Source organism: Triturus cristatus, chromosome 4_1 (assembly GCF_964204655.1).
Source record: "Triturus cristatus chromosome 4_1, aTriCri1.1, whole genome shotgun sequence".
Classification (NCBI taxonomy): Eukaryota; Metazoa; Chordata; class Amphibia; order Caudata; family Salamandridae; genus Triturus; species Triturus cristatus.
In genome coordinates, this window is record NC_140585.1 from 939,979,838 (window position 1) to 940,051,926 (window position 72,089).

Genomic DNA, 72,089 nt, shown 5'->3' on the forward strand with positions numbered 1-72,089 from the left:
AGGGATAGGGTTGCTTGTCTAGAATCACACTGTGAGTCTGTGTGCATTTGGGTAAGCATTGTGAGAGAAGCATTTGGTAACATCGTGTATTTGCCGAGAGATAACTGTTTTAAAACCTGTCATGTTGTCAAGTTTTAGTAGCATTAGAAGCCAGTCTTTGCTTAGGTATTGATAAAATGAGTCAGGCTTTGACAATAAAGTACAGTACTAAAATATGTAGATTGTGTGCAGTCCCCTTACTCCTTCCGGAGTAGTGAAAGTGTTTTGGTAAAGTCCCAGGGATAGTGTTGCTTGTCTAGAATCACACTGTGAGTCTGTGTGTATTTGGGCCAACCATTGTGAGAGAAGCATTTGGTTATATCATGTATTTGCTGACAGATAACTGTTTTAAAATGTGTCATGTTATGAAGTTTTAGTAGCATTAGAAGCCAGTTATTGCTTATGCATTCATAAAATAAGTCAGGCTTTGACAGTAAAGTGCAGTACTGAAATATGTAGATTGTGTGCCGTTCCCTTACCCCTTCCAGAGTAGTGAATGAGTTTTACTAAACTCCTAGGGATAGTGTTGCTTGTCTAGAATCAGACTATGAGTCTGTGTGCATTTGGGTAAGCATTGTGAGAGAAGCATTTGGTAACATTGTGTATTTGCTGACAGATAACTGTTTTAAAACCTGTTATGTTGTCAAGTTTTAGTAGCATTAGAAGCTAGTCATTGCTTATGCATTGATAAAATGAGTCAGGCTTTGACACTAAAGTGCACTACTGAAATATGTAGATTGTGTGCAGTCCTCTTACCCCTTCCAGAGTAGTGAATGAGTTTTGGTAAAGTCCAAGGGATAGTGTTGCTTGTCTAGAATCACACTGTGAGTCTGTGTGCATTTGGGAACCACTGTGAGAGAAGCATTTGGGTACTTCATATCTTTGCATACACATAACTGCTTAAAAACCTTTCCTGTTCTCATGTTTTGGTAGAATTAGAAGCCAGTCATTGCTCATGTATTCACCCAGGAACTCTCCTTGTAATACTGTAAACATTCAGTTAATATCCAAGTAGTAATGGAGTGAGGCAGGCCTTAGCACATGGATTGATTCAAACGCCTATCCACTATGCATGCAGTCCTCTAACCATCTACACACTTGTCTTTCACATCTTCAATACCCCAGTCAATGTCCATACACTTCCAGGAAGCACCCTGTCATTGCCCTTGCGCTCCTCTACTGATCCATTCAGCACCATGTACTAATCCATTCACTGTGCGAAAACCCAACCACTTATAAATTCATCCAGGCACTGTCGTTGCAGTACTCTAATTATTCAGTCAGTACCCAGGAACTTATGTAGTGAACCTGGGTACTGACTGAATCATTAGAGTACTGCAAGGAGAGTGCCTGGATGAATCTTTTAAGTTTTTGGGTTTTGGCGCAGTGAATAGATTAGTACATGGTGCTGGATGAGTCACTAGAGGTGTGCAAGGGGAGTGACAGAGTGTTTATTGGAGTATATAGATACTGACTGGGCAATTGAAGGTTCATCCAGGCACTCTCCTTGCAGTACTCTAATGATTCAGTCAGTACCCAGGTACTCATGCAGTGATGCAGGCCTTAGCACATGGACTGCTTCAAACCCCTATCCACTATGCAGGCAGTCCTCTAACCATTTACACATTTGTCTTCCATACCTGCAATTCCCCAGTCAGTATCCTTACAGTTCCAGCAAACATCCTGTCACTCCCCTTGCACTCCTCTAGTGACCTGTTCAGCACTATGTACTAATCCATTGACTGCACCAAAACCCAACCACTTATAAATTCACCGAGGCGCTCTCCTTGTAGTACTCTAATGATTCAGTCAGTACCCAGGAACTTATGTAGTGAACCCGGCCTTAGCACATGGACTACTTCAAATGTCTATCCACTATGCATGCAGTCCTCTAACCACCTACACAATTGTCTTTCACACCTTTAGTTGCCCAGTCAGTATCTATATACTCCAATAAACACTCTGTCATTCCCCTTGCACACCTCCAGTGACTCATCCAGCACCATGTACTAATCTATTCACTGCGCCAAAACCCAAAAACTTAAAAGATTCATCCAGGCACTCTCCTTGCAGTACTCTAATGATTCAGTCAGTACCCAGGTACTCATGCAGTGACGCAGGCCTTAGCTCATGGACTGCTTCAAATGTCTGTCCAGTATCTATGTAGGCCTCTAACCACCTACACACTTGTCTTTCACACCTTGAATACCCCAGTCAGTATTTATACAGTTCCCGCAAACACCCTGTCACTCCCCTTACACTTCTCCAGTGACCCATTCAGCACCATGTACTAATCCATTGACTGCACCAAAACCCAACTACTTATAAATTCACTGAGGCACTCTCCTTGTAGTACTCTAATGATTCAGTCAGTACCCAGGAACTTATGTAGTGATCCCGGCCTTAGCACATGGACTACTTCAAATGTCTATCCACTATGCATGCAGGCCTCTAACCAACTACACAATCGTCTTGAACACCTTCAATTGCCCAGTCAGTATCTATATACTCCAATAAACACTCTGTCACTCCCCTTGCACACCTCTAGTGACTCATCCAGCACCATGTACTAATCTATTCACTGCGCCAAAACCCAAAAACTTAAAAGATTCATCCAGGCACTCTCCTTGCAGTACTCTAATGATTCAGTCAGTACCCAGGTACTCATGCAGTGACCGACGCCTTAGCCCATGGACTGCTTCAAACGTCTGTCCAGTATGCATGCATGCCTCCAGTCACCTACACACTTGGCTTTCAATTCTTCAATTAACTAGTCAGTATCTATAAACTGCAGTAAAAACTCTTTTAGTCCACTTGCACACCTCTAGTGACTCATCTGGCACTATGTAGTAATCTATTCACTGCACTATAACACAAAAACTTAAAAAGATTAACCCAGGCACTCTCCTTGCAGTAGTGTAATGATTCAGTCAGTATCCAGATAATTATGCAGTGTCTGATGTCTTACCTCATGGACTGTTTAAAAGTCTATGCACTATGCATGCAGGCCTCTAGTCACCTACACACTTGTCTTTCACTTCTTCAATTAACTAGTCAGTATCTATATACTTCAATAAACTCTCTGTCACTCATCTTGCACTCCTCCAGTGACTGATCCAGTACCATGTACTAATCTATTCACTGTGCCAAAACCGAAAAACACCCTGGCAGTTTCCTAGCAGTAGTTTAATGATTCAGTCAGTAGGCAGGTACTCATGCAGTGAACCATGTATTACCACATGGACTGCTTCAAAGGTCTTTCCAGTATGCATGCAGGCTTTTAACCTACTATACTCTTGTATTTAACAGTTTGAATTCCCCAGTCAGTATGCATGCACTTCCAGCAAACACCCTGTCACTCCCCTTGCACTCTTCCAGTGACTTATTCAGCACCATGTAGTAATGTATGCACTGCGCCAAAACTGAAACACTTTTCAATTCACCCAGGCACTCTTCTTGCAATAGTCTAATCATTCAGTCAGTATCCAAGTACTAATGGAGTGAGGCAGGCCTTAGCACATGGATTGATTCTAACGTGTTTCCACTATGCATGGAGACCTCTAACTACCAACAAAATTGTCTTTCAGACCTTCAATTGCCCAGTCAGTATCTATAAAATCCAATAAGCACGCTGTCACTTCAATTGCACACTTCCACTGACTCATTTGGCACTATGTACTAATCTATTCACTGCGCCAAAACCCAAAAACTTCAAAAGATTCACCCAGGCACTCTCCTTGCAGTACTCTAATGATTCAGTCAGTGTCCAGGTAGTTTTGCAGAGATCCAGGTGTTACTCCATGGACTGTTTCAAACGTCTATCCACTATGCATGCAGGTCCATAGCCACTTACACACTTGTCTTTCACACTTTCAATACCCCAGTCAGTATTCATACAGTTCCCGCAAACACCCTGTCACTCCCCTTATACTTCTCCAGTGACTCATTCAGCACCATGTACTAATGTATTTACTGCGCCAAAAAACAAATACTTATAAATTCATCCAGGCACTCTCCTTGCAATACTCAAAACATTCAGTCAGTATCCAAGTACTATTGGAGTGAGGCAGGTCTTAGCACATGGATTGATTCAAACACCTATCCACTATGCATGTAGGTCTCTACACCTCACCTACACACTTGTCTTTCACACCATCAATAGCCCAGTCAGTATCCATACACTTCTAGCAAACACCCTGTCACTCACCCAGTGTCTCTCCTTATAGTACTGTAATCATTCAGTCAGTAAGCATGTAGTCTTTCAGTGAGGCAGGCTTTAGGGCATGAACTGCTTCAAAGTAGTATGCACTATGCATGTAGTGTTTTAACCATCGTCACACTTGTGCTTCAGGACTATAATTTCTTAGTCTGTATTTATATAAAATGTGTTTGTATAGTAAAAGAAAAATATACATTTTAAGGTTATTAATATACATTTATTTGTGATTATTTTTTACAGATACTGTTTTTCACCATTAAAATAGAGAAATCATGCCAGAAAAAAATGAAAAAGAATAGAACAGAGAAAGGAGAGTTACTTGAAGAAAAATCAACCACAAGTATTGAATGAACAACATAATGTGGCTAAAAAGAAAAAATCTTCTGGTAAGATCACAAAGCAATTTATTAAAAATGTTTGTAGGACCAGAAAGAATGTACAGAATGCTGAAACCTCTGAGAATGCTTCAACTAGAAAAAATATTCAATTTAATAGGAAAAGCAAAAAAGCAAATGGACAGTCAAAGGAGACCAAGTATGGTAAAAGAAGGCAAAATCAGTATAAGGAAATACGCAAAAAAATATTTTACAAGAGAGTAGTACATAATTTGCTGAAAGATGTGAAGAAATATAAAAAGAGAGCTCTGTTTTATAAAAAGAAGAAGCATATTGAAACAATTGTTGAAAAGGCTTTTGAAGTAAAAAGGAAACTATTTATTTTAGTATTAAACAGAATTCGATCACTAGATAGACCAATCCATTTAATGTAGGCCAAAAGTAGGAGGAAAAGAGTAATTAATAGAACACATTTTTGTGACTTTTTTTGGGAGAATGGAAACGCAGTTGCAGTAAAGAGCCTTTCTTTAATGAAGAGAGTTATTTACAGAGCAATAATTTATTGCATGCAGTTGACACCAGTGGTCGAGGTTATGAGGTTAGAGATGGTTATCCAATTGACAAAGAGAAAATGGTTGAAAGAAATGCAGAAGAAGTGATAGCTGATGAAGTTCTAGGGAGACGTCCTAAACACCCTGTGGGATTGCAGTAGTATTTGCAGTGTACGACTAGAATCTATTGATACATTATCTAGTTTTTTACGACCATATAGTAAAAGGAGTGTTAAACAAAAGATTAAGGTGTTGCAAGGACTAGACCCTTGCAGAGTGAGAAAAAATACTGGTTTGCAAGGTCATTCTCTGGCTTGTCTTTCTAGGAAAGTTTGTCAAAGTGTTTTTCACCATTTCAAGATGTTGGCAGTACATCATACTCAAATGCGGGAGTTAGTGAGAAGATTTTATTATGCAAAAAGTCCAGCACTAAAGTTAAATGAGTTGAACAGTGCTCTTTTGCGTGGGTCAGTATCAGATGTGAAGAAAGTTTGTGATGATATTGAGTTTTGTTACTTTGGTCCTCAGCAAGAGAGTGCAGAAACTGACACATTAGTAGAACAAAATGTTGAAGACAATGTAGAACCCGTGATTACAAAAAATTTTGAAGATGAAATCACAAAGCTTAAGGTAATTTCAGGTGAAAGACCAAATGTTTCTTGTATTTGTTGTCGGCGAAGTCACTATAAAAATCAGACTAGGAGTGTCAATCTGTAATTAAAAAGTGAAATAGAATATAATGATAAGTGGAAGGAATTTGCAACTTATTTGTTGGTAGAGGATTGTTTTGATTTGGGATCTGAGCAGCGTATTTGCAAATATTGTTATAACAAATTAGATGAGAATAAAATGCCTGGTAGAGCTCTTCATAATAATCTAGAGTTGGTTGCTATTCCACCAGAGCTGATAGATTTAAATACGTATGAGTCTATTCTCATTCAATGTGTGCACCCGTTTCAGGCTATTGTTCGTATGGAGCCTAAAACAGGTACATTACCTCCATCAGAGTTACAAAGAGGATTGAAAGGAAGAGTTGTGTATTTACCGTTAGATTTAAAGAAAACATTGAAACTGTTGGTGTAGACCATGCAGAAAATGAACCATTAGGCATTCTAGTTAATGGTGTTCTTACTACGAATAAGAAAATCTGACAAGAGTTAGTGGATGTTAGAAAAGTGCAAAAGGCATCATTGTATCTGCTAAACAATAATGAGTACTATAGAAATGTGTTTGTAGGAGAAGAAGAAATAGATTTAGCAGAAGATACTGAAACATTAAGTGGACAAATTGAAAAAGTGGACATGTCCAGATGTGAAGAAATCTATAAACATTACAGTGTACATCCACTTCATTCCAAAGAGGTGATGGGGAATACGATTGAGTTGTTCCAAATGAAAAAAGCAAGAGGAAGTCCCATGAGTGAATGGGAAGAGAGCTTGGAAGCTTGTTGTTTCCCGCAGTTGTTTCCAACAGGAAAAGGTAGATGATATGATGAATTTCCTGTGCAGATTCCTGCATCTGAATATCGGACAACAAGATTATATGCACAAGATCCAAGATTTTGCAATGTATCCCTTATATGTTTAATCTTCTGTTTGAAAGTGACTTGTCTGGACTTTCATATGCAGTTAATCACATTTTAAAAACTGGAATGCATCTGCAAAATGTTACTGCAAAGGATTTTATGGATAAAGTGCATCAGAGAGATGATTATTTAGAATCTCAGTTGACTAATCTGATGGCATGGCAGCGTGGGACTAATGAATATTGGTACCGTCGTCATGGAGAACTGAAATGTATGCTTTGGAACCTAGGAACTGCTACATGGTTAATTACACTAAGCTGTGCTGAGTATGCTTGGGATGATTCACTTGAATTTCCTCGAGAGGCAAATTCCAATATAAAAAATATTGAATACAAGACACCTGGAGAATTGTGCTCTTTGGATCGTGTTAATGTATGCAGATATTTCAATCATGGATTTGAAGCTATGATGTCTTTCATCTGCAATAAAAAAAATCCTCCTCTTGGAGAAGTTGTGGATTTCTTTTGGAGAAAGGAGTATCAAGCAAGAGGTGCTCCTCATATACATATGTTGTTATGGATCAAGGACGCCCCCAAATTTGGAACAGATTCAGATGATACTGTTTTGTCTTTCATTGAAGTTTATGCCACATATGCTGTACCCAATAGCAGAGAAGATAAAAAGTTAAAACAACAAGTCTTACGATTCCAAAGCCATAGGTGTGGAAAATAATGTAGACGAAAGTACAAGTCAAAGGATAAGTTCTATATCAAATGTCGTTTTGGATTTCCACTTCCTGTATTATCCAAAGGAAGAGTGAACAGTTTTATGTCAGCTATGCGACATACCATCACAAGAAAGTCTCCAAAAAATACTCACAACTTAAGAAGAAGCGAAGAGTCAAAATACATACATGACTACAAACCAGTTATTTTATCCATGTGGAACGCTAACATGGATATTCAGTATGTTGCGGACAATTCCATTGCTGTTGCTCGATATGTAACGTCCTACATTACTAAATCAGAAAAGACAGAATTGAAAGAAATGTGGGAAGAGATTTCTCATGAGAAGACTCTAATTTAGAAATTATACAGTTTCAGTTTGAAGATGTTGTCGCATCGTGAAATTGGAGTATATGAATGCTCAGATCGGTTATCATCTGCAAGTCTATACTCCAAAAGCAGAAGAATCATTTGGGTGAGTCTAGGGTACTGAAATCTGTTTAAGAAATTGAATATTTAGCAGAAAAAGAACCAGAAAGTACAGATATTTTGAAAACGAATATGTTGGACACATATTACCCAAACAGAAGTCATCATCTTGAGAACATGTGTCTCTATGAAGTGCTGCAAAACTACACTTTTAAACTGAATACTACAGAGAACATCAATGATGGAAAATATGCAGTGATTGGTTCCGAAGGATGTTTGGTGAAACAAAGGAAAGGAAATTTAATTAATAACAGGAAATTGAGTTGCGACACTGCTGATAAAAGGGAATTTTACTATTTAGCCCTTTTGCAAATGTTCAAACCATGGCGTTCAGAACTGGAATTACTTGGAGATTTTCAAAGCTATGAAGATTAATTTAATGCTTGTACAGATAGTATACAATGCAGTGCTTTTGCAAATTATGTGAAAATGTTGAATGATGAAATTGATCAAGAAGCTACAATTGCAGCTGAGATTGCTAGAGACAGTTCTCAAGACAGTCAAAGTTCTGCTGCACTGAGTCAAGATCCACTAGGACAAGCAATTGTTGAAAACGAAGCAGCAATTGCCATGAATGAGGTGGAAACAGCAATGTATCAAGCTCAAGAAGATGGAATACAGTTAGGAAACTTGGAAGAACAACTAAATGCTGAACAGAAACAAATATATCAACAAGTGAAAGCGCAGATTGACCATGGATTACTTCATGAAATGAAACGGTGCACATGTACATCATTTAAACCTATCCAAATGTATGTGAGTGGTCAAGCTGGAACAGGAAAAAGTTTCTTAATTAAAATAATTACAAGTTATCTGCATAAAACAACTGAGTCGCATTTGTCTTGTGTTGTCACTGCTCCAACTGGGTTGGTAGCACATAACATTAAAGGAATTACTTTACATCATTTACTAATGCTACCAGTAGAGCATGAGAACACATTGGAATACCACAAGCTATCTGGAGAAGCTTGTTGTGAAGTTTCAAGAGTCCTGAAGAAAATGAAACTTCTCATTATTGATGAGGTAAGCATGGTCTCAGACTTGATGCTTGCCTTTGTGCATTTAAGAATGCAGCAAATTCTTAAAACAGAGTTTGACATTTTATTTGGAGGAAAACACGTCATAGTTTTTGGAGATCTACTGCAGCTGACTCCGGTAAAAGGACAACCAGTTTACTTAAAACACTTGCAGATGAAGATACCAGAAAGTCTCTCGGAAGTGTTGGTAATGTGTACATTTGGACATATTCTGAATACAAAGAACTGACAACAAATATGCGACAGGCAAATGATGCTGAATATGGAAGTATTCTTCAAGATATAAGAATTGGACTTCTGACAGAACATTGCAAACAAGCTTTGGAGAGTCGATTACTTTCCAATTTGTTTCCAAATGAAAATGTAGTTCCTGAGAAAATGTACATGAAAATTGCAGAAAATAAATCAGTGATCTGCTTAATGCCAACACTGCGCGAGTGTTCTATATTCAACAAAGAACTATTGAAACTGGAAAATGAAGAAATTATAAAAATGGAAGCCATCGATAAAATAGATCATGAAGGAATCACTATTATTTTGATGGGAAAGTTGAAAACAAAACTGGATTCTTTAGAAAAAAAAATATCTAAAACGGCTGGTTTAGAAAAGACTCTCTATGCATGTGTAAACTGTCGGGTAATTTTAAGGCGTAATTTGGATGTAGAAAAAGGTTTAGTAAATGGAGCAATGGGTAAAGTGGTGGATTTTGTTAATTATCAGAAAAAAGAAGGAATTGAATTTTTAAAAATGTAATTTGATCAGATTGAAGAAGTTAAAGAAATTGGTCGTTGTTCAGTTTGTTTTTTGCTTGTCAAAGATTTATATGTCCGTAGGAAACAATTTCAATTTTCTCTGGCATATGCAGTGACTATTCATAAATCTCAAGGATTAAGTGTAGACAGTGCATTGGTGAACATTGGATCTACCGTATTTAAATAGGGTATGGCATATGTTGCTTTGTCGCAAGTCAGAACATTATCTGGTTTGTTTGTGATTCATTTTGATGAGACAAAGGTTACTGCAGATGCAAAAGTGTAAAAGAGTATAATAGGTTAAGAAGGGCGTATGCTCCCAATTTAGGTCAATATCCTGTATTTGAAAAGCATTTGGTTGGTCGAAAAAGAAGGTTTGAGAATATCTGTAGTGAAGGTGTTGAGAAGGGAAAAGAACAAGATAATGTTGTGATAGCAAGTAAAAAGAAAAAAGACTAAACGTGGGCGTAGTGCTCCGCTCCGCCCGTGGAGTGTGCATTGTGCTGCCTACTTCGCGCTCTGCAAAGTAGGCATAGCAGGCAGACTACGCACACTCCACGGCGGAGCAGAGTTGCCCGCCACCCGCCTCCCGCCCGCCCTCATTTTAAAATTACTTACAACCTTAAAAGTAAAGAAAATTACTTACCTGATCTGTGGCGTCCCGGGGCTCCCTCTTCCTGCTTCGTCGCTAACTTCTTCCTCACAAATGCGCATGCACGGGCGCCCGCGCATTTCTCGGGAGACATGCGCATGCGCGTGCACCCGCGCATGCACATTTGTGAGGAAGAAGTTAGCGAGGAAGCAGGAAGAGGGAGCCCTGGGACGCCGCAGCTCAGGCAAGTAATTTTCTTTACTTTTAAGGTTGTAAGTAATTTTAAAATGAGGGCGGGAGGGATGCGGGCGGCGCGTAGTGGGGCTACGCAGAGTGTGCGGGTGTGTGTAGATTTGGCCCCACTCCGTGATGCTCCGCGTAGCCCCACTACGCCCAGGGTTAAAAAATACACTATTGAAGAGATTGTTGGTTAACAGTTTGAAAATAGTTCTGGTGTCAACTGCTATGCTAATGTAGTGGTCAATGTTGTTTTTTATCTTGAAGGTTTGCAAGAACAAAGAACAAATTATGCAGAATCGGCAAAAAAGATTTTGTTCTCTGTTGCATTCTGTTTATGAAAAATTGACAACAGATACAAGTAAAATACAAACTATTTCAGATGTTCGTAATCTTTTGGATATGTGTTCTGGTTCTACACAATTTACGCAAAATATCCAACAAGATTCTCAGGAATTTTTAATGTATATGCTTACCATTTTTGAAAATGAAGGTGTAGAAATAGAAAATATTTTTGGCCTTTCTTACAAATGGGAACATCATTGTGAAAATTGCATGTATACATCTATCACTAATGTAGACACTGAAAGATTTCTGTATTTAACATTACCAGACTGTAAATCAGTGTCTTTCAATAAATTAGTTAAAGGTGCAAATCAAAACATGGAGTGTAGCCACTGTAAATCAGAAATGTCATCCACATTACTTTAAAAAAAATATGGACAATATATAATTTTCATGATGCAACGTTGTACAGCTGATGGAAGAAAATTGGATACTTTAATAAAGCAATTTGTAGCAACACAACTATCAATATCAGGAAGGACTTTTGTAGCAATTGCAATAATTTTCCATGATGGTCCTTCCACAACATCTGGACATTACACTGCCTATCTAAAATGTGACAAAGGCTGGACACTTTGTAATGATGCCCACTTGGTTTTCAAACAACTTTTGCCTAGTGAATTACCAAATTCCTACCTAATATTTTTAAAGCCAAAGTTTTAGGAAGATATTTCACGCTCTGAGGAATTTATTATTATAATTTAATAGGATTTCCATTGGACAATTTACATAAAAAAGAGTGCAAAAATACCATTTGGCCTCAAGGAAAGGTATATGTTTGAATTATGGACTTTTTCATGCTCATTGACTCAGTGAATATTTAAAGCGACATTATTTATAGTTTTTATAAGTTAATGTTATAAAATTGTGTTAGCCATAAGCATTTCATATATGTGTGATTTGTATTTTCTGGTATTTTACTGAGAATAGCATGTTGGGTTTTTTTAAACAATCTTTTTGATTGTTTTTTATTTGCCCGCAGTTATGTGATGAGTACGATTGAAATCACTATTTCTCGTGAAATTCAATATATTCTGAGAACAGCAAAAAAGGCAAAAAAATTACTTTGTTTAAATTATGGTCTGTTGTTAAAAATGTATTATTACATGTTATAACTATTTTTTCTTTTCTGTCACAGATCCTAATTCTAAAATAGGCAATTTACCCCAATTTACATTACAAAAAACATCTGAAAAAAATGTGTACCATTTTTTATTTCTATTACTGAGAAGGTAAGTTTAACTAAGTATTAATATGCAGAATGGGCAGATCTGCAAGAAGCTACAAAGTTTGAATACGTTTTTCAAAACACCCTGTTTATACCAATGTAGTTTTGGAATCTCCCTGTCATAGGATATCATGTGACCTGCAAAAAAACAGATTTGAGTGGTTCAAAATATTTCCAATTGTACCTATTGAAGGACTGCAATCATTTCAATCATTCTTCATTGAGCATCTTTGCAGAAAAAACTCTGTGCTTACCTCCTATCATTCGCAAGCAATTTTCCAAACAGAAATATGTCACTTTTTGTAACATAGTTATAGCGCAAGACACTCTTTCATATTTACAAAGAGAGGAAAAGGCACTCTGTGTACCTTTTCTTCTCCATGTAAATACGACCTTATCATACACACCACTTTGCGTTGAAAGGGCGTTCTATAAGTGTTGCTGTGCGTGATTGCAGAGAATACTCATAGAGCAAGACACATCTCCAGATTTATCATAAATCATAAATCTCTATATGTGTGTGAATGCTGCACCATTCTCCAATTGGTGTAGCAAAGCACAACAAGGATAATTGTTTTCATTTTTTCTCATGTTTTATCTTTCAATGCATGCTACAATGCTCAACATACATTGAAGGAGAAAAATGCCTTTACTTTACCTTTTGTGCAGGAAGGTGTGTCTTCCTGCACAAAAACAAACTCTACATGACACAGATATCCTTGCACCATGGTGTAAGGGTGCTTGTGTCACCACATGGCTACATTTTAAGCAGCCGTGCAGAGAGAAGCATAGACTTGCAACATATTTATGTACATATGTTGCATCCCTGTGCTTCTGAAGTACTACAGCACACTGCAGTGAAAGAGGTTACTGTGTGATGCTGCAGCACTTCCTTATAGTTCTGCACTTATACATTCATCATACGCTACTAATGCATTCGTTCAGTCAATAACGCACTATACATACATTCATATAAACTTTCACACACTAACATACAAATATAGCTCTTTTTTAAACAGAGAAGTTAGTTCTTCTTTTTTCTTTAATATTTTTTTGTGTTTTTTTCAACACTTTTGTGATTTTTTTTTTTTTAAACAAAAAAAGGGAACAGGATGAACAAAATATTGAACTTTAGGAAAAAAAAAAATGAACACTGATGGTTTCCCTGCACCCTGCAGATAAGCTCAATGGACTGCTCACCATAACAGAGCAGTTTGTTGCATTTAATGCAACTAATTTTAAGTTGTCCAAATTCGGGACGTATGTCCGGGTGAACAACAGATGGCGGTGCTGCAGATGTACTTGCCACTGCTGGTGGAGGGTTGTGACGCATTCTTCTGCAATCTTCCCTTGCCAGGTTGACGGGGTGGAGAGTCCTGAGGTGCTTCATCATACTTGCGGTCCCGCAAGAGTATTTTTTAGTTGGATCTCCTCTCGATAGGACTCTCTGGCAAATTTTGCACGTCACCTTAGATGCATTTGTTTTTGTTTGTCCATCAGGAAAGGAAAATAATTTCCATACCACTGAAGTTTATCGTTCAGGGCATGGAGGTTCAGGAAGAAACCCATCATCTGAAGAATGTTCTGAATCAGATGGTGCTTGCTGTCCAGAAGCCATTTTCTTCAGAATGAAATGAAAGGCAGCTGTGGAAATCTCCCAAAAAAAGTTCTTCTCTGCAGAGAGATGCGCCTCCAAAGAAAGTCAAAGAAGAATGATTGAAATGGGTGGGGTCTTTCAATAGTTAGAATAGGAAGTGTAATGAACCAATCAAATCTCGTTTTTTCAGGTCACATGGGATCCGCGCACCGTGCGCATAGGCAGCACGCACCGAGCGCAAATCCGCGAAATTGCATTTAAAAGGAATATAGGATTAGAAGTAAAAATATATTAATTTTATGAGTAGTTTAGATTATGTCTTCAATTAATATTTACATGAAATACATATATATATGTTTTTTGACATTTAAAATATTTCGCGGGATTAGCTCTACTAACTATAACGGCCGAATTTCTATGGTTTTGTACAAGTGAAATGTGCAACTACCTATAAAGTTTCTGAAACCTATGGTTTTTCAGTGAATATATATATATATATATATATATATATATATATATATATATATATATATATATATATATATATATATATATATATAAACCTTCAGCTAGTATGTAGTTAATGGTCTCGCACCATACCACAAGCCTTGAAAGAAAAGATGTGTTTATTATAGCTACACATATAATGGGAATCAAATCCCAATTGATTCCTATCAATCCCATATACAGTTGCTTCAGTAAAAAGCCAACATAAATTAGCACAGCAAGAGTGAGATAGCAACTTATGAAAGAAGAACTCAGTCAGACTGCTGCAATGACCAGAAAAATCTCTGTAAATGCACAAACTAACATGCATCAAGCCTCCTTTTGAGCAGGTGATATGTTTCAGCCCAGATGAAACCCAATTTGTCAATAGGTACAGGACAACAAGGTATTGCTGTTTTTCCCTGTCGCTCTATCAGAATACACAGTGGTATTATGTTGGTAACCGTTTCAGAGGCCTCTGACCCAGAGGAACCCCTCAAATTACACATGTGGGGCTCCTCATGAAACACTCTTTTCTGTGTTTCACAATGGGGGGCCCTTCATTGGTGTAATGTATCTATCTTCATGGGGGAGCCACCCTCAACCCCTCCCTTGCATAAACCCTGGGTGATATGGCAATCATACGTTTTGGGGTGCAGGAAGTGAAACCAATTGACTTCCTTCTTGCAAAGTAGTGCAGTGTCCCGGGCATACATGTTTAGTTTTATTTCATGTAGAAATGTCTGCAAACAAAAATGATTGTGAACACTGGAAGGTAGCTTACAATCTTAGGCAATATACCTTTTGTTAGGATCAGCCATATCCAACTGTTAACATCTTTATATTTGTATAAATTGTATTTGTAAAATCGACATTGAGGCAGCCCCCAGAAGACAATGCCACAGCATTTTCTTCTTCCCTTATTATTTTGTTTCTAGGACCAATGAGGATGAGATACACAATGGTTCCTGTCAAAGGCCCATTGAGGTTGTCCTGCGAAAGATGTACAGAGGCACTGATGACCAAAATGCTTTCTGGAGCGAATGCAAGCGATGCCCTTCTCAGTATATGTTTAAAGAGGGAAACTTCTCCAAACTGGTTTGCCAGATTTTGAAGTTTGAATATTCTCTGGCTCTGATTAGTGAGGGGCTGCTGCTTAGCTTCTAAAACATGCAACTAAAAATAATGATTTTTACTGCCTGAGGTATTTGCTGGAACTCTCACCGCAGTTTGTGAATAACCATTTTAGGTCCAGTCTAAAAAGAATACTGCACCCAATGACGTCGCCCCACTGGATCTGAGCCAGCAAGTGAAAAATAAAACGATATCTTAGTTTTGTCTTATTTTTCATTTGCTGGCTATGAGCAAGCTTGTGCAGAGAGGGGTGGGGGTGGCTCTGGGGCATAGGAGGGGGAGGAGGAGTGCTATGTGTACTTTTAAGTGCACATGTGTATTTGGCGAGCTGTCTCAGGCCGGCAAAACACACATGCCCAATTAGGTTTCTCCAGCCCAGCTGTAGTAAACAGCTGGGCTGGAGAAGCCCCACTGACTCAATGTCCTGAGTGGAGCATCTTTTCAGCCCGCTCAGGCCAATCTCTGCACTGCTCACATACGAGAGCAGAGTGGGGATTGCATGGGAGTCATGATGCTTTACCAGGGACTCCTGTGATAGGACGTGCAGCAGAGGAGCATGAGGTGGGCAGGTGCACCAGGTAAGTGTTTATTTTTATTACTAACCCACCGCTGCACGCTTCCCCCATGTGCTTCCTGCTTGCCCCCTCTCCCCCTCCCACGCATCCTCCACCCACCCCGCTGGTATTTTTCAGTGCCGGCCACCACTGATTGAATAGCAGTGCTGGAGAAACCCCACAGACTCCCTGTCCTGAGCGGAGCATCTTTTCAGCCTGCTCAGGCCAATCCCCGCCCTGCTCTCATAGGAGAGCAGGGTGGGGATTGGATGGGAGTCGTGATGCTTTCCCAGGGACTCCTAGGACAGGAACTGCATCTGAGGAGTGCGAGGCAGACGGGTGCACCAGGTAAGTGTTTATATTCATTATTAACCCCCTGCCGTGCACTCCCCCACATGCATCCTACTGGCCCCCCCACACAGCCTCCACCCACCCCATTGGTCTTTTGTTGAGTCGCCCGGCGGAATGTGGGGCCAGATGTTGCTGTTTCTTCTATTTCACATGTCAAGTAAATTCACCCGCTTTGCTCTGCTCCTCTGCTTAACATGTGATGACTAAGAGTGGGCGGAATTTGCGAAATTGACTTTCGCAAATTATCGCGAAATTGCGCAAAATCTCCGCGAGCATGCAAAACTTTTGCGAAGATGCGGAGATTGCTTTTCCCGCCCATTCGCGATGTGTTTTTGCGTGCTCGCGGGGAAATATATCTCCAACTTGCCCATGCGGTCGCTAATGGGCGCGGCCATCTTTCTCGCGATGCTTATTTTCTGGTCGCGATCGCAATGACATGTTCGCGATCCCAAACTCTCGCGGGATAGCGCGACCGGCTACCAACAATCCAACATCTTGTGGCACGCGCGAACGGATAGGAAAACTCACGCAGGGACACGGTAAGTCGCGACTGCATTTTTAAAGCGCGAACAAGAAAAATACTTCCGTTTCGCGGCAGGTTGCGAAAGTTTTGACATTTTCGCGCTCTCCGCGGAACGCGAAAATTTCAAAATATCGCAAATTCCACGAGCGGAACAAAATTTACCGCTCCGGCCTAGTGATGACTACCACGGGGGAATACCTTCGGAGCCACGGGTGGGTAGTCTTCCCTGCAATAAGAGGGAGTAGCTTTGAGGAAAGTGTGACTACAGACATGCCTCCTCCCCCTGTTTTGGACTCATGGTGTCATACTGAGGCATATTACATATAACAAAGAAACAGACCGAGTAGGTGCTGTATATTTACACATTTATATCTACTGCTGCATTTATTTGAAAACAAGGTGATCTCTAAGACTGAAGGAGTGGTAACAGGGAGTGACCTCCGTAAGGTCCCGATGAAAAGCCTTGGGGTAGGGCTTGAAACCAGTTGACCAGAGAAATTTAGGGACATTGCCCCAGAAGTCTCTCATCGTCCCAACATTTTAACCATATCGACTAAGGGTACCAATAAATAATACTTTCCCACTAGCCAGACATTTTTTACCTTTGTTTGCATGACAAACCCCCACTCTTATACACCTTTCGGTAGCGGGTTAGGGAAGAACTCTATGATGAAGCATGCAATCAAGAGGCAATCCTGGTGGGTGAGGGTTATTTAAAGAAAAGCATTTCTTTTCCAAGACGAGGTTTTAAGAATATGTATATCTGAAAAAGAGAGACTCCTTTTGGTTACGATAAACAAAAATGAACCCATTGGGTGTAGATTGCCTATTAATAATCCAATAGGGCAACACTTTTGTACACAATATTCGGGGATCAATATTGTGATACCACACATTCCAGATTCTGTGCTATGATATTTGATAGGATGTGGTTAGTAATCAGATAAAAGGCGGGAGAATCCTGTACATAGTCATCTTTCTCTTGAGCTAAATCTAAAACATGCATTTTAATAAGGAATGTATGATGTCAAAATAATCTGTGAAAAAAGAAGATATTTGCTTATTGCTCCTACATACTGTATTGGGTCAAACTCATTGTTTTTGTGAGTATTCATTAACATTCTGGATGCTTTTTCCAGCAGGAGTGGATATATTTGCAGTTCAATGAGAGTGAAAAGTGCCCCAAACACCTCAGTTGTTTCAGGCTCCAAAAGAAAATGCACTGGTTTCAATAAAAACTAGTTTCTATATAAAGAAAATAATAACTGAGAAGTTCCGACGCACATAAAAGTTCATATTTAACTGAATTATGCACCAGGAAATTTACTGCATCCTGCGTCCATCAGGGGCGCTGGCCCTAGGGGTGCGGAGGTGCTGCAGCACCCCTAAAATATCTTTGCCCGAGTTCAAATTGAGAATGATCAAGAAAGAGGCATTTTATTTTATTTCATTTTTATCTTGTAACATTTGATGTGCATTCAAAGACAAAGGTCAAATATCAAGTAATATCACCTGACCAATTGTTGCTTATTTTTTTTTTTAACATGTCAATTGATGTTTACTTTTCTCTTCTTGAGAAGCGAACGAATTTTGAACCAAGTGACAATCCTTCTTGGTTACAGAGAGTGTGAAAAGTGAAAGCAGCAGTATATCAAATGATTGAAAAAACGCAATTGAATTACTTGTAAATGAACTTAACAAATATTCCAGTACATATAAGTAGCAAGTAAAGGGCAAATAACTACTGAAAATAGGTCTTGTTACCAGGAGACATGTTATTTATAGAAATGAAGATTGTAATGGGATCAGAACAAGCCAAGACTCTTTATTTGTGGGATAAATATGCACATATCCAAATGTCCACTTTGTGCACAATAAGGACTATCAGTAAAAGTGTACGCCTTACTCAAATGTAATGATCATTTCAAGAGGACATTTGAATGGAATATGTTCTCTTTGTGCAGGGCAGCAGCCCATCACTCCATGCTTCACTCACACGTTTAGGACACTGTGCCTCAAAATGCAACACTGGACCCGTACTACAGCCATCCCATTCTCCTGCTCAATGGACATGGCTCATTTGCAACCTTTATGTAGTGCTTTGATTTTACACAAGCCCTTGAACTTCAGTGAGGCAACACTGATGACAGCACCCCTACTCTGAAAATTGTTCCAGCACCACTGTACTATGGAATCTCAGAGTTAGGGCTGAGAGTTGTATTTCAGGGAAACTGATCAAAGTCTTACTGTTAGTGTAATGAATCAGCACCTGGTGCCCATTAGAAAGGCAGCTCAGCTGTGACAGCATTACCAAGCCAAAGCCTTTATTGCCTGTCCAAACCACTCACCCATCACCAGCTACCTTGCTAAATCAACTCATCCAGGACACCTGCATAGAGCCCCGCAGGAGAAGTGCACAAAGCACATAGGGGCATATTATCAAGGACGGCGTTAAAATTATCGCCGGTTTAGCGGCAGAAAACGGACTTGATAATATGCCCTGGAGAATTCCAATAGAAGCCCATGTTCACACCAGAACATGGACTTCTATTGGAGTTCACAAGGGCATATTATCAAGCCCATTATCGCCGCTTTAGTTGCAGTTTTCTGCTGCTAAACCGGCGATAATTTTTAACGCCGTCCTTGATAATATGCCCCATATGTTTTTCAAGAAAACTACCAGAATAGACGGTATGGAGAGATTCGGAAAGCCATAGAAGAACACGTGCAACAACATTTGGCATTCGATTCAGCGGAACTAGGCAGAGCAGGGACATCATAAAATTATCTGCTATGGCACCCAACAGCTCTATTCTTCCCTCCGTCACTCATCAGGAGCCCATAAAAGACCAATCTACAGAAAACTGGCACAATATGCTTGGCCTTCATGACGACAACCAGCAGATCTGTCCGGCATCAGGGGGTTTCACTGTGCAGCGTCTGTATCATTGCGAATGCTGGGCACCACAAATATACCGAAAAGTCCAGTTTTTAGTGTCTAATTTACAGGAACACCCCAAGCAAAGGGAAATTTCATGTGAAAAAGGCAGAAATATAAAGCAATGTCACTGAGGACAGAGTATCGCATGAATGTATCCACAATGTGTGTCACTGAATGTCAAACCACGGAGAGGAGCATGGCTAATGCCTTGTGATGGCAATGTCACTACTGGGACATGGACAGTTTGTATTATTATTGCGGTGTGCCACTGAATGTACACATTCTAAAACACAGTACCATTACTGATATAGTTGATAGTGGATTTCGATATTATTACAATTCTATAAAATCACTTTAATCTATCGTTTTTTTCAGTAAATTTTTTTTTAACATAAAATATGATGTCCACCACTGTGAGCAGTGTGGGGTTCGACGCACAACCCCCAGAATGCCCAGCCTTCGGCCCTGCACAGCATGGGGTTGTGCGTGGGCGCCCAACCCCTTTCGTTAAATATATAAAACTTAAAAGGCAGACCTATAGGTTTTTTCATGTAGTGACCACAACAACAAATATAAAGCAGGTCTATTGACATGGTCAAAAAGTCACCAATAATTATAATTAAATGTACATTTTATAAATACACACAACACAATATTTAATAATGCTTATTGCCTCAAAGTATGTTTAAATAAAAAAAAATGTAAACAACCATAAGCATGTCTTTTGGTCTTTTTTTACTTAAACATTTTCCAGGCCACAAAATACATCCATACAACCAATCGCAAGGGGTCCATACACTCTAGCCAAAGAGCATACACCTGCAGCTTGGAGTGCTTTTGAAATAATTGAACAGAAAAAAGAACAAAAGGGGGTTCCTCAATAGTCCAACAATTTTACTATAGAGCTTGACCTCCTTTTTTTTTCATCAGAAAAAACACATTATTCAGAGGTGTCAGTATCAATATACTCTTCTCCAAGATCAAACTAAAATGGGAGCTGTAGTGTGAAGTCTCCAAAGAATTCTCTTTATTATTCTTCAAAACATCAAAGATTCAGCCACCCAACGCGTTTCATCCTCTGAGAGGACTTTATCAGGGTTTATGTATTTCTTTGCAGCAATATTCCATCAATGTCTAAGTGTAAGGGAATCTGTTGTCCCCAAAATTCTTGGAACACTAGTATTGCTCCTTCGATATCATAGGAAAATAACGGAGGGCCATATAAACAAAGGAGCTTAATATCCACATCTAATTGGGTTCTTTAAGCTTAGAGCAGATTACACGGCGTGCCACAACCATCGAGTACCTTCTTCAGTGGTGGCGAGTGATGTTATCTGGCCTGAGTTACAGAACTCAAAGGGATGTTGATATTAAGCTGCTTTTTTATATGAGCACCCACTTTTCATTAATTGAGATGGCGGTCCTGGGCCTCTTTAGGCTCAAGAAGGTGGCCACACTGGAAAAAACAGAAAGGTTAAACTGACCTTTTAGATAGGAATAGCAATAAGACCTTAGCTTATGGTTAAAATAGAATTTCAGTGAAAAACCAAAGGATGAATTGAAACTTTAATAAGGCGTTTCATGAGATAAAACAGAACCTTTAAACACCAAAAAGACAATGAAATTCACAAGTTATAGTTCAATAACCAACTATAAATTATACCCCTGCCAGGCAATGCTTCTTACCTTGCATATTGCATCACTCATAACATGTTAAATGACATAATTGATTATATCGCTGAGGACATCTAAAATGGCATTGTTTTAGATGCCGCTCAGCTCCACCTGGTAGCTGTTTGCCTGCTGCACTCCTGGTTTAGTGTTCGAGGCACTCCTCCATTGGCAGACTCCCATCTGCACCTCATTCCTGGTGGCCTAGTGGTGAGCCTGTCTCTGCTTTCCTGTCTCCTCCTTTTTCTTGTTCTGTTCTGCTTCTCTGTTCTGTTTTTCTAGCCTTTCTTTGTCTTTTTCTTTTTTGTTCAGTATTTCGTTTTTTCCCCTTACTCTGTGCCCTTCTTCCCGCTGCAAATTTCCCCACAGCCCGTCCCATTCCAGCGCCAATTCCCGCCTCCCAGCTGACCAGCCATCCCTCCTCCCCAACATTACTTAACAGTTGCTGCTTCGCAGTGAAGGACCGAACTTACTGCCCTGGTCAGCGCGTGTTGCTCCCCTGCCGCGAAGCTCCACCTGGTAGCCGTTTGCCCGCTGCGCTCCAGATTTAGTGTTCAAGGCCCTCCTCCACCCGCAGGCTCCCACCTGTGCCTCATCCCTGGTTGCCCAGTGGTGAGTCTGTCTCTGCTTTCCTGTTTCCTCCTTTCTCTTGTTCTGTTCTGCTTCTTTGTTCTGTTTTATAGCCTTTCTTTGTCTTTTTATTTTTGGCTTTGTATTTCACTTTTCCCCCTTCCCCTCACTCTATGTCCCTCTTCCTGCCTTTGCCGCTGCTTGTTCCCTACAGCGCCAATCCCTTCCAGCATCGTTTCCTGCCTCCCAGCTGACCAGCCCACTCTCATCCCAAAACTACTTAATGGCGGCCGTGCCGCTGGTGTGCCGAAGGCAAGGCCATCTGGATCCATCTGTGCCTGGACCAGGCCTAGTGCCACAGACCCTGGTCCCCGTGGCTTTCACCATTACGACGCCGGCACTCTCCATGCACTCAACAACGGATGTTCCATGGCATGCCATCTGATGTCACTGAAGGGCACCCAAATGCTGTTCACCTACCACAACTGCACCTTCTCCTGCCTCCACACACCAGACCCACCGACCGCACGGCCCACAAGAACTGGACCCGACCACCTCAGCTGCATCCTATTCAACACAGGCTCCTTCAACAGACACGCTGTTGAGATCCGGGACCTGTTTGACTTCATCTCCCTCTACTTCACATTCTTCACAGAAACCTGGATGAACCCCACCTCAGCCGTGGACATCTCAACCGCTATCCCCAACCGGCTGCAAGATCATACAGTTGGACCGCAGCAACCGGCCGGAAAGAGACATAGCCATCATACACAAAAACACCCTCCGCCTCACAACTAGCTCCGACGACCACTCACCCTCCATGGAGCACCTCCACTTCCAGATCCAGCCCAGTCCAGATGCCACCCTCCATGGCACCCTCATCTACAAACCTCCCAGACCCTGTCCCCCCATCAGCAAATCCATCGCCTACTTCATCGCTCAGCAAGCTCTCGCCTCAATGGACTACATCCTCTTCAACGACCTTAATTTCCACCTGGACAACCTCGACGACCACAACACCTCATCCCTTCTGGAGAACCTCGCCACCATCGGACTGAAGCAACTGGTCTCCTCCCCAACCCGCTCAGAAGGACACACGTTCAACCCCATCTTCTCTGCAAGCAGCAACATCTCTGTCAGCCACACCACCGAACTACATTGGACAGACCAACTCTGCATCCACTTCTCCTTCACCAAACCCACCGAAATCAGTGCCCACCGCGACCCACACAGAAGCTGGAACAGGGACTCAGAAGACCAACTAGGCACCTCCCTCAGCAAAGCCCCTCTGCCGACAACCACGAAATAAATTGTAAATGTAAATTTGATACTTGTATAGAGCACTACTCACCCGCAAGGGTCTCAAGGCGCTTGTACGAATACCGCTGTGGAACCCATCCTGGCTTTCCCTGTGAGGCGTCCACTCCTGGGCACCCCCAAAGTGGAGGCCAGGCATCCTTAGCGTTGTGGGGACCGTTGTGGAGATTAAGCAAGCTATTGCCCAGAGTTGCAGAGTGGGACTCCATGATTGGAATAGGCACCGAGGCGAGAATTATCAGGTCCGCGGAATTTTTTGAGCCCAAGACCCGCCGAGGTGGGGAATTGAACCCTGGTCCCGGGCTAGACATCTGCATCAGGGTCTGCCGCTCTAATCATTGAGCCACACTTCTCCACGCCAATGCTTCAGCATGCAACCTCCACCGATGGATCTCCGACTGAGCCGACACACTCGCTCCACTTAGGAAACCCTACAGCAAACAGCCCTCTGGCAAAGCCAGCTGATTCTCCCCACCCTCCAAGAGTCCAAGCACACCTGCAGACCACTCGAAAGAAGATGGAGGGCCAGCAAGACCTCGGCAAAGCATGCAGCCTTCAAAACCGCCGACACCACACATCACCACCTCATCAGAACCACTAACAAAACTGCCAAACAGGAACATATCAATGCCAATGCACACAACAGCAAAGAACTCTTCACCATGATCAAAGAATTTGCCAAACCCTTCACAGACACCACACACATCCTCCCTCCATCATAGGTATCTGTGAAATTGACAACTTCGCAATCCAGGCCCCACCCACCCCAACCACAACCACCACACCTGAATGTTCCAGACCCCCAGCTGACTCTGCTCAACTGGGCCACTCTCACTGCTGACAACACCCTAAGGATCATGGAAATCATCCACACTGGAACCCCCTTGAACCCCTGCCCCCACCACATTTTCAACCAAGCCGGCACCACCATCACCCCTGAACTCTGCTACACCATTAACTGCTCTATTAAATCCACCACCTTCCCTGAAGACTGGAAACACGCAGAGATCAGCCCCCTGCTGAAAAAATCCTCTGCCGACCTGACAGACCTCAAGAACTACAGACATATCTCTCTGCTTCCCTTCCCAGCAAAAGTCATCGGGAAGGTCATCATCGCCCAACTCACAGAATTCATCAAAACAAACCACACCCTGGACCCCTCCCAATATGGCTTCAAAAGCAACCACAGCTCAAAGACTGCACTCCTCGCTGCAGCTGAATACATCCACAATCTCCTCGACCGAGTCAAAACTGCAGCCCTCATCCTCATGGACCTCTCTGCCACCTGCGACACCATCTCCCACCAGACCCTCTGCACAAGACTTTACGACGCCAGCATCTGCGGCAAAGCATTAGAGTGGATCCACTTCTTCCTCACCAGCCGAGCCCAGAGAGACAAGCTCCCACTGTTCTCCTCAAAACCTACAGAGATCAGTTACGGAGTCCCCCAGGGCTCCTCCCTGAGCCCCATGCTCTTCAACATGTACATGGCCCCGCTTGCAGCCATCGTCTGAAACCACAGACTCAACATTGTCTCCTATGCCAACGACACACAGCTGATTCTTTCCCTCACCATCAAATTTACAACTGCTAAGAGCAACTTCCACAACGAGATGAAGGCAGTAGCCACCTTGATAAAGGAAAGCTGCCTCAAACTCAACTCCAACAAAACCGAAGTTCTCATCCTGGGCTCCACTCCCTCCCCATGGGACGAGCCCTGGTGGCCAGCAGCATTCGAAATTCACCCAACACCCACCAACCACACATGCAACCTTGGAATCATCCTCTACTCTTCGCTCTCAATGAACTGCCGAATCAACGCTGTATCATCTTCCTGCCTCCACATGCTCCGCCTGCTCTGGAAGACCTTCAAATGGATCCCCACCGAGTCCAGGAGAACAGTCAACCAGGTGCTCATCAGCAGCAAGCTCAACTACGGCAACACACTCTACACCGTTACCACACAAAAACTCCAAGAGAAATTGCAGCGCATTCAGAACGCGTACCCCAAACTTATCCTGGACATCCCTTGCTGATACCATATCTCCGGTCACCTGAGAGACCCCCACTGACTCCCGATCAACAAAAGAATCACCTTCAAGCTCATCACACACACCTACAAAGCCCTCCACAGCACTGGAGCCGAATACCTCAACCACCACTTCTCCTTCTACACACCAAACAGACATCTCCGCTCCACCCACCTGGCCCTGGCCACTATCCCACAGATCCGCAAGACCTCTCCTACCTTGCTGGGAGGACCTGGAACTCCCTACCTCTGCATCTCAGGCAATCACTGTCACTGCCACAATTCAGGAAGGACCACAAGACCTAGCTCTTTGACTGAACTGCAGATCCCCCTCCCCCAGCACCTAGAGACAGGTGACTTGGGCGTTCTATAAGAACCTGATTGATTGATTGGTTTGATTGATTGACATCATTGATGACCTCACTCAGCCATTGTGACTTTGTCCTGTAGTGTTTGTAAAGTAATTCAACACGCTACACCTGTGTACAATTTTCAATCCCCAATCTCATAATAATGGACATAAGGTTTGACCACATGCCAACAAGTAGCACATTTATCAAGTCACCCACATTTGGTGGGTGTTAACCTTTTTAGGTTTCGCCTTAGAGAGCCCATGCACTGTTGCTTCTGAGACATTTTGTTAGCTAACTGCAAGCTTAGTGCCCTTCGTTGGTTTTATTGCCACTCTCATTTCCCTGCTTCTCTTTTGTCGGAGAGTGCCCGCTTCACTACCTTTTTGTATATTTTTCCCTCATCTGGAGCATGCCCTAAGTACTTCCTTTGTGCCCCATGCGTGTCCTTATACTGCTTGTGCTCAGATTGAGGGACCTTTTCTTCTTTTTCCTTCACACATCATTGTTCCCAGTTGTCGTTGTTGCTTCTCCCTTTGTTATTGCATCCTACCTTTGAATTTGCTTCCCCCTTCCAGTGGAAATAGCTTCAATGGCCTTTTTCACTTTAAGGTTATATTTAACATGAAACTTTTACATGTCCTACTATTGAACACTATTGTAAAGTAAATCTACCCTCTTGTAGGCAGGAGTCAGTAGCCGATTAACAAAGGTTACAAGGTAGATTTCTAGAAGAAGATATCTCTTAAGTTACAGGTAGGATGCAATTGTCCCATCAGGAGCAGCATCCTTTCCGCTCAGCCCACTCTCTCCACTGACACTCTTACAGCTTAGGCACTCATCAACATTCCATTACATCACACACACACTGACGGAGCAGCAGGGAGCTGAGAAACTATTGAGAGAATGTATTATAACAACATCAGGCTACAATACATCTCTTCCCCTTGTAAAATAAAATGAAAATATGACAGGACATAAGAAGGAAAATAAAACAATCAATAAGTCTTATAAAATTATTCAACCCTATAAATTATTTAGACAGTCCCAATAACCACCTTCACACATACAAATATGCGACTACATAGTATATGATAGTCACACATAGCCTTTCATGGAAAGATGGTTCCTCAACCCTTGAAGGAGGAACAAAGATGGACCACGATACAACATGGAATTATTCCTCAATCACATTAGGAGGAAACAAGGATGGACTACAACACACATCAACCACAGAGGAAGGAATTTTGCAAATTTAGGGTGCAACACAATGTGACCCATGACAATCCTTAACCCCTGAGGAAGGAATCTTGCAAAACTCAGGGTGTACCACAAATGACCCTTACAAAATCTCCTCAACCCCTGAGGGAGGAGCATCTTAAATTACTGAATAAAACAACACCCATACACTTAATCCTTACCTCCTTAGGAAGGACTTTCACAAAATGACCCCAATAACATCGCCTCAACCACGGAGGGATTACGATACAGACCAGATGCATCTCAAGTCAATCATGTTTTATTGTTCATGCTTGGCACTGATGTCACTGGGAGATTGTTGCCAGGTGACATCGGCACTAAGCGAGGGGAATTCTGGAATCTTGGGGATTTAGGAGTTGGTCTGCCAGGGGTTGTATGCTTGGTAATGATCTAAATAAAGTCTTCATCCATTTCTTCTGTGAAGCATGTATTTACAAAATTGGCTAGTGTGGATGGGATATGACACAATGTGAATTGAAGAAGAGGAAAATTAATATTTTTTTTAGCCCTCTAGGTGCAGACATCAACCCCTGTTGGTTTAGCTCTAAGTAGGGGAAGCGCATTGGGCAGACCATAACATTTCGAGAGCTCATTGTCCTGGTGGGAGGAAAAGACTGTTATGTCAGACATTTGGTCTAATTTGGAGCATTTTATGGCACCTTGGTTGTGTGACCGTTATTAATCAAAGCAGCTACGTGTGCGAAGAGAGAGTGGGACAGAAAGGGTGTCATCAGGAGCTCAAGGAATCAGCCTGGGGCCATACAACCAGTGAACAGCGCATGGCTGTTATGGTGCATTCTGAATTGCGCTTTTGAAGCAATAAGCCCTGCACAAGGCAGGCAGCGTGAATAAGGAAGTGAAAAATGACAGATGCAGGGACAGCCAAAATACTTTTGAAGTGGGGAGTGTCGGATGCAGTTGATCGGGCAGAAAATATATTTTGAACACTACTGCGTGTCAGACAAAAGTTAAACAGGTAAGGAGTGTTGCCTGATTTAAAAAAAAGAAAGGAATAATCAACAATCCTGGCACATGAAATATGTGAAGGAACTCACAGAGGAAGTGGAGGAAAGGAGAACACATGAACACCCGATCTACACGGAGGAGCAACTGCCTTAAAGCAGTCTTCCAAGCAGTGACTGTAGCTGTTTTGCCATTGTTGCAGTAGAGTCTCCTTCATTGGCTGAAGCGAGACAGAGCCAGTGGATTGGATAGAGCTTTCAGAATGTATAGGTATTGTTGAGACTCTATCACCATAAAAAGAGGAGTATTCTATTTGCACTGTGCATGCCAGTTGAAAGAATAACATGAGTCATAAACACAAGACCATGCAATGGAAGGTGTTCAGTGGAGCTTAAGCCGCAAGATAGACAATGGTGACAACTTTTATTAATGTAATTTATTGTTTAGTTTATCTAGACTACAGAGACCATTTCAATTTTCTTTTTAGGAAATCTGTTGTAATGGCTGTTCAATCCACTGAACCTCCTCCCCCATTTTTTAAGACCCAGGAGTAGCCGGAATGGTTTGGGAAGATTGGAGGAAGTCCTTTGAGACTTACTTGGAAGCCATAGGGGGTGATGTTTTTGTGGTGTAAAGGAAATTGGCCATTCTTACGCACAATTTAGGTTTCGAGGGTAAGGAGGTTTTCTTAACGTTACCTATACCAGGAGACAGGGATGAGGAAGAAAATGAGGCAGATGATGAGCAGGCGGAGGAGCAAGATGAAGATGTGTACACAAAAGCTGTGAAGGCTTTGGAGGAAGATTTTGGTAGGAAACTAGTATAGTTGTAGAGAAACACACATTTTTCTCACGAGGATAACTATCTGGCGAGTCAATAAAACAGTATGTGGCAGTACTGAGAACATTAGCTGTTTCACGTAAATTCAAGAATTTACAAGAAGATATTATAAGGGATCAAACGATAAATAAAAAGAGAAACCACAATTTAGGAGAAATTGCTGGGGCTAAAGGATACTTCTTTGGAAAAATCAATAAGCGTAGCTCGTAGGAAAGAGAACACTTCACAATATATTAAAGAGCTGAAAAAAGATCAACGTAAGAGTAAGTAAGATAATACGAGCAAGGCAGTGAGTGCATTCCGTAGAGCAGGTAAGAAAACTAAGACCACTAAGTATGAAGAAATGAGTGGCTGTTTTAGAGGGTCTCGTTTTAAAGAATGTTTATGGTGTGGCAGCACCAGACATTTGGCGGAATCAAATGCTTGCCCAGCCTTTAAGGCCAAGTGTTTTAAGTGTAATAGAGTTGGGCATTTTTCAAGAATATGCAAAGATGAAAAAGTTGCTGGCAAAAAACCCAATGTATGTTCGGTAAGGGAGCAGATGACAAGGGATGTACACTTGAATTCAGACACGGACGATGAAGAGGTGGCAGTATAAGTGGTGGGTGAAGTAGATAATTAAGGTGGTGATCATAGAAAAAGGGCATATAAACCACCAAAATGTGAAGTGGAGGTGAACAGTGTAAAAAATAACCATGTGGGTAGATTCGTATTCACCGTACACATTGATTGACAAAGCTGTGTGGAAAGCCATCAAGGGTTCTGAATTAATTCCTACTAATGAGGAAACAGAAGGTTATTGTGGGAGTAAACTACCAATGTTCGGGTATTTCATGACAGAGTTGAGATAAAAAGGTATGAGTGCTTTTGCAAAGTGTTTCTAGTTGAAAGAGGTAAAACTCTGCTGGGCTGGAGAGAACAGAAATCTTTTGGAATTCTTTTAGATCCCAGTTATCCATATCAATAATTATTGGCTGCACAAGAGGGTGAGGAGGGTATTGTGTTCTCAATTTCCAAATTTTGTTCCAAAAAAAGCTGGGTTGTCTTTAGAAGTTCTTACACTGTATCGTATTGAAAAAGAATGCTGTATCTAAGGTTCACAAGGTCCAGAATGTCCCATTAGCTTTACAGGCCAATTGAAATCAGAGTTAGACAGGTTGTGTGAGGTTGGAGTCATCGAGCCCATTGAAACTTTGGAATGGCTCACCCCAATTGTGTTTTCCTAGAAGGCCAATGGCAAAATGCGGATGTGCGTTGACTTGAGAGATCTGAACGAATGTATATGGATGAATCATCAACTCTTTCCCCACATCAATGAAATGCTAATGAGAGTGAGAGTGGCAAAATGGTACACCACACTAGATTTTCCCAGTGAATACCACTAGATATGTCTGCATGCGGATTCTAAAAACATAACATAATTTGACATTCCTGAAGGGGTATACCAATTTGTGTACATGCCTTTCTTACTGGCATCAGTGTCTGCTGTATTCCAGAGAGTTATGCAGAATATTCTGAAAGGGTTAACCTATGTCTTATTTTTTTAGGATGATATTTTGGTGTGGGGAAGTGACAAAAGACAACATGACGCAAGATGAAAGGAAGTGTTGGGAAGATTACAACAAGCAGGGCTAACAATTGCTTTGGAAATTTTTTATTTGCAGCTGAAGAAGTGGAATACTTGGGGCACACAATGTCATGTGATTGTATGAATACTAAAATGTAGACGAGGCAATAGAAAAAGCACCTTCTCTACACAATAAAGAGAAATTCAGGTCCTTCCTAAGATAGTTGGAATATTATTCCAAGTACGTTAGGAATTTTGCAGAAAAGGTGCACACACTTTGGGCAGTATTAAAGAAAGAGGTGCACTATCTTTGGTCCACTGAATGTCAAACTGCTTTTGAGGGGGTAAAAAATCCATCAGTGAAGCATTGATGTTAAAGCCTTTAGTCCCAACGAAAAAACCATTGATGTCACTGATGCCAGTGCATATGGGTTGGGGGCAGTGCTGATGCAAGTGAGTGAAGAGTGTGAGAAAGCTGTAGCGTTTTCATCTCGCACGTTGAAGGGGACTGAGTTCACGTACTCTACAGTTGAGAAAGAGGCTCTAACGTGTTGGTGGGGTGTGCAACATTTTTGCATGTACATTTGGGGAAATCAGTTTAATTGCGAACTGACCACTCGCCTTTAACTGACTTTTTTTCCACTAAGGGTGCTGGTAGGGCTATGCCTCTCATAGCCAAATGGTGGTATCGGTTACAAGAATTTACATTTTCTATTCGCTTTGGGCCTGGAAATAAAAATTGCTGATTAATAATCAAGGCTACCACTGGATGAGGCCTTTAAGATGAATAATGGGTGGTAGCAGCGGTCAATGAAACTTGGAGGGGTGCCATATGGGAAAATGATTGGAAACAAAAATTAAGTAATGACCAGAGATTGAAGTAATTAATCGAAGAGTTACGAGTAATACTGATGTTAGCGAGGACGTGAGGGAAAATGTTAATGAGTATCTAATGTGTGGGGGGGAAATCTCTGTGCCTAATGTAGTGGTCAAAAGAAACCAGAAAGGTTGTGAAGCAAATTGTTGGAACTTCTGCACGAAGGCAATGGGGCTATATCCACCATGAAACGCAAAGCACAGGTTGATTTTAGTTGGCCAGGAATGGACCGGGATGTTGATAGATTTGTTAGGGATTGTTTGCTGTGTACTTGCAGTGAAATGCATATTGCAGTCATGGGTGCTCTCATTACCTCCACCACTTTTCCCAAACACGCGCGGGTGAAATTAGCTATTGACATTTGTGAACCATTTGATAGCTTGGGGCAAGAGAGTAGGTATGCTATTGTGTTGATAGACTTCTGTTCCAAGTGGCCTGAGGCAGCGTTTATGAGAGAAATCAAGGCCAATCATGTGATTTCTTTCTGTGAGGAAATTTTCAGAAGGGTAGTGTGTCCCAAGACAGTGGTCACAGAAAATTCACATCAGCGAAATTCACAAAATTCCTAAGGAGGGAGGGCATTAATCATTATAAAACTGTGATATATCACCCTAGAGAGAATGGTTTAGTGGAAAGGTTTAACCGTGTATTGAGTAAGTGTGTTCAATTGCCTTTGAGGGTTGGTTTGGAGTGGAAAAGAGAAATTAACAGAACCACACCTCATTTAGTCATGGGAAAACTCCATTCTTCCTACTTAAGGGAAGATTAGTGTGCACTACTGCTGTTCCTGCATGGATGGAGAGAACATCCAGAGGCAAAATATATCATAAATTGTTGAAAGTGAGGTTATATAAGCATCAGGCTCGGTATGTACAAAGACACAAAGATAGGATAAGAAAGGCACGGGATTTTAGGAAGGGAGAATGAGCAAGGGCATACGTGGAAGGTCATAAGAAAGGTTATTCCAAGTGGTCATGCCCTAAAATAATCAGTGATGTGAAGAGAAACAAAGTATTATTGGAGAGAAAATGGTGGAACACACAGAAAGTGGTTAAGTGCCATGTTTTGGAACCAAATATGTGTACGAGTGAGAGGGAGAGAGTGTCCCGGAATGTTCCCCAATAAATCAGAAAGATTCCTAAAAGTTTGGTAGATTACATTTGAACTTTAATTGCGAAAAAATGATTTGTTTTGTTATGGATAGATTTCTCTCTGCAAAACTATGACTTCATTTTCAATTGCCAGATAAGAATCACTTTCCTTAGCAGTAACCAGCATTAAGAATGTCTTATGTGTTCACTTTATTTTATCTATCCTAGGCAAATTTGTTTAATCATCAATATATTATTACTTAATTATATTTTTGGTTATTTCCGAAAGGAGAGATATGTTGTATTGTTAATGATGTCACTGGGACATTGTTGCCAGGTGACATTGGCACTAAGTGAGGGGGATTCTGGAATCTTGGGGATTAGGCAGTTCGTCTACCAGGGGTTGTACACTTGGCACTGCTCTAAATAAAGGTTTCATTCATATCTTCTGTGAAGCGTGTATTTTACAAAAAAATATGTATTTCATCCATAACCATCCTTAACCAAAAAGGAAGGACATTGCAAAATTTAGGGTTCAACACAACCTGCCCCTTCTAAAAACTATAACAACACTCACTCTATACCACATACACATGCAGATTTAGGGCCACATGTATGAAAGTAGGATTTTGAGATTACCAAATAGTGATTTTTAAAAGAATCACTATATGGTGTCGCAGAATGCAATATATTAAGGAGCCTGTAAACCTTTTGCGAATCCTTCATATTACCTAATAGCAAATCGCTATTAAGTAATATAACTTCATCCTTTCCTATGGGCCGAAATTGGTAATTGCAAATTAGCGAATACAAATTCAAGGGTGCCCGTGGGACTTAGGCCCCCTGAATCACCCCCAAAATTTAAATTGTGCACATGTAAAGCACTCACATGCCCAGGCAAATGCGCCTTTGGTGCACTACTGGTTGGTGGATGAAGTCCCCTTGGCTGCTGAGGGTTGGTGGGTCAGGAACCTCTATTGTTACCACAAGTAAGGCCCCACAGTATGATTCCTTAGACCCCTTTCTCAACCGCTGTGCAGATGCACCTCCTGGTGCACTACTGGTTTGGGGATGACGTCCCTTTGGCTGCTAAGGGTCGAACTCCTATTGTTGCCACAAGTAAGTCCCCCACAGCAATATTGATCATATCTCATCTGTAGCTCTGTCCCCTTTCTCAACCACTCTGCAAATGCGTCTCCTGGCACACTACTCTTGGGGGATAAAGTCTAGGGCTGAGCGCCCCGGTACACTCCGCCAGCAATTGGAGTTTTTGCTGAACTCCGCGTTACAAGCGGAGTGGCAAAACTTCACAAACTCTGGCAGCAGAGTGGACTTTACTACCCACTCCTATGAGACACAAAGACCAACTCCCAGACGCACTTACAACCCCACTCATACTCTCTCACAATCACTTACAAGCCTACTCAGACACTCATACAACCACTGAGCAACTCATGCACTCACTCATTGTCAAAGGTTAGGGGTTACAGTTAGCAAATAAAACAATTAAAAAGCTTCCAAATTCATTTCAAACACCAAAGGTTTCAGGGATGTTATAGTTAGGCTCAGATTTCACTCTCACAAAACCAGTGAAATTCAACAGATATAGTTACCTGAGCTCACTATAACTGACGCCCCTACAAGTCACTGCTTATGACCTCACATATTACAGCACTCATGGCATGGTCAGTGACATAACGGATGACATCACTGATGACACACTGGTTAAGCAGGACCTCACAGAAAATTTTTCTGGTCAGTAACAGCTCTGGCCAGTAAGTTTGCCCCGCTGGCAGATTATAAGAACCAGATAATCAACAAAGCCGGTTGGCAAATCTTTGGATCAGGATGAAACTGCCAATCTATTCCAGTGGTTAAGAGCAGTGAAATAATAAAATTAAAATAAACATTTCTGCCTATACAAGGCAGGGAACATCTACATACATATAGCCCTGAAGAAAGCCTAGGGCCTTTTATAGGCCACTAATTAGGCTGAAACATGTTGGCACTAGGGTCTTAGGACCAATAAAACATCCAACTGACCTTTATATATGCTATTTAATTTTAATATCCCAGGCTGTTCCAAGAATAAAAGGATACCGGGAACAGCCTGAGGAGATTTAATCTATTAGACCCCCTGGCCAAGATCTTTCAAGCGCTCCCTGAGATACGGTTGAGCCCACCCTGACTTTTAGGGGACTGGGTGACCCGATGATGAAGCATGACACCACAAGGGTGTGTGAGGGTAAATAAAACAAAAAGGATCTTTGACCTTTCCCACAACAAAGTGGGTAAAATCAAGGTCATTTTGTCAAACATTTCCCCAGGGCTGTTGATTGTTATCTCAACATATGGTGGGGTACCTTTGTGTGATTACACACCGTAGGGGCCCTTACCTGTAAATGGCCAGTGTTCCTCTTTAATGGCTGTCTGGTTGAAGAGACAGAGGGCTCCCAATGCTGTTCCTCATAACAGCTCAACACTACCCCATTGCGTAGCACTAGCGACTCCTGGGAACTGTAATCCCATAGTCATCTCATAATGAGAAGTGCATATGTATTACGCATAGCACCAAAGGAAATGAAGTCCCATACGGAGGACTAGAAGTCAGATGCAGGTTAATTCCAAACTGCGCGGGAGTCCGCACGTGCGCATTCCTTGGCAGGAATGCGCATGCACAGGGTCCCGCACATGCGCAGTTCCCAGAAGAAGACGCGATTTAGATGGCTGGATGCCTGGGGATGCCGCCGATAAGGTAAGGTTATTTGAAATGTGCTTTTTAAATGTATTTAATACTGTGGACAGGAGGCGGGAGGTGCGTAACGGAACTATGCGGAGAGTGCGGAGATTGGTTCCATCTCCGCGCCTCTCCGCGTAGGTCTTTTATGCACATTACGCCCACCCTTAGTTAAAAGTATGTATTCTTTTTGTAACGTATGTTTGAAATTTTTTAAGGTAATGAATTTTATGTTAATTAATTTTTGCGGCATTTACTTCTCTAATGGGTTTTGGATTTATAGGGGAATAGGGTGGGAAATAATTTAATTATAATATATTTTTAAGAATTAATTAATTATATGTTAATTACTTTTTGCGTAAGTTAATTCTGTAGCGGGTTGTGGGTTTATAGGGGAATAGGGTGGGAAGTAATTTAATTGAAATTAATTAATTAATTAATTTATTAATTAATAATTTAGTATTTAATCATTACTAGTGTTAAGGTAATTAATTCATTTATTAACTAGAAATTGATTAATAACAATTAATAATTAATTGGTAATTATGTTAATTGTGTTACTTGTTTTATTAATTGGTAATTAATTAGATATTAATTATTAATAATTCATTTGCAAATATGTTAATTGTGTACTTTTTTAGGTGTGGGTAGAGGGTTGATAGGGGAGGAGGGTAGAAAGTAATTTAGTTTTAATTTAATTTTTATTATTTTTTATATATTTATTAAAAGTTATTTTATAGTGTTAATTGTGTGAATTAATTTAGATTTGATGGTTATTAATTTTAATGTTAATTGTTATTAGTTAATTAATTAATTGTTAATTAATTATGTTAATGTATTAATATTTTACAATATTGTAGGTGACGTTTATCGGGGAAAATAGTGGGAGGTGAATTAATTTTGAAAAAATAATTACTTGTTAATTAATGTTCATTTTATTGCAGGAGTGGGTATACTAACATATTCCCCTACGCTATCCAACACTTTCCCTACTGTTACACTTTGTGGAGTGGGAATATTAAATTATTCCCACCCGCAATCCAACACTTTCCCTACTGTTGCATTCGCTGGAGTGGGAATAGTAATTTTTACCGTCCCGCTATCCAACACTTTCCCTACTGTTGCACTCACTGGAGTGGGAATAGTAATTTTTACCCACCCGCTATCCAACACTTTCCCTACTGGTGCCCTTGGTGGAGTGGGAATAGTACTTTTTTCCCACACGCTATCCAACACTTTCCCTACTGTTGCACTCACTGGAGAGGGAATAGTAATTTTTACCCATCCGCTATCCAACACTTTCCCTACTGTTGCACTCGCTGTTGTGGGAATAGTAATTTTTACCCTCCCGCTATCAAAAACCTTCACTATTGTTCCATTGGCTGGAGTGGCAATAGTAATTTTTACCCTCCCACTATCAAACACTTTTTTTACTGTTACACTTGGTGGAGTGGAAATACTACATTATTCCAACCCGCTATCCAACACTTTCCCTACTGTTGCACTCACTGGAGTGGGAATGGTAATTTTTACCCACCCGCTATCCAGCATTTTCCCTACTGTTCCACTCGCTAGAGTGGGTATAGTAATTTTTATCCACCCGCTATCCAACACTTTCCCTAGTGTACCACTCACTGGAATGGGAATAGTAATTTTATCCCCTACGCTATGCAACGTTTTCAGTATTGTTATTTTTAATGTAGTGTAAAATATTATTTTAAAAAAAATATTTATTTTAATGTTTTAACTTGTATATATTTTATTTTTAGATGTATAGTATAGGTTTATTTATATATATCATTATATTTTAAATTATGTTTTTAACATTTTGGTGCCGATTCCGATCCTGTAAAACCCGGGTACGAACCGTCGTATGGAGCGTTTTCTCCGTCCGACTCCTACCCGGGAAAACCACCTTACAAACCCGCAAGTACGATTCGTACAGAAATACCATTTCCGTACGATTCGTACAAAACACCGACCGACTAAAATATACCCACAATTCCGATCCGGGACACCGCGTACGTGACGTCCGGACGGAGTCAGGCAGCGTTTTACGAACCAGCAAGTACGGTTCGTGCCTACGTCACTCCGCACGTAGCATTTTTTATGGGAGCCAAAAACTGCTGGGAAATTGAGGACGACGCGAGGACAGCCATGGACCCCATCCTACGTGTCATCCCGGCCCTCATAGCCTACGACCTGGTGCACAGGAACTGACGCAGACGCCGCAGAAGGTCAGAACAACACCCAGGGGCAAAGGTGGGGGGCAGGGGCAGGAAACATAACCCGCACCCAAGGCAAAATGTACACATGCCCTGTACATACTGTACCTCCAGGGACTGGTCACAGGGGGGGGTGTGTCCACCAAGGCCTGCGTCCTGCCACAACGGAAGTGGACGTGGATGCGTCCCGTCACCACAACAATTGTGGTACGCACTGTACCCACGCCTTAAGAGCGTGGGTACGGGTCGAACCACGCCTACCCCTACGTCACCCCAACAATGGTGGTACGGCCCGTACCCACGTTCTGTAGGCCTGGGTACGGGTCATACCCCTATGGCTCCCCAACAATGGTGGTACGGCCCGTACCCACGCTCTTCAGGCCTGGGTACAGGCCGTACCCCTACGTCACCCCAACAATGGTGGTACAGCCCGTACCCAGGCCTGAAGAGCGTGGGTACGGGCCGTACCACCATTGTTGGTGTGACGTAGGGGTACGCGTGGTGCGACCCGTACCCACGCTCTTCAGGCCTGGGTACGGGCCGTACCCCTACGTCACCCCAAAAATGGTGGTACGGCCCGTACCCAGGCCTGAAGAGCATGGATACGGGTTGCACCACGCGCACCCCTACGTCACACCAACAATGGTGGTACGGCCCGTACCCAGGCCTGAAGAGCATGGGTACGGGTCGCACCACGCGTACCCCTACGTCACACCAACAATGGTGGTATGGCCCGCACCCAGGCCTGAAGAGCATGAGTGCGGGTCGCACCATGCATACCCCTACGTCACACCAACAATGGTGGTACGGCCCGTACCCACGCTCTTCAGGCCTGGGTACGGGCCGTACCAACATTGTTGGGATGATGTAGGGGTACGGCCCGTACCCAGGCCTGAGGAGCGTGGGTACGGGTTGCACCACGTGTACCCCTATGTCACCCCTACAATGGTGGTATGGCCTGTACCCAGGCCTGAAGAGCGTGGGTACGGGTCACACCATGCGTACCCCTACGTCACCCCAACAATGGTGGTACGGCCCGTACACACGCTCTTCAGGCCTGGGTACGGGTCGTACCACCATTGTTGGTGTGACGTAGGGGTACGCGTGGTACGACCCGTACCCACGCTCTTCAGGCCTGGGTACGGGCTGTACCCCTACGTCACCCCAACAATGGTGGTACTGCCCGTACCCAGGGCTTCAGAGCGTGTGGGCAGGTGGGTGGGTGTCATGCTACGATCCACATCAGTGGACAGAGACAAAGGGGTGTGTGCCCATCACTCCCAGCAGTGCCCAGATATATGAGGGGTGGGTGCCTATCACTCCCAGAAGTGCCCAGACATATGAGGGGTGGGTGCAGAGGACCCCCAGCAGTGCCCAGACATATGAGGGGGGTGCCTATCACTCCCAGCAGTGCCCGAACATATGAGGGGTGGGTGCAGAGGAACCCCAGCAGTGCCCAGACATATGAGGGGTGGGTGCCTATCACTCCCAGCAGTGCCCAGACATATGAGGGGTGGGTGCCTATCACTCCCAGCACTGCCCAGACATATGAGGGGTGGGTGCCTATCACTCCCAGCAGTGCCCAGACATATGAGGGGTGGGTGCAGAGGACCCCCAGCATTGCCCAGACATATGAGGGGTGGGTGCCTATCACTCCCAGCAGTGCCCAGACATATGAGGGGTGGGTGCAGAGGACCCCCAGCAGTGCCCAGACATATGAGGGGTGAGTGCATATCACTCCCAGCAGTGCCCAGACATATGAGGGGTGTGTGCCTATCACTCCCAGCAGTGCCCAGACATATGAGGGGTGTGTTCCCATCACTCCCGGCAGTGCCCAGACATGTGAGGGGTGGGTGCAGAGGACCCCCAGCAGTGCCCAGACATATGAGGGGTGGGTGCCTATCACTCCCAGCAGTGCCCAGACATATGAGGGGTGGGTGCCTATCACTCCCAGCAGTGCCCAGACATATGAGGGGTGGGGGCAGAGGACCCCCAGCAGTGCCCAGACATATGAGGGGTGTGTGCCTATCACTCCCAGCAGTGCCCAGACATATGAGGGGTGTGTGCCCATCACTCCCAGCAGTGCCCAGACATATGAGGGGTGGGTGCAGAGGACCCCCAGCAGTGCCCAGACATATGAGGGGTGGGTGCCTATCACTCCCAGCAGTGCCCAGACATATGAGGGGTGGGTGCCTATCACTCCCAGCAGTGCCCAGACAAATGAGGGGTGGGTGCAGAGGCCTCCCAGCAGTGGACAGAGACATGGGGGTGTGTACATCATCCTCCCATTAGCAAAACTCCATGGGTGCATGAAGGCATCCACAATGTGTGACTATGTTGATAGTGCCATGACAACACATCACTGACAGCAGTGTCCCACTCCCATGAGGATGGATGTCCTTCCCCCACTGCATGACACACCACATGTGGGTGTGATGACAAATTACACATGCATACCCACCCCTGGCGGTGGCAGCACAATACACACACTGAGATCATGCAACAAGACTGTATCCTCATGTGAAACCCCACTAAACTAAGAGAGCCTAAGGGAACACACACTGTCACCCACATTCCAGGACTGATAGGAATGTACATGTGCTGGGGCAGCCAACAAGTTGTTGCCTCCCATGGAAGGAAAAGGGTGGAGTACCCACAGATACAATGCCCACAATTGTCAGTCAGGTGCCCAAATACCCTGCAGAACAAGTAACACATGTGTGCTAGGCTGGGAGTACACACATGCATAGTGCGGAAAAGGGACCATGTCCACATTAAGTCATGGCAACATACTCCATACACAAGTACAGTGACTACCAAGGATGGCACAGACGATGCAGGCGGAGACATTGCTGAGCAGGCATGGGCAAAGTTGAAGGGATCCCTCACACAGCAAGGAACTGTAGACACAGGTCGTTACAACTTACAACAAACAATTGATGGACGGAATGCTGACAATGCAGACATTCTCCCCCAGTCAAGAGATCTGGGTTAAATCCATCGTTCTTTTGCCCACTACGCCACCCCAGTTTAGACATGGCCATATGCAAATCAGTCTTGACCCTGTGCCTCATGGGAACAGTCCAGCCCGAACTGTCAAGCCATGTCTTCCCTGGACCGGAATCAAGCATCCTAGGACCGGTTTCTGGCTATCAGCCGTCATCAGCCAGGATAGCTTGACTCCAGTGGCGTAGTGAGCACGGGTCCCACGTCTGGGAATACCCATCCCACTTAGGGCGAAAAGCGTTACAACAAACAATTGATGGACGGAATGCTGACAATGCAGACATTCTCCCCCAGTCAAGAGATCTGGGTTAAATCCATCGTTCTTTTGCCCACTACGCCACCCCAGTTTAGACATGGCCATATGCAAATCAGTCTTGACCCTGTGCCTCATGGGAACAGTCCAGCCCGAACTGTCAAGCCATGTCTTCCCTGGACCGGAATCAAGCATCCTAGGACCGGTTTCTGGCTATCAGCCGTCATCAGCCAGGATAGCTTGACTCCAGTGGCGTAGTGAGCACGGGTCCCACGTCTGGGAATACCCATCCCACTTAGGGCGAAAAGCGTTACAACAAACAATTGATGGACGGAATGCTGACAATGCAGACATTCTCCCCCAGTCAAGAGATCTGGGTTAAATCCATCGTTCTTTTGCCCACTACGCCACCCCAGTTTAGACATGGCCATATGCAAATCAGTCTTGACCCTGTGCCTCATGGGAACAGTCCAGCCCGAACTGTCAAGCCATGTCTTCCCTGGACCGGAATCAAGCATCCTAGGACCGGTTTCTGGCTATCAGCCGTCATCAGCCAGGATAGCTTGACTCCAGTGGCGTAGTGAGCACGGGTCCCACGTCTGGGAATACCCATCCCACTTAGGGCGAAAAGCGTTACAACAAACAATTGATGGACGGAATGCTGACAATGCAGACATTCTCCCCCAGTCAAGAGATCTGGGTTAAATCCATCGTTCTTTTGCCCACTACGCCACCCCAGTTTAGACATGGCCATATGCAAATCAGTCTTGACCCTGTGCCTCATGGGAACAGTCCAGCCCGAACTGTCAAGCCATGTCTTCCCTGGACCGGAATCAAGCATCCTAGGACCGGTTTCTGGCTATCAGCCGTCATCAGCCAGGATAGGACCCGTGCTCACTACGCCACTGGAGTCAAGCTATCCTGGCTGATGACGGCTGATAGCCAGAAACCGGTCCTAGGATGCTGGATTCCGGTCCAAGGAAGACATGGCTTGGCAGTTCGGGCTGGACTGTTCCCATGAGGCACAGGGTCAAGACTGATTTGCATATGGCCATGTCTGAACTGGGGTGGTGTAGTGGGCAAAAGAACGATGTATTTAACCCAGATCTCTTGACTGGGGGAGAATGTATGCATTGTCAGCATTCCGTCCATCATTTGTTTGTTGTAACGCTTTTCGCCCTAAGTGGGATGGGTATTCCCAGACGTGGGACCCGTGCTCACTACGCCACTGGAGTCAAGCTATCCTGGCTGATGATGGCTGATAGCCAGAAACCGGTCCTAGGATGCTTGATTCCGGTCCAAGGAAGACATGGCTTGGCAGTTCGGGCTGGACTGTTCCCATGAGGCACAGGGTCAAGACTGATTTGCAGATGGCCATGTCTGAACTGGGGTGGTGTAGTGGGCAAAAGAACGATGGATTTAACCCAGATCTCTTGACTGGGGGAGAATGTATGCATTGTCAGCATTCCGTCCATCATTTGTTTGTTGTAACGCTTTTCGCCCTAAGTGGGATGGGTATTCCCAGACGTGGGACCCGTGCTCACTACGCCACTGGAGTCAAGCTATCCTGGCTGATGACGGCTGATAGCCAGAAACCGGTCCTAGGATGCTTGATTCCGGTCCAAGGAAGACATGGCTTGGCAGTTCGGGCTGGACTGTTCCCATGAGGCACAGGGTCAAGACTGATTTGCATATGGCCATGTCTGAACTGGGGTGGTGTAGTGGGCAAAAGAACGATGGATTTAACCCAGATCTCTTGACTGGGGGAGAATGTATGCATTGTCAGCATTCCGTCCATCATTTGTTTGTTGTAACGCTTTTCGCCCTAAGTGGGATGGGTATTCCCAGACGTGGGACCCGTGCTCACTACGCCACTGGAGTCAAGCTATCCTGGCTGATGACGGCTGATAGCCAGAAACCGGTCCTAGGATGCTTGATTCCGGTCCAAGGAAGACATGGCTTGGCAGTTCGGGCTGGACTGTTCCCATGAGGCACAGGGTCAAGACTGATTTGCATATGGCCATGTCTGAACTGGGGTGGTGTAGTGGGCAAAAGAACGATGGATTTAACCCAGATCTCTTGACTGGGGGAGAATGTATGCATTGTCAGCATTCCGTCCATCATTTGTTTGTTGTAACGCTTTTCGCCCTAAGTGGGATGGGTATTCCCAGACGTGGGACCCGTGCTCACTACGCCACTGGAGTCAAGCTATCCTGGCTGATGACGGCTGATAGCCAGAAACCGGTCCTAGGATGCTTGATTCCGGTCCAAGGAAGACATGGCTTGGCAGTTCGGGCTGGACTGTTCCCATGAGGCACAGGGTCAAGACTGATTTGCATATGGCCATGTCTGAACTGGGGTGGTGTAGTGGGCAAAAGAACGATGGATTTAACCCAGATCTCTTGACTGGGGGAGAATGTATGCATTGTCAGCATTCCGTCCATCATTTGTTTGTTGTAACGCTTTTCGCCCTAAGTGGGATGGGTATTCCCAGACGTGGGACCCGTGCTCACTACGCCACTGGAGTCAAGCTATCCTGGCTGATGACGGCTGATAGCCAGAAACCGGTCCTAGGATGCTTGATTCCGGTCCAAGGAAGACATGGCTTGGCAGTTCGGGCTGGACTGTTCCCATGAGGCACAGGGTCAAGACTGATTTGCATATGGCCATGTCTGAACTGGGGTGGTGTAGTGGGCAAAAGAACGATGGATTTAACCCAGATCTCTTGACTGGGGGAGAATGTATACATTGTCAGCATTCCGTCCATCATTTGTTTGTTGTAACGCTTTTCGCCCTAAGTGGGATGGGTATTCCCAGACGTGGGACCCGTGCTCACTACGCCACTGGAGTCAAGCTATCCTGGCTGATGACGGCTGATAGCCAGAAACCGGTCCTAGGATGCTTGATTCCGGTCCAAGGAAGACATGGCTTGGCAGTTCGGGCTGGACTGTTCCCATGAGGCACAGGGTCAAGACTGATTTGCATATGGCCATGTCTGAACTGGGGTGGTGTAGTGGGCAAAAGAACGATGGATTTAACCCAGATCTCTTGACTGGGGGAGAATGTATGCATTGTCAGCATTCCGTCCATCATTTGTTTGTTGTAACGCTTTTCGCCCTAAGTGGGATGGGTATTCCCAGACGTGGGACCCGTGCTCACTACGCCACTGGAGTCAAGCTATCCTGGCTGATGATGGCTGATAGCCAGAAACCGGTCCTAGGATGCTTGATTCCGGTCCAAGGAAGACATGGCTTGGCAGTTCGGGCTGGACTGTTCCCATGAGGCACAGGGTCAAGACTGATTTGCATATGGCCATGTCTGAACTGGGGTGGTGTAGTGGGCAAAAGAACGATGGATTTAACCCAGATCTCTTGACTGGGGGAGAATGTATACATTGTCAGCATTCCGTCCATCATTTGTTTGTTGTAACGCTTTTCGCCCTAAGTGGGATGGGTATTCCCAGACGTGGGACCCGTGCTCACTACGCCACTGGAGTCAAGCTATCCTGGCTGATGACGGCTGATAGCCAGAAACCGGTCCTAGGATGCTTGATTCCGGTCCAAGGAAGACATGGCTTGGCAGTTCGGGCTGGACTGTTCCCATGAGGCACAGGGTCAAGACTGATTTGCATATGGCCATGTCTGAACTGGGGTGGTGTAGTGGGCAAAAGAACGATGGATTTAACCCAGATCTCTTGACTGGGGGAGAATGTATGCATTGTCAGCATTCCGTCCATCATTTGTTTGTTGTAACGCTTTTCGCCCTAAGTGGGATGGGTATTCCCAGACGTGGGACCCGTGCTCACTACGCCACTGGAGTCAAGCTATCCTGGCTGATGACGGCTGATAGCCAGAAACCGGTCCTAGGATGCTTGATTCCGGTCCAAGGAAGACATGGCTTGGCAGTTCGGGCTGGACTGTTCCCATGAGGCACAGGGTCAAGACTGATTTGCATATGGCCATGTCTGAACTGGGGTGGTGTAGTGGGCAAAATAACGATGGATTTAACCCAGATCTCTTGACTGGGGGAGAATGTATGCATTGTCAGCATTCCGTCCATCATTTGTTTGTTGTAGACACAGGTCAGCACAACAATTGGGAAACACCCTGCAGGGAAGAAGTCAGGTGCCACAGAGGAAGAAACACTCCTTGGGACAATGTCACCATACAGTAAGAGCTTACATGACCAAAGATTATTTGCAGAGACCTTGTGATGGCACGCAGATACCAGGGTCCTCCCCATGAGCAGCACACTACAACATTTCCCAGACACCTAACACATTATCACCACCCCAACTCAGGGATTAGCAGCACCAACAGCAATACCAGAAAAGCATTTGTGTGCAAATGATAAACAAAATGCTTTATTCAGCATAAAAAAAATTGGATTTGAAATGTACACTATATACAAGGCCCATAGGCCAGTCCATATGTGAATTCCAGGGGGGGGGGCAGATTGGGACGCGTCTCCCCTAGCTTGCCTGCACAGTTCACAGTTCCTTTCCATCCACAGGGGGGGGGCATCATGTGGGGGGGAAGGACCAGGCACCGCAGGGACAGGAGGGGCAAGGGTAGGTGTTGTGGGTGCAGGGACGGACGACTCCACCACAGGGGGTGGGGCAGCGCCAAAGGTGGTGGTTAGGATGGTGCTGCACACGGTTGTAAGGTCTGCCAGCGTCTCCCCTGCACCCGAAGGAACCACAGGCCCCAAGAAGGGGGCGGGGTCGGAGGGATGGGTTGCAGCGCTAGTGGGGGAGGGTGTGGACAGGGGGGGACTCAACTTCCCTGCCTGGGGACTTCCTCGACTGCTTGCGGGGTGGTGTCTCACTGGGGCAGGGACAGACTGGCCATAAAGGACTCTTTGTCCGACTGTTGGGCATGGGAGCTAAGGGGAGTGGTTTTGGAGGAAGTGGGTCGTGAGGACTGCGGACTCCCACTGTGGCTGCGTGGCTGCCGTTTGCCCCCCGACCCAGTGGGTGTGCCTACTTCCCCCTGTGTGTGCGTGACTGGAGGAGTGCGCTTGGCCTTCCCTGTTGGTGTGCTGCCTGTGTCTGGTGGGGTGCGTGCATGGGGATGTCTGGGTGTGCATGGGACAGGCATGGGAGTGGGAAGTGTGGATGGGGCAGGGGTAGGGGGAGACGGAGCGCTGCAGGAGACCCACTGCTGCCGTCAGTGACGAGTCCATGGACCTCAGCAACATCCGTTGGTCAGACATCGCTGATGACATGCCCTCCATGTACGACACCATCTGTGTCAGCAGTCTGGTGTGGCCATGGAGGACATTAAGCAGCGATGTCTGACCAACCTGCAACTGCCGCAGGATGTCCACAGACTCGGCATTGACGGCAGCAGGGGAGACAGGGGCAGGGGGTGCGGTGCCTGGCACAAAGGAGACATGTGGTCGCCTAGCACGGACAGAAGGGACCCGAGCAAGTGGGAGGGCGGTGATGGGAATGGAGGGGGCAGCGAGAGATGTACTGCTGCTTTCAGTTGTGGGAGCAGCCTCCGCCCCCTCTGGGAGCTCAGCCTCGGACCCGTCAGCATCACAGTCGGTGTTGGGACTGGAAAGGTCCTCCGCCTGACTCCCCTCGCCCTCCGTGCCACTTGCTGCGCCAGACTCCCCAGCACTGGTGGCACCGGTGCTGGATCCCTCCTCCACGTCCGTGCCGGTGTCTCCCTCGGTGTCCCCCGACGATGCTGTGGGCAAGGTGAAGAGACAGGAAATAGTCAGACACCTGTATACATATGACACATGAGTCCAAACTACATAGGTCACAGTGCATAGCATGAAAAGCATCATGAGTAACATCTACAATACTACGCACATATGTAGGCCATGCACTACACAGTTGGTTGAGCCACCATGCCACTTTGAGACAATGGAGAGCATGACACAACAGCAAAGAACTTGATATCGAATTATACAGAGAAGCTAGTGTCTGGGGACAGTCGAGCACAGCATCTGGACCACACACCGTTGCCAAAAATGGATGTGCAGGAACCATGTCTTTTAACTTTTGACACATGCTGCAAAGCCCAAACATTAAACCCTGCACAACATGACTGGGTCAATACTTGTTGATTGTCTGTTCCGACTATCATCACACACAGGCCAGACCTGGCAAGGAGACATATGCTTTGGACATATAGGCCTTGCCCGCACAAACCCCCCCCCCTACCCGAGACAATGTGATTGAGACAGAGGAAGGACTTACACCTCTTAATCAGAGATCACATTAATCGGCTCCATTAAAACCTAATTGCACTCTAACTACCCCTCGTGGGGCTGACCACACATATTATTGACAAGCAACCATCATCAGATAGTTGTACACAGACACACAGGCACTGGCCAGTGTGAGGATGCACAAGCCACATTGGGTCACCCTGTACAGTGTACACATGTAGCACACTTTACATAAATACAAATGAGGCCAGGGTACAATGCCACAGAGGCCAACCTATGCTGAAGACACAGAGAATGTCCACAGTGTTGGATGACACACATGATTCCTAGGAAAAGGTGTCTCAGGGGACTGTAGTGGCCACACTGCTCCATGGTCCTGGATAGATCTGACTGCAACAGGAGCAACCGTCCCCGCACTATGCATATCTCCCCCTCATGCACATCTTGTCTGAGGCCACAACATCGGTCATGCATGCTGCAAGGCAGTTCATTTTAAGCCTCACACTCCTATGTTGAGACTCTGCATCAGTGCCAACAATCATGGACCCCCAAATGACTGAACTGGACAGGGCACAGGCAAGGTCCCAACACATGTCACAGACCACCCCCACACATGATGCTGCAAGCATTGGGCACTTGGATTAACTGCCAGCCGAGATTACCTTGTGCAAGAGTGACTACACACAGACCAGGGAACACATGTCAAGGAGGGGAAGGGAGGAAGAACAGGACCGGTTGACTTTGGGGAACAGGATATGCACTGCACATATAAACCCTGGCAGTGTATCCAGGCGGCTGAGCACTTCCAAAAGCTGGTGACACACAACAAACACACATGTACCTACCCCCTTCCTGCTGCTGCTTCTCCTGTAGCCGCCTATCCATGTCAGGGAAGACCAACGCCAGGACACGCTTCATTTGGTGGGTCAGGCGCCCGCCGTGTTTGCGTGGAGGTGAGTCCTTCAGCAGGACCCGGGCGATCCTCCTGGTCCAGCACCGGATATCCTGCCAGCGTTTCCTCACCTGGGCCAGGCACCGACTGCGACCCTCCACCGACCTCACTGCCCTGACGGCCCGCTTCCAAATCTCCCCCTTGGCGTAGGTGGCTACCTGTGAGGATGACAAAGTGAGACAACATCAATACACCTGCTCCATGTCACAGAGACACACATTAGAACAATTGGGCTTGTTTGAACAGGGCATAGTATACAGCAAACTCATTGCACCTTTGTCATAGGGACATTATCCTCTGGGGAAGGCCAAATGCACTACGTGGCATTTAAAGTACACAGGTGGCATGAGGGGTGCGACAGAATCAATGATCATGGCTCACACTGTGCATCACAAGCAACACCAGGATAATGGACAGCACCTCAAAGCAGTCACATGCCCCAAGCCACTGACGCAACCTCAGCGGAGTACACAGACACACACAGGCACAGGACAATCACCTGCCATTGGCAACTGTGGGTACAAACATCACTCTGCAATATGCCACTTGACTGGGTGGAGTCACAGGTGTGGCCCTAGCTCAGCACGTCAGACACACAGCACGGCTCCCTGCTCACATCAGATGGGTAGGGCATGTGCATCCTCCATGCAGCTGGGTGCAACACTCCACATAGACACTCACCCACATGACAGGGGACTTACACATACACCAATGTCCAGGGGCCGTACACATCATTTGGACACTATCACCACAGGTACACTCAACTCACACACATCTGTGGGTACAGTCACCTGTCACACTGGGGGGACCACAGAATCACATCAGGACTATGGAAAAAACATTCCCAAGGGGATTAGCCAGGCTGAATGTGGCATGCACCATGCAGTGATTGTCACAGTAAGCACAATGCAAGTGAGGAGTGCAGATATGAACCACATCAGGCTCTGCATGGGAGACATAAGGCATTCCCCCCCCTGGGACCCACCATGAACAACATTGCATGTCTGTCACACCTGGACACAATGCCAGAAGTGACAGACACAAAAACGGGGCACAGTCACAGCTAGTGGAGTCAGCACTCACCTGCTCCCCTGGTCTCCCATATAGGCAGGGGTACTGTGGGAGGATGACGTCCAGCAACGCCTCATTCTCCTCTTGGGTGAATGGCTGGGCCCTCTCCACAGACCTGGACATGGTGCCAGAGGAATCACGAGCAGCAGCAGTGGTGTGGAATGAAAGGTTGTGCAGGCAAGTGCTCTCTCATGGGTCCTGGCTGCCTTATATCTCCCTTGCTGGGCTATTTTATTTACAGAAGTACAGAGTGATTGGTCAATCTTATTTGCATCCTACGTTTCCTCCAATCCCTTTAAACCTACCCCAGTGAGGGCCTTTGCATGGTTCAAAATTTGAGCATGATGTCAATTCAACAACCACTTTGCAACATAGTATATTGTCTCCAACCGACTTTTGCTGGCCACCTGATGCAAAAATTTGAACTGGAAACTCGGTCTCCATGACAACCAGCATGCATTTAGGCCCTTATACTTGTCCCTCATGTGTCCCCTATGTAATTTCACTATCCACACACAGGTACGGTGCGTTCCACACGTACCCCTAGGGCACCACTACTCCAGTGATACGGTCCGTACCCGCGTGTGTAGGGCCCGTATCACTTCGGTAGTGTTGCCGTAGGCGTACGCCATAGAAATAGGGCTCGTACCCGCGTATGTACGGCCCGTATCTCTATGGCATACGCCTATGCCAATACTACCCTAGTGCTACGGGCCATACCCGCGTGTGTAGAGCCCGTAGCACTATGGTAGTGTTGCCATATGTGTACGCCATAGAGATAGGGCTCGTACCCGCATATGTACGACCCGTATCTCTATGGCGTACGCCTACGCCAACACTACCCTAGTGCTACGGGCCGTACCCACGTGTGTAGGACCCGTAGCACTATGGTAGTGTTGCCGTAGGCGTACGCCATAGAGATACGGGCCGTACCCGCGTATGTATGGCCCGTATCACTATGGTGTACGCCTACGGCAACACTACCCTAGTGCTACGGGCTGTACCTGCGTGTGTAGGGCCCTTAGCACTAGGGTAGTGTTGCCGTAGGCGTATGCCACAGTGCTACGGGCCGTACATACTCGGGTACGAGCCGTATCTCTATGCCGTACGCCTACGCCAACACCACCCCAGTGCTACGGGCCGTACCCGTGTGTGTAGGGCCCGTAGCACTAGGGTAGTGTTGCCGTAGGCGTACGCCATAGTGCTACGGGCCGTACATACGCGGGTACGAGTCGTATCTCTATGGCGTACGCCTACACCAACACTACCCTAGTGCTACGGGCCATACCGGCGTGTGTAGGGCCCGTAGCACTAGGGTAGTGTTGCCGTAGGCGTACGCCATAGTGCTACGGGACGTACATACGCGGGTACGAGCCGTATCTCTATGGCGTACGCCTACGCCAACACTACCATGGGGATAGGACCAGTGTGTACACGTATGTGTGTACGGTCCTTGCACACATGCGTACTCCTACCCAAACTCCATATTGTGATACGACCGTACACACGCCCTCAGAGCGTGTGTACGGTGCGTTTCACAGCTTACACTGGTGATAGGAGGCGCACAGGAAATGAATGGAGGTGTATGACTCGCACAAGGATGGACATCAAGTCATTGTCAGTGCAGTGCATCATGTGTAGGGCCTAGGTGTCTCAGGCAGTGAGCTGGCACATGTCTCCTCATGTTTTAACCCAATAGTTGTGTGATGACCTGTGTACACATGTCATGTGTGATGGGGCACCATGTGGCGCACTTCCCCTTCGCACCTTTTACATGTGTGCATGTATTTCAAACTTGTCAAGCACTGCATCACTTGGATGGCACAGTCCCCAACACCTGAAAATGTCCCCTGATGCCAGGTACACGGATGATGACACCTGACATCTCACTACCAGCGTGCCACAATGTGACTATGTCATGTGTGTGTCATGTGTTCCCATGATCTTGCTGTTGGTGTTCCGTCAACGGCATCTGCTGTAGCTGCATCCAACATGTGTCTGTGTGTAGATGCTCATGTCACACTATTGCGCACACCAGGACACATGTGGAATAACACGTGATGTGTGTCTGTATGCATCTAACAGGGACTTGCGAGCTTAGGACATATCTGCGTAGTCTCAATGTCTGTGTGATCATATTTGACATGTACTCCTTCATGGCAAGGTGTGTGGTCTGTCCTTTTTCCATTACATGTGACCTGTGCGTCTAGCTTGCCGGCAGCTGTCTGTATGAGATGACATCCTTCAAATGCACATATGTGGATGTATGTCACTCCTGTAATGTGTCTGGCTGTTCACTCACACTGGCCCACAGCTACTTTCATGGCATGTCATGTAGACCTTGACAATCCATGTTTGTAGCTGGCTCTTGGTAGGAGTAGCACCTGGCTGGCATACGTGTGCAGGATGTATTGCACAGACCAGACTCTGTATGTGGCATATGTGTATTAGCTGTTGAACATGTGCTCAGTTCATTGACATTGGTGTAGTAATGTACTCAATCTTCGTTATTCCTTCCAATTTTCTGCAGGGCACCGCCTCTCCCCCGACCAATGCCAGACTTGGCTGCCATGAGGGAACGTGACTGCATACGCCGCTACCGATTCCCCCAACGGTTAATTGTGGACCTGACAAACAGGCTGGCACCACACCTCCAACCGCGATACAGTTATCCGACTGCGCTGACCCCCAAGATGAAGGTGATGGCAGCCCTACATTTCTTTGCCACCGGTACGTTTCAATTAACCATTGCTGATGTGGGTGGCATGTCTCAGACCATGTTCAGCCGTGTCCTGCATGATGTTTTGGAAGCCATGTTGGAGCACCTGGATGAATTCATCCATTTTCCAACTCGTGAACAGTTGACAGGTATCAAGGGTGAGTTCTATGCCCTGGGAGGGATGCCCCATGTAATTGGGTCCATTGATGGGACACATGTGGCTTTGGTACCACCACAGGCACAGGAGGTAGCCTTCCGTAACCGTAAACATTACCACTCCATTAATACCCTAGTGGTGTGTCTTGCTAACATGGTGATTTCCCATGTCTGTGCACGTTTTCCAGGGTCAGCACACGATGCCTACATCATGAGGCGTAGCAGGGTGCAAGAAATGATGCTGCAGCTGCACAACAAACGAGCATGTCTTGTTGGTGAGTAGAATCTGTTTGTCCAGTATTCAGCGCTATCTTATTATGTGACGGCATCTCCTGATCCACTTCTTTACATGATGTTTCCATGTAGGGGACTCTGGCTATCCCAACATGCCATGGCTGGTGACGCCTCTCCGCAACCCGAGAACAGCTGCAAATCACCGTTTCAACAACGCCCATGGGCAGACCAGGCGAGTGATTGAGAGCACGTTTGGCCTCCTGAAGAGCCGATTCCGGTGCCTCCACAAGACCGGCGGGTCCCTCCCATATGCACCGGTGAAGGTCTGCAAAATCTTCCTCGTGTGCTGCATGCTGCACAACATGGCAGTGGAGAAGGCTGTGCCACTCATCCTGGATCCTGATGAGCAGGAACATCCACCCGTGGAGGATGACGGCCTTGGTCACGAGGCAAGTGAGGAGGAGGAGGAGGACATCCGGAGTCAGCTCATACGCAACTTCTTCTCATAATGGTGAGTCCCTGGGTCTGAGTGTGCATGCTTTGAGCCTTGTGTGGCATGTGTTGCAATGTGTGTGTCCAGCTGACTGTATGCTAAGTGACTTTGAGGTGTGTGCTGATGTGTCACTCGAGTGCTGATGTCATTCCACACATTTTAGCTGACACACTCAATTGACAACTGGCATGGTGTCAACCTTATTCATGTAGAGTACATGACCATGCATGCGGATGACTATGTTTTTGCTGACTTCTTTTGTGTCTCTCATCCCCAGGTGTTTGCGCATGCTGTCTGCTTGTGGCATCATTGTGCTCCTGCTATTCCTCATGAGTAATGCAACGTGTGCTGAATCAGCGTTACACGCACGGACATGGTGAAAATTCTATTTTGGCAAAGGATCGCAGCAAGGCTTTTTGGGTGTGGTAGTTGTTTGTAATGTGTGGGCACTGCTCCTGTGCAGGTTATGTTACTATGCATACATATCGACTCACCATGGGGCACATGATATGTGGCATGACTCACATGAATTGATAGTCACACTTCGTGACAGTCATCTGTTATGGGATTGTGGTTTGTGATGAAGGCATCAATGTGTGTACAACTTCCCTCTGAAACATACGGGAGGCTAAGGGGGGAAATATTGCGGGACATCCCCATATGATGCTCAATGGGGAATTGCAGCCTCTCCGTGTGCAGCAGGGGCTGTTTGGCTCAACCCCTTCACTTGCGTGCCAGTACAATGGATTTTCAGCATCTGTGGTGCAAAGGGGGTGTCCGGTGTAGGTCCCACATGCTAATCCAATAGACCTGTGAGTCTGTTCATGTTGATGCTTTTGCATAGGTGTGAGCCTGAGTAATAAAGGTGTTCCTCCTCAGCCTCCAAGGTGCCTCATCTCTGTCAATGCAGGTCTCTTGCCACTGTGCATGCGGCATCTCTGGCATGGTTGTCAAGGATTGTGCATATGAGTCTATGTGTAGATTAGCAACCTGCATGCTGTTCTTCATGTATTTGATTCTCTATTGTGCATGATGTCCATGGCTGTGTATGTGTTTTGTCAAGTTAGTCCCCCCCAAGGGCCGTCAACACCTGCTGGGGTGTGCTTCCTGTGCGCAGCTCGGCCTTCAGTTTCATGATCCGGTGTCAGTCATCTTTGGTGATTGTGCATCCTTTGTCTCTGGGTGTGCCATTGCAAACCGGTTACTCCTTCCTTGACATACACCTGTTGCAGTAGTCCTTTCTGACATCCTAGTCTTTGTGTGGATATTGTGGCATAATTCTCAGGGCATGCCGCCTGCTGTTGCAGCCACTGCAGCAAGGTCACACGTAGTTTCCAGATTTGGCAACACACACACATCAAAGGTGCTCCTCCCTTCCTCCGTCAACACATTAATTTGGCTGTCTTCGGCTTGTCTGTGCCACAGTTGCGGCCACGCGGTACCAAAGGCTGGACCGTCTGCACATGCAACGTGCACATTGCACGACCCTCATGTCCTTGCATGACCCACATCACACTACAGTGTGATGTTGCAGCCACCCTCCAAGCAAGGTCCATCCACACATCTCCTGCCTGCTCTCAGGCATGCACTGGGCGCACACACAACACCTTTGCATGATGAGTGTGCAACTCCGACTGCCTACACAGCGCTGCCACGCCTTCCAGGACCTGTCACACCCACCAGGTCATGTCCCTCCTACTTCCCACCGGATCTGTACCCCTGCAAGCCATGGGAGTGGGACTCAAGGCTTCTGCATGTAGTATGCTTTCGTCGTGAGGCACATGGCACAGGTATCATCTTTCAGCGTGTCAATCTACAATGTGTCCTGGACCTCCTATCCACCATCACATGCGCACACGCCCTCATCATCAACTCGTATGCCATTGACAGCCAGGCGCTCCTCACCCTCACCAAGGACGCAGACATTTCCAGTTCCAATATTCAAGATTGCATGGGATCCATAGATGAATGGCAGAACAGCAGCCACCTGAGGCTGGACTTGTACAGGACTGAGGTCAACATCTGAGGATTGTCCCCTTACAGCTGGCTCAACTGCTTGTGTCCCACCCACAGAGGCCCCGCACAGGCACCCAGTGTCCACACACACAAGATGTTGTGCATCATGGATTGCTTGCTCTAATTTGCCATGGTAATCACCAGCATCTATACCTCACACTGCAACACCCTCAGCATTATGCACATGATCCCCAGATAGATCCACTCCAAGGTAAGACGGACCATCCCCCAGGTCCACGACAACATCCGTGTCAAATACTGCCCTGCCCTCTACGGAGCAGCCACATCCAAAATCCAGGGACACTTGTCCACATCCAGGCTGCATCTGCACACCTCAGCGTCAACATCCCGCGCCCCAGCCACATCACCGTCCAGCAGAGATAGCTGCAATGGATAACTGTGTGCTGCAGGATGACCTTCAGACTCCTCACCCACACTCAGGAGGCAGGCCACAACCCTGACCCAAAACCAACCTTGTACCACTGTCATCCGAGACCCCGTAGTGCCATCTCCGTGCATCCAACCTTGACCGGGCCACCATTCTTCTGATCCACCACACTCCTGCATGCAGGACATAGTTCTCCCACCTGGGTACACATACCTGGGACTCCCTCCCCGGGAACCTCCAAATGAGGCATGACCTCTACGCCTTAATGTTACTCTTCCAAATAGGTGTGTCCTCACAGTTTCCCTAGCACCCCCTCAGCAGCTTGAGGCCATCACAGGTGAGTATTGTGCTCCATGTCTGCATTGAATGATACATTGTGACCCATGTGTGTCCTGTACCAGACTCCGTTCCCAGGGTATGGATGTGTGGAGTTAGTTCAACACTCAGGCATAGTTTGACATTTACACACACATATGTTGGTGAATAATGCCAAATGACAGCAACATCTCATGACAAACTTAAGTATTTATTTTTGGTGGGGTAAGTCTTTTGGTGGATGAAGTAAGGTGCTCTACCGGGTGCATAGAATCCAAAGTTCACAGGGGGAGATGGCATCCTTGTCAGTTGGAGTCATCAGAGTCCAGACCACAGTGTTGGTCATCATTGGTCAGACTGTGACCAGCAAGTCCATGTGGCAGAGAATGTCATTGGGTGAGGTGGTGCTGTTGCGCCAGAGGGCCAGGTGCCAGGCCAGGTGACCTGGGAGATGTGGATGGTCTGCTGACTCTCACGGTCTTTTCCGTGGACGACCCACCTTCCTCCGGGGACCCTCAGATGCAGGCCTTGACGATGTCTGTGATGCTCCGTCGGAGGAATCCTCCTCCTCCTCCTCCCTCCCTGTGGCTGGTGCTGGTCTTCGCCTGGTGTCACAGGGAGGGTTGCCCATGTTGTCGGCAATCCGACGGAGTGAACAGCTCATGTCCGTTTGCACCGCCAGGAGCTCAGCCAGTCTTGCATCCATCCGTCCTTGGTGTTGTTGTTGACTGGCATGTTGCTCGGCCTGCAGGTTCTTAATCTCGTTGAGGGTCGCCACTACCTGGCTGATGCCCCTGGTGTCACGCCGGTATGTGTCCAGGATGTGGCGCATGTGTGTTATACCGGTTCCCTCAGCTGGCTGGTCAGGTTCTCGCCTCCGCCTGCCTCCACTCCCACCACCCCTGCCCACTCGAGCCGGGCCTGCCGTTGTGGGCACATCGGGTCTACGGGACCCCTGAGGGATGGCATTAGCGTGGTCGTCTGCCTCCTCCTGGGTGCCCGGAGAACCTTGTCCCTCCTGGTCAGACTGGCTGTGTTCGGTGCGAGCAGGGCTCCTGGGTGTCTCCTGGGATGTGGCAGGAATGGGGGTGGTGGTTGGCACAGATGTACCTGACGCAGGTGCTGCAGGGGCTTGGGCACCAGAGGGGCCAGGTTGGTCGGGGTCATCCACGGAATGGTGAGAGTCATCGCTGCCAGTGGGGTCATCTTCACACTGAGCCTGGGACTGTGATTGTTCCCCCCCATTGTTTGGCGGAGGTCGATGATGTTGCCCTGTGTGTGAGAGAGAGACAATGTTAATGCTGTTTCATGCCACATCCATGTTTCATACATATTCAAGTAGTCACAGTTCCTCCAGGTGGTTGGATGTGCCTAGCATTCCTCTCAATGTCCACTTGGGGATGGGTATGTTGCGGGGGACAGATTGGTATGTGCTCCTGAGTGTTTGCCAGTAGTTTTTTTGCTGGGATGCTTATTTGGCTATGGATTGGTCTTGTTGTGTCACATGTCAATTGTGAGAGTGGGTAAATCCGTTGCCTGCCCCTGGGGTGTGTGCTTGTGTGAGGGGGGTGTGTGACCAGGCCTGTTGTTGTGTGTAGTGTGATTTGTCATTGGGTCTCCCAGGTGATGTGTCTGTCCCCTCATGGTGCATGCTGGCATGACAGTGTGTGTGAGTTCCTGTGCTGGGTATGTGAGCTAGTGGAGTTGTTGTTTGAGTGTACAGTGGTCACAGGAGGGCCTTGTGCTGCCTACAGCAGGGCCAAGTGTCAGCTATCGTGTCATTACTTTGCCAGTCCCTGTGCATTGGGCATGGTGCATGGGTATGTACCTAGGCCATATGAGCTGTGGGCATTGGTGTCTGGTTCTGAGTTGCACAATGTGTTGTGTGAGCCCCACCCTCCCAGCATCCCGGACATCCAGTCTTGGGTTTGTGGTTGGTGTGGCCTGGGACATGGCATTGCCTTTATTTGTGAATGGGGCATGGCATGGAGACGTTAGTGGCATGAGCGTGGTTTTTAGGGTGTGGTTGTGTGCGGTGAGGGCTTGGGGTAGGTGCGTGCATTTGTTGTAGTTGGGGTGTGGATGCCATTCACCCCATGTTACGTGAGTTGTTTGTGCACTCACCAGGCTCTGCGACTCCTTCGACTCCATGTACTCCCACCGGCGGAAGCGTGGCCATCACCTTCTCCTCCCAGGGATGGTAATGTACGGGTCTGCGGGGCAGCCCGCCTCCAGTGATGTTACTCTGGGCGTATTCCTCATTCATCTTCCTCTTGACTGCCCTGCGCAAATCGTACCACCTGGCTTGGCATTCATGCCTGGTCCTTTGTATGGGCGCAACAGCATTCACCTTATCGACGATCCTCTGACACAGGCTGGTTATTTGGGCTATGCTGGTCTGTCTGACCAATGTTCCAAACAGCTGTGGCTCGACTCTGATGACTTCGTTGACAAGGAGCTCCAGCTCCGCCGTAGGGAACTTTTGATTCTTGTCAGTGGGCATGGTGTGGGGTGTGGGTGTGGATGGTTGTGGGTGTGTGGGTGTGAATGTGAGGGTGTGTGTGTGAAGGTGAAGAGGGGGTGTTTGTGAAGGAAGTTGTGTGAAGGTGTGTAAGTGAAGGTGTAGTTTAGGTGTGAGTAAGGTGCGAGTAAGGTGCAGTTGTTTGTCTGTGAGCAGTGGGTCTGTTGCAATGGCTCATGGGTTGTGTGTGTGGGCCCTTTTTATTGGTCCAATTTTTGGGTGTGGCTGTGTTTTAATTTGTGGTGGGTGTGTTATAAGAGGTGGTTGTGATTTGGTCCTCTGTTTGGCAATTTGGATGTGGCAGGTCAGTCATAGAGATGTATTTTGTCATTTTGAGGTGTTTTGTGGTGTTGTGCGAGTCAAATTGACCCTCCTAGTGCTGTTTTACTGTGTCCTGGTTCTGTACGAGTCTTTTTCGCGTAGGTACGGTCCGTACATACGCGATGCTGGGTGCGGGTGCTGGGGTACGGTGTTGGGGTGTGGCGCGTACAGGTGCGGGGCTGTGCTACGGTGTTGGGGTACAGTGCGTACAGGTGCAGGCTGTGCTAGGGTGTTAGGGTACGGTGCCTACAGGTGCGGGGCTGTGCTACGGTGTTGGGGTGCAGCGCGTACAGGTGCGGGCTGTGCTAGGGTGTTGGGGTACGGTGCGTACAGGTGCGGGGCTGTGCTAAGGTGTTGGGGTGCGGCATGTACAGGTGCGGGCTGTGCTACGGTGTTGGGGTGCGGCGCGTACAGGTGCGGGCTGTGCTACGGTGTTGGGGTGCGGCGCGTACAGGTGCGGGCTGTGCTACAGTGTTGGGGTACGGTGCGTACAGGTGCGGGCTGTGCTATGGTGTTGGGGTGCGGCGCGTACAGGTGCGGGCTGTGCTACGGTGTTGGGGTATAGTGCATACAGGTGCGGGGCTGTGCTACGGTGTTGGGGTGTGGGGCATACAGGTGCGGGCTGTGCTACGTTGTTGGAGTACAGTGCGTACAGGTGCGGGGCTGTGCTACGGTGTTGGGGTGCGGCGCGTACAGGTGCGGGCTGTGCTACGGTGTTGGGGTGCGGTACATACAGGTGCGGGCTGGGCTACGGTGTTGGGGTACGGTGCGGAGGGGGGTACGGTGCTGACATACGGGGGTACGGTGCTGACATGTGCAGGGTGAGGGGGGCTGTACGACTCGTATTCGGGCACAAGTTTCCCCGTGTACATGTAGGCTACAGCGTTCGCTCCGTACGGGGCCTTTTACATGCGGTTGTGTATTCGGACGGGTGGTACGGATCGTACTAGCGCGCTCGGACTTCTGTTTTACGATTTGCACGTAAAAATGTCCGGCTCCCTATCGGACACTTTTCCCGATGCTATTCAGACGTAAAATTTTACGGCTCCCTCTCGGACCATTTTCACGACGCAATTTGTATGTATTTTTCACGTACGAATCGTACTTCGCAGTTTGTACAGTACTTGTACGATTCGTACGTAAAAATATACGAATACGAGACGGACGGTAAAGTTTTTTAAAGGATCGGAATCGGCACCTGAATAATTACAAATATTAACTATGTTTTAACATTATTAAGTTGATATATATATAAAAAATAAAAAATGATTGTTTTTTTATATTACATTTATTATTTATTAATTTTAACGTTTTTTAATTATTTTTAAGTATGTTTTACTTAATTATATTTATTATTTAATTAATTTTATATTAGTTTAAGACATTTAAAAAGTCGATATTTTTGCACACTATATTATTAACAGCGATATTTAGGATTCGATATTTATGTACTTACCTGTTTGTAGATAGGAAGCCGATATTCTGTCACTCAATATTTTTACCTTGATATTGTGGCAGCTCGATATTCTTCTCCTCGATATTTTGTCAGTGATCTGTCATTTTTACCCCTACACTATCCAATACTTACCCCACTGTTGCCCTAAAGTAATATGCGTTGAAATGGTATGCGTTGTAATGGAATGCGTTGTAATAGAATGTCTTGTAAATATAGTTTCTAAAAATTTGCTGTGATGGCATGTGTTGTAAAATCATGCCTTGTAATGGATGTTGCGATGTAAAATCTGCATTGTAAAGGCATGCGTTGCAAATGTTTGCGTTGTAACGTCATAAATTCGAGACACGCTGTCCAGTAGGCTTCCTTGTCTAAAATCACTGTGGCTCCTCTCTTTTCTGCTGGTTTGATAGTAATTCATACTTCAGAACTGAAGGTCCATGAAATTTCCATCTCTCATTTTGGTTTGTCCTTCATTGTAATTAATACAGCCTTCTCAAAGGTCAAAACCTCTGGTGTTATAGTGTGGAATGATTGACTGACCTAGGATTTCTTCTTGAGTCCTGTATTCTCATTCATAGGGCTGGCCAAAATTTCCATTTGACAGAAGTAAAAAACTGGGCCAATTACTTTTGAATGGTAAAGTCTTCTCTTATATCACTATGCATAACACAAAAGTCTTTGTTTTAGAGGGCTTCTTCTTTCTTTGAAACAGTATGGCTACTCAAGTTCACAATCAATTGGAGTTGTGGCTAGTGGATGGTGCTGGCTCCCTCATCATGCTCTGCTTTGACGAGGAGAGGGAGGTGTACACCAGTGGACCTGTTGTATGTCTCTTTTTCCTCTGGATTGCACACAGCCTTGTTCTAAAAAAAGGCATTTGTGCAGAATCTTGGAAAAATGGTGGTTGAAAGAGGGGCACAGAGAAGCCCCAAGGTTTGGGTGGCTACCCTGTCAGTTGGTGATGTGGGCCAGCCATATACATAGGTCCACAAGGGAGTGGTGGCTTCTTCCACTAGACCGACTCGAATCCCTCCTATTGGGTTCATCAGTACTACTCCAGACCTCTGAACGGAAGGCCCAATCACCTGAATCCCACCTCCAGGCTTTCCCTCCTTTCTGAGCTGATTTGGTCTGAGGCTGTGATTGGAAATCATCTCAAGTCTATGATTAGATTCTCTCATGGGAGAATTGAGCCATATCTTTCTTAAGTGTCATAATTTTGTTCTGCATCAAGAACTCTTTGGTCGCCATTACTGTTTTTTTCAATTCTTTAAGGCTTTTAATTAGCATAGTAACAAGGACAGTGCACTTGATCTGACTCTCCAGGATGTGAATCTCAATCAGGAGACATCCTGAGGTCTTCTTAGCTGTATTAATGATCACCATGAGCCAATCCCTGGTGCACTGCCAAGCAATTAGAAACCAATCTTTCCTAAAAGTTTTGTTATTCATGAACAACCTGAGGGCATTAGTCACTGTAAGACCGTGCTGTACTATGTTAGTCCTCAAATATTCTGTACACACCATACCATGAAGTGCAGTATGCACTTGTTGTGTTTTTCAGTTTGGTTAGCTTACTCCAATCATTTTTAATGTGCATTGCTTGTGTAACTTGAATATGGGTCTTACCTTGGCAGATATAGGTCCTGCACAAGGGAGGGGTATATTTCACAAGAATGCGTGATAACTACAGCAAGAGTAGTGTAACGCAACTTCCAATATCGCAGCCTATCGCGGGAAAATAACCCCGTGCCAACGTGAAATTCACAACAAGGCGGTTGCATGCGATAGTCACCAGATAACGCGCCAAATGTCCGCGTCAAAGTTAACGCCACGCCACATAAATGTGATGCGCAAATGCAAAAAAACATGCGATGAGGCCAACCGCGGTACAAAACGTAGCGAAAACTAGCCAACAATGCACTAGAAAAACAACAGAAGTAATACACAAAAAACAATCCAAAGTGCGAAGAAACATGCATGCACCCTGACACAGGGCAGGGGCCAACCAGAACCCCGCAACCCCAACAGACTACCATCAAGGAACAACAGGGCCGAGGAAGGCCAAGGAGAAGAGGGAGTGGAAGACAGGATACAGACCTCAGGAAAATATGACCAGCGTCACGCAGGTTACAGAACACTACCAGCAAATGACCCACAAGCAGACCAACTGGAGTGCCAAGGAGGCCAGTCCACGATGCCAATAGGCACCGGCATTACGTGACTACCTAAACCAGGCACAAACCCACTGCCAACAGGAAGGCAGCAACGGCGACAGGAGGTGGCATTCCAGCTCCAGCAGAGGAGCTGAAGGAAACCCAGGCCACAGTCATCAGTGTGGAGACGGTGCAAGGAGTAGGAGTAGGGAGTACAGACACAGCACGAGAGGACCTGACACAACATCAACAGGGAGTGCAACAAACATGGACTGGGGGACAGGGGGAGTGGGCACAATGGCACACATGCACAACGAGGTGTACCATACTGCACACCCACAATCACCCAGGTCCATTGTCCAGATCCCCTTGGCACACTGCAGCACACACACATAGCACAAACAGCACACCCACATTGACGACAACGAGGAACAACGCGCATAACCGACACTGCAGAACAGAGGACACAACTGGCTCCGCACATGCACAGAAACATGCCTACTACATCTGAATGAGCCGGAAACTGTGAAATGGAAATGTACACGTACGACCTCACATCCGTCATGTAGACCAAATGTACACTGTCCCGCAGAAGATTCCTGCAGCCCCCAAACAGTCACAATGTACATTGCCATTTGCAATTTGCGATGCAGGGCGCGCTACGAAATTCGTTTTATTTATTTAATTGTTTAGTTACCTCCAATTATCCATATTCCGGTTTTTATTACCCCCCACGCTGCCCCTCTCCCGCCCCGCCTTTCCGCCCCACTGAACACCCTCCACGGGCCGCGGCTGTTGGCAGAGCCACATGTACAGTGACGCCTGTGCTGAATGTGTGTGGGGTGAGTGTAAGCCAGCCCACACGGAATGCTTGGTGCTGGCAACAACTTGAACATTGGACACCAGTGCAACGGAAACAGCAAACACATGCATAACAGAGTCAACTGCACAGCAACATGGAGGAAGCCAGAGTAAGGACAGAGGTCACCCGAAATTCAGTCCAGGAGGTTCCGTGAGTTGCAGTGCACTGAGGTAGGGGCACTAGAGATGTGAAGGAAATGCTAGGATTGTGTCCCTTCGTGTTAGTCCTGATGCAGATCCGGCGGGGTGTGTTACACCTGCATCAACTTCCTCATCAATGTCCCAGGTCTCCCACACTGTCTGAGGTGACAGTTGTGTGCGCAGTCCACTGCACAATACCCAGTAATGGTTCCGGGTGTGTGGCTCGACTACCATCTCCGGTCTGCATTCCTGCCTTGTGGATGTTGCCTCCTGCCCTCCCATTGTCTGTGCCATCTCCCGTCTGCACACTTGACACATCTTCCTCATCATAGTCCCACATCTTCCCCACTGCTTGAGGTGACATTGCTGCGCAACCACTCCACAGCACAAATGTCAATCAGTAACGGACAATGGCTTGCGGTGCAGTGAGTCACGGGCACCTGGAGTGCTGAGCAGGGTTTCAGGCCGATGATGGCATCCACAACAGGTCTGAGCAACTCTGTAAGTCTGTCAGGACCACCGTGTCAACTGTGGCAGATGGCTGTTGGAGGTGGTCTTTGCGGTGGTGGCATGTGCCTCCTGCGGTGATGCCATGTCCGGGCTTGTAAGGACTCGATTTGATGTGTGAGCCCTGCTGGGACTCTCTTGGGCCCAGAGGCTACGTACAGCGCAGGGCCACAGAGAAATGGCATTGATGACCCGAAGGCCAACGCTTCAGGGGCCATCCAATTTCTCAGAAGAAGGTGTCCCGGACCTGACTAGTACAGAGTTAGTGGCCCCGGATGCACAGCGGCCGGCACAGGCACCCCACCACGGGACGGTGACTTGCGGTGCAGTCAGAAGGTCCATGCGACATGAGCGGGTCACCATCAATGTCCGAGGTGTATGTTGCGGATGGTTTAGGGGGACAGTGGAAGGTGTCCTCCCGGGCATGACGCCGAAAGGTTTGATTTGATCCGGAAACAGCAAATGGAGGAGTGGAATGCGACAGCCTCATTGCCACCACCAATTCGGTATCAGCTACATGAGGATGAAAACTGACCCCTGGTCCATAGACTCAGACACCACCAAAGTTAGACCAGAGTGTGTCCATGATTTTCGGGGAACAGAATTAGTGGCACTGGGGCTGAGAAAGGATGCAGTCTGTGATGATGCCGGTACGCTGAAATGAACTAAGCCAATGCAAAATGAAGAGTCTGTGACCTACTGGACCGCAGTGTAGGCCGGAGGCAGCGGTCAGCATGGGCCATTCACTGAGTGCTGCCGGCAGAGTTTGGTGGCCCCACTGGCCTACGTAGTTCAGGTTCAGTGGCACCACGTATTCGTTCATCTCCATGACTGTGACCCGGCTTTCGTCCGGACTGAGCCGCATCTTCCTCTTACTCCTCTCTGTGCAACCAATGGTGTGGACTCTGCCATTCGTGATTAGCACCAAGATGCTGGATGTGGGACCTACTGGTCCGCAGGGTAGTCCTGGTCCCTCATCCACGTGTTGCTGGCTGGCGTTGAACAGGGTTAGTGGCACCACGTGTCGCAGGCTGGCATTGAACAGGGTTAGTGGCACCACGTGTCGCAGGCTGGCATTGAACAGGGTTAGTGGCACCTCATGTCGCAGGCTGGTGTTGAACAGGGTTAGTGGCACCACATGTCGCAAATAGCCCATATGAAACTATGCCTCAGTGATTGGGGTGTGTCTGGTGCTGTGGCCGCTGGAATTGGGGTCACTGCCTTTCATGAATCTGGACACATTTTGCACATGTGACCAACTGGGCCGAAGAGTAGTCTGAAGGCGGCAGTAGAGTACGTCAACGAGAAAGGAGTTAGGTGGGCCTGTGTCGTGGAGGCCGTGATGGACTAAGGAGGCTGCCACGGTCGCGGTCCTCGGGCTTGGAGTTTGCGCCAGCATGTGGTGGGCCCTCCTTGACACACGCCGATGTCGGCAGGTGATCCGTGTGGCCTGGCTGCGCAGGGGTGGGCTTGACGGGTTTGTGGTCCAGCATGCCGGGGTCCGGCAGGCGCACGGCATCGCAGGCAACTCCGCTCATGAGGTCAGCCTCGGCCTCGTGGCGGGGTGAGAGGCGCTGCCCTGGCAGAGACATTGTGCTTTCCGGAAGAAGACCACGCCCAGGGCTACGTGCTTTTTATTCACACCCCTACGCCAGGGTGACGTACGCCGGGCCATCCCACTCCAGTCACGCTTGGGGAGGGCATAACAGGCAACATTTCGGCAAGGTCCCCCACTGGCAGGGGTGAAATGGTTGTGTCCACTGGACTCCATACCCCAGAGGTGTGTGCCGCCATGGATATGGGTGTGTTCTGCATATTGCGGTCTGTCCAGCACATCTCTGCCACTCTTGGCATTGTGTAATTTCCCAATCATGATTCTAATGCATCCTTCCCACATGCCTGGTTGCCACCTCTCCCCACATTCAAATGCTGTGTGGCTGAGGTGCCATACCGTTGATGGATCATGTTCATGGCTTGGCCAGGTAACCATTGTGAGTTGTTCTGTCGTGTCTGGTGGGTGAGCATGTTGTTGTGCATCTTGGTAGTGATTTTGTGACGTGTGCATTGCCAGGGTTGTGAGTTGCATGGTTGTGGAGATGAGGAGAGTAGGGTGTCCATTTGAAACTTGCCATGGGTCTGTACATTTCCCTTGTTTCCATCCTGGGCACGCTGGTTGATGAAGGACTGTCGGAGGATGGAGGACTCATGCACACTGGCTGTGTATTTGTAGGCAACATTGTTGGAGGTTCCACTGTGTTCTGTTGTTGCCTGCACATTGATGTGAGACATGTGTTTCCTGTTGCGGGGATTGCGTGCTGTGTCACCAACGGGCACAGGTGGGACATGTGTGCTGTGGATTGCCCCCAACGCGTGCATGCATCCTGCTATGGAGTATGGTCCTTGCTTGATCTCCAGCGGATCCTGCGCATTGTGTTGGACATATGGGGACTGGGGTACCAGAGTGATGTTGATGTCCAGGACAGGTGCCCGGGGACTTGGATGTGGCTGGCTGTGAGACTCCTCCGACTCTGCCGAGTGTTGCTTGGGGGGCGCCAGGGTCCAACAGGAGCAGCCAATCCAGCAGCTTGGTGTGGGGTGGGATGTTGGCTGCCCACTATGTTGATGCCGTAGGCCTGTTAGGCGATGATGGTCAGGATGCGTGGGATGGTTGTCCCTTTCAGCCTGTGGTGGACAGCGACATTATCAGATGTTGAGTCTGTGAGGCTGGTGCGTTTCCTGGGGGTCCGCTGTCCTTGTCTGCGCTGCCTCTGTGGTTGTCCGGTGAGGTGGGGGTGTTCCAGGTGTGGGGTGGGGTCCTGGGGTGGTGTCGGTGGGTGTTGTAGCCCTCTTGGGTGTCCAGGCCACATGATGAGTGGCTCCTTGACATCTGTTGCCCTTCCGATGTGGCCCTGGGCTGGCCTCCCTTTTGTGGTGCAGGCTGCCGTCCGACTTAACACTAGGTCAGAGCAGGTGTAGATTTCCTGGTGCTAACGCGCCTTATCGCCTGTTTTGTGTTTTTATCGCCAATCTGTCTGGTCGTTGAGAATGGTGAGGAGTGGTGTGGTCGTGGTTTTGGCACGGGAACGCCCACTCTGCATCTCATTAGCGATAGTTGCGGGGATCCTCTGTGGCGATGTTTTTTCCGGCTGCTTTCGCGGGAAAACTGGTGCTGTGGGATGTTAGCACCGGCTTGTGAATGGGGAGGTAAATTTATCACGACTTTGGCTGCAATAAAGTGCCGTTAATTCGGCGATAGCTCCTTGTGAATATACCCCGGAGAGTCTTGGAAATTATCATATTTTGTAAACCAGTTGCTCAAAATATGAGTAACACCACATTCAGTGCTACCTCCAGACCAGCCAATTAGAGCAAGGGAGATATTGCATCCAGCAATATTAAACTTAAAATACTTAGATATTGATGGATGCTTATGGTAGGTTTCCATGTAGCCCAGGAGTGAACAAAGGGCAGGTACCCTATCATATTCTCACACATACTTATATGTAACACTGTGGCCTTGTTGAGATTTACTTTGCAACTACATACATAAACCTGTATTTCAGCAAACCCAGTGTGGGCTTTATTCTACTTTGTAAGATTGTGAGATCATATTCTGTGGCTCAGTAGTCAGTGTGCTTGATCAGGTCCCAATATTCAGAAGGTCATTGCTCACTGGCACAATACCCTAGGAGCTTCACCTAACTGCACAGTCCTACTATATACATTATTTTTATTGTGCCTACAGTACATTTGGTGAGAGTATTCCTGTCACTCTATTTCTCAAGGTATTTGTCGATCATGTTATAACAGAAACTAATCATACTAATGGCTTGAATTTTCCCTTTCATCATATTTAAGTCATGTCCCATTCCCAAGTAAGACTTTGAAGTTAGTGCTCGCTTCTGTTTTTCAGGAGATTTATTTTCCGCAACAAGATGTCGTCTAAATGGAGAATGTGCTCACAATAATACTGTGTACTATCATACCATAAGATAATCACGTATTTACTAATATGAGCTCCAAATGCATCTTTGCACCACAATTTTAGGTAAAGGATTTTGGGGAAGCTGTCTTCCCGCCCCCTTTTAGAAACCCACAAAAGCATGCACTTTAGCTTAAGTAATTTTGATCATTTCTTATACTCGCATATTTGGTAATCCTCAGATTGTTCCATTGCGCTGAAATTTTGGAGACCCATCAACAATCTCCACCACACCGCGAAAGGAAAACATGGCGGCCAGTGAGTAACCGGTCGCGGGTGAGCTCCCGGAAGAGCGTCCTTGGTAATAAAAAAAAAACAGGACCCGTAATGAAGGAGCTGCAATTTTCCTGAGTTTGTCCCTGGTTTAAGAAGGAGTGAAAGAATGCCCGTATAAGTAAAAAATATACCGCGTAAGCTCCATCACCTACCCTGTCTGTGAGCTCGTTGTCCTCCGTCTGCCCTTGGTGTAACGTGGGAGGCCGGTCGAGGCACGCCGCGGAGGGCGCCCTGTGCGGAAGGCGTCTATCGGAGGTTGTTTGATGCGGCTCGGGTGCGTCCAGGCTTGACGGACTCGTGGGCGCTCGACAACGCGGCGCCGGAGTGGGCCTGGTGTAGAGCGGCCCTGGAGCTCCGAAGGGGGAGAGGAGCGGCAGCGAGAATCTCCTTCCAGGGAGGGGGAGGCAGAGGAGGCTTCCTCCGGAAGGAGTATAGAGGTGCTTTCCAACGAGGAGAGGAGACACCAACGGGGGCCAGCCGTGCGGAGCCTCTTGGGAGACGAGGTATCCAAGACGAGGAGGTCACAGCGCCCCTGCAAAAGGGTCACCTCAATACAGAAGTAAGGAGAGGTAGGAAAAAAGCTCTCATTGGGGGCAAGGTGGAGGGAGTATCTTCATATGCTCTCTGTAGTTTGACAGAATCTCTTGGAGACAGGGCAGAGGGTGAATCTTTGAACGGCAGAGAGTTCTCTACTGGGCAGAAGGGGAGACAGAAGGGTACTAAGGGGGAAGAAGGCGATAGGAGCGAAAAGAAAACAGAGGAGAACGAGCAGAGGAGGGTTGGAGAGAAGGCTGGGAAAATATAGAAAGAAATAAGAACAGAGGTCCCTGAGATATTAAGCACTATAGTAAAAAATCCAATACCCTCTGCTATAAAATTAAGACATAAAAAATCTCTACCAAGATCCCTAAAAAATAGCTTGCTGGACCCTAAAGTAAAATTCACCCCCTCTCTTAAAAACTATTTTAGAGTTCTGCCTAAATTATTAATTCTGGGTGAAAACACTATGGCAGGTTCAAACAATTCTCTGGTGAGGGATACTGAGAGGCAGATTACACCTCCTGAAGCCTTCCCAGACTCTCTAGACCGGATGGAAAATGGAGTAGGCATGTCAGAAACTAACTTCAGTAACAACTCAGAAAATTTAGGGACAAAACTCGATCAAACCCCCAAATTGGTAGATAAAGAAGACCTATCAGTGGGAGCACTCCTAGCAGGTTTAGCAGCCGAAATCAAGAATAGATTTGAAATATCAGAGTCTAACCAGTTTGAGATAAAAAAAAAGGCCTGCGAGGTTATGGAGAGGACGATAGATGATCTCAGTAGTAGAACATCTTCATTGGAGGGAGAGGTCAAGGAACTTAGGGAGACGGTCCAGGCGAATTGTGCCGAAATTGTCAAACTAAAGATCGTAGAAAAAGGGAGTATGGACAGAGTCGAGAGGTTAGAAAATTTACAGAGACGAAACAATCTTAAAATCCTGAAGGTGCCTGAAGGCAGAGAAGGCGATGATATTAAATCATTCGTTGTAAAACTTATCAAGAATAAGCTCCAGTTAGAGGAGTCAGAAGAGGAATTAGCAAAAGATATACAACGTGTTCATAGAGACCCCTTCAGACTCAATACAAATAGGTCCAAGCCTAGGAAAATCTTATTAAACTTTCTAACTTATTCGTTAAAAGAGAAAATCCTCTCCAAAGCTCTGGGGGTGAAATCAATTGAGGAAGATGGGGCCAGATATAAGATAAGATCGGATGTCTCTGTCACCACCTCCAATAGGCAATGGGAAATGGGGCAAAGGATCGAGAGCTTAAAACGCTTGGGCGCCTCAGTTCAGTTAAGGTTTCCAGCCTATTTAAAGGTTATGCTGAACAATAAAATGCATATTTTCTATTCTGTGGATAAGTTGGATGACTTTATTAAAGCTTTACAATCAGGTAGTTAGCCTCTTCCTCCCTTTCCGTTTAAGCCATTAACTTTGATATAGTACCATACTATAAAAAAATTTAAAAAAAGGGGAAAAAGTGAATTCTTTTGCGAATTAGAAATTAAGGTGAAAAGGAAAAAAAAATGTAAAAATTGTTTTAAAAAAAGGGGCTATGAATAAAATTTAACCAATCAATCAAGTAACGAGAAAAACACTTTGGTGCCGATTCCGATCCGGTAAAAAGGCCCTACGAATCGTCGTACGGAGCGTTTTCTCTGTACGACTCGTACCCGGTAAACTGTCCGTGCAACCTAGGAAGTACGATTCGTACAGAAAGCCTATTTCCGTACGAATCGTACAAAAGACTGTACGGGTAAAAAAAAACTACGAATCAGATCCGGAACAGCCTGTACACGACGTCCGTACGTATGTAAGCAGCGTTTTACGGCCCAGCAAGTACGATGGGTCCCTACGGCACTCCGTACGGCTCTTTTTTTACGGGAGCCAAAAACAGCCGTAAAAGCCGAGTCCCCAGGGGTACGAGTCGTACAGGCCCCCCCACCACCCCGTATGTATGCACCGTACCCCCACTACCCCCGTATGTACACATCATACCCCCACCACCCCCTGTATGTACACACCGTACCCCCACCAACCCCGTATGTACGCACCATACCCCCACCCCCCCCGTATGTATGCACCATACCCCCACCTCCGTATGTACGCACCGTACCCCCACCACCCCCCATATGTATGCACCGTACCCCCAGCGCGTACGCGCTGGGGTACGGTGCGTACATACGGGGGTGGAGGTACGGTGCGTACATACGGGGGTGGTGGGGATACGGTGCGTACATACGGGGGGGCCTGTATGACTCGTACCCCGGGAACAACTTTTCCCAGGCTACGAGTCGTACAAACTTCGCTTCGTAGCGGGTAGAGTCATTCCCCGTGTACGGGACGTTTTCCGTACGATTTGTAACTCGCATAGCCGGTCCGGATCGTACTTGTACGCTCGGACTGTCTTTTTACGAATCGTACGGAAAAGTGTCCGGGTACGTCTCGTACCACTTTTCCCGCTACGATTCATACGGAGAGGGCCGATCCGTATGTACTTTTTCCCGTACGAATCGTACTTCACGGGTCGGACGTGACTTGTACGATTCATACGGAAAAAAATACGGATACGAGTCGTACAGAAATATTTTTTAACGGATCGGAATCGGCACCCTTATAGGCAAACTTACTCAGGTGCTTAATTAGGAACGACACCACATTTTTTTTTTTTTTGCCGTGGACGCTTCAAGGGGGGGGGGCACTCATATGGCTTTGAGCCATGTGGAAGTATGGGGGGGGTTTCCATGGGGTGGGAGGGCTTTAGGGAACACAGGGTGGGGACCAGTGGGAAAAAAGCAAAAAAAAGATCCTCTAGAGCCTCTGAAATAGTCTTAACACCTATTACTTATTTTTACCTTTGCGGCTTTAAAAACTTCTAAAAGGGATGACTGAGAGAAGTAAGGTCGTAATAAGAGTTCTGTCATGGAATGTAAATAGCCTTAGGGTACGAGAGAGGAGATATAACATTTTACAATATTTAAGAGACTGCCCAGCCCAGATCATTATATTGCAAGAGACCCACCTATCAGAAAAGGAGGGTTTGGACCTCTTTAGAAGCCAAAGTTGGATCTCTGAAGTAGCCTGTTCATCTCAGTCAGCTGTCACAAAAGGGGTGGTGATTCTTGCCAAAAGAGGGTCGCAAGTGGTGTTCGACGCCCATATTTCAGATAAAGCAGGTAGATGGTTAGTGGTTAAGGCAAAGGTTTTAGGCTACCCTTTCACGCTAGTGAGATATTATGGCCCCAATAATGATGATGTCTCCCCTTTGGGAGATTTAGTAGCGGAATTGGTGGATTCCTCTGACCCAATCATTATGGCCGGTGATTTTAATGCTGTCTTGGATCATACTCTAGATAGTACCTCTCGTAGTAGAGCCTGTGTAAACCCAAAAATGTCAATGTTCATTAAACAAATTATGATTCAGCTGGGGCTTCGGGACATCTGGAGGCTGAAGGTCGGAAACAAAAAAAAAGGTTTTACATTTTATAACCATAAATACAGACATTAGTCAAGGATAGACTATTTCCTCACTGATAGTAACTTAACTAAGTGGATCCAAAAGGTCGAACATGTGGGTGCCCATTTGTCAGATCATTCGGCAGTAGTTATACATTTAGAGTTATACGAGAAAGTTTCCCAATCAAGATGGATTTTAGATCGCGCGATTCTACAGGATGATGACATTGTTGCCACACTCACTAGAGAAACAGAAGAGTTCTTCCTGTTTAATAAGGGTTCAGCCACATCTGGTGTAATCTGGGACGCCTACAAAGCCTTTTTGCGAGGCAGGTTAGGGACACTAGCGTCTGAGAAAAGGCGTAACTATTATAAAGTGGTGTCAACAATCGAGGAAAAGGTTCGGTCCCTAGAGAAAGACCTCTCTGACCCCAAGATGGAGGAAGAAGTCCGGGGAACTTTTTTCCAAGAGGTGCTGAGAGAAAAATCTAAAATGTCAACAATTTTACAGGTGTCAGAAAAAAATGGGAAGCCAGCAAATTAGCTCACTTTGAATATAGTGAAGGCTGTAGTAAGCTGCTGGCTTGGAAAGCTAAAAAAGAACAGGTGAGGAATAGGATTGACCAGATCTAAAGTGACTGTACAGGTGCCCTCATTACTAACAACGAGGAGATTGAACAAGTTTTTCACAAATACTATAGCAAGGTGTACCAAGAAGATCTAAAACCCACTCAGGAAGAGGTTCAAGTATGGCTATCCCAAGGTTCAAAGATTACAGCCGATAAATCCAGGATTTTGAATTAGGAGATAAAGGAAGGGGAAGTTGAGCTTGCATTAAGACAAGGAAAGAAGGCCAAAGCCCCGGGCCCAGATGGGTTACCCTCTGAGGTTTATAAAGTTTTGGCGAATACACTAATACCCT